Source organism: Arachis hypogaea, chromosome 15, assembly GCF_003086295.3.
Source record: "Arachis hypogaea cultivar Tifrunner chromosome 15, arahy.Tifrunner.gnm2.J5K5, whole genome shotgun sequence".
Classification (NCBI taxonomy): Eukaryota; Viridiplantae; Streptophyta; class Magnoliopsida; order Fabales; family Fabaceae; genus Arachis; species Arachis hypogaea.
In genome coordinates, this window is record NC_092050.1 from 118,242,836 (window position 1) to 118,314,924 (window position 72,089).

General features: G+C 38.2%; 1 protein-coding gene, 1 long non-coding RNA gene and 2 other non-coding genes across 4 annotated transcripts in view; 2 read left to right on the plus strand and 2 right to left on the minus strand.

The window, feature by feature from the left end:
- LOC112750524 (probable folate-biopterin transporter 8, chloroplastic) overlaps positions 1-2,986 on the minus strand; it is a 3,399-nt gene extending 413 nt beyond the window's left edge. Inside the window, exons 1-2 of the mRNA XM_025799285.3 lie at positions 1,948-2,986; positions 1-947 (exon numbers count right to left, since the gene is read on the minus strand). The exon at positions 1-947 is cut by the window's left edge and continues 413 nt beyond it. Of these exons, the coding sequence (XP_025655070.1) occupies positions 1-947; positions 1,948-2,461 (1,461 nt within the window). The 5' untranslated portion in view covers positions 2,462-2,986. The remainder of the gene's footprint in view (positions 948-1,947) is intronic.
- Positions 2,987-23,105: 20,119 nt separating this feature from the next.
- Positions 23,106-23,213, minus strand: LOC112753790 (small nucleolar RNA R71). The gene has a single exon (XR_003178157.1). It is a non-coding gene; the product is annotated as a small nucleolar RNA R71 (small nucleolar RNA).
- Positions 23,214-38,217: 15,004 nt separating this feature from the next.
- LOC112752388 (small nucleolar RNA R71) lies at positions 38,218-38,325 on the plus strand. Its single transcript, XR_003176827.1, has one exon. It is a non-coding gene; the product is annotated as a small nucleolar RNA R71 (small nucleolar RNA).
- A 29,980-nt stretch (positions 38,326-68,305) lies between these two features.
- On the plus strand, positions 68,306-68,881 carry LOC140179527 (uncharacterized). The gene is made up of 2 exons (XR_011873023.1): positions 68,306-68,440; positions 68,535-68,881. It is a non-coding gene; the product is annotated as an uncharacterized lncRNA (long non-coding RNA).
- Positions 68,882-72,089: the final 3,208 nt, after the last annotated feature.

The following is a 72,089-nucleotide window of genomic DNA, read 5'->3' on the forward strand; positions in this document are numbered from 1 at the left end:
CAAGCCTGAGAAATCACCCGACGTAATGCCAAGAAGAGATGCCAACCCAATACCCAAGAACCCACTAACTATTGATGATAGACACAAAGCTGATGCAAGGAAAGAGGTGAGAGATCCTTCACAACCCTTGGGACATAAAGTTGCAAATAACACTGAAAATGGAAGGAGCTTAAACTGTGCCAAAATTTCGGCCAAACCGGAGAAACAAAAAGTGAACGCCTCATTGGAAATTCCCAATTTTACATTTATCTGCTTCACTAAAATGAGATCAAGAAGTAGAGATGAAGCATATAGAATCTGCACCAAGCCTATCAGTTTTCTCATTGCTACTTTCTTCCATTTACGGTTATAGAGCACAGTAGCTGAAAGAAGCATCATCTGGCCAGTCACTCTTGATAGCCCAATTATCATAGGATCAAGTTTTAAACACTGTGTTTGATAGCAAAAGATAGAGCCTGAAAGCATAGGTACCATGGCAATTGATCCAACAATCCATATAAGTGGATGCAAGATGCTTACGTCACTAATAGCCATGATGAGATCATATGCTTGTTTTCTTATATCCTCTGCAATGCACTTCATAGTAAGATTTTGATCTGAAAGTTCTATGCCTAGAGACTCCTCTCTTGTGGATAAAGAAATTGCTAGTTGTAATGACAATAGAGAAGAAAATATGATAAACATAATTCTGGGAGGCATCTTCTGTAAGAAGAAACCACCAATCAAGTTGCCTACAATTCCACCTCCAGCTAAGGCCATGAATGCATATGACTGTAGGCCGCATATTTTTTGCTTCATTCCGTATTCTGCCACAAGTGCATCCTTTGCTACTTCTGTAATGGATGCACCTAAATTACTGAGAAGCGCGCATGCAATCAAGTTTAGAAGCACTTCCCGTGCTGCAGGGCCTGATGCCAGAAGACCCCAAGAGACGACCTGCAAAAGTACTGTGTATTGAACAAAATAAGTATATTCTAACATTTATTTTATGAATAAGAAACTCATTTAGATAGAAGACAGTTATAAATAATTGGCAGAATATCATTTAGATGGAAGACAGTTACAAATAATTGGCAGAATAAGGTATCTTCCTCAGCATAAAAAATGGTAAACATAGACTCAACAAAGAAAAGTGCCTAGTAGGATACCAGATCAGTTGTTTTTGCCGAAGAAATTCAATAAATGTGAACGGCACTTCAACCATGTTAAATCACTTCAATTGTTAAATACAAGGATAACTTTTCTTCTTTTCCTTTTTAGCATTTCTAGTGCTTTTGACATTTATCATAAACATGATATTCTAAAACATGAAACAACCTACTACATATACATAAGTATCTCATTAATCTTGGAGATTGCAGTTGTATTGAGTTAACAAACCAAATCTATGAACAAAAAACTGCTATCGCTATCACAAAATTATAGTTTTAATTAAAACCAAAGGCAAGGTAAACAATTATACCAAACAGAAACACTTACCCTCTGCTTGTTAAATGCAGTGGCCTTATCAGTTTGATGCATGAGAGTTTGAAATTCAGGAAAATTTAGTACTCTCATTCGCAATACACAGCTTGCAACACACAGAGGCTAGCTCTTGTTAGATAAGTCATTTCTTGTTTGCTCAATTATAATGTTCACCAAATTAAATACATCAAAAGGGCAGGCCGGCATATAAACATCGAGCATTACACAAGGTTCAGGAAAAGGCTGCAATCAAGGGTTGTAATGTAGGCCGTCTAATCCGATGCAAATACTGGTGGCTGATTCCATGCCTAGCTCGAATGCTAAATAAGTCATTTCTTGTTGAGTCAATTAAAATGGTGCCCAAACTTAACTAAATACAAAAAGAAGGCAGTCCAATGCACATGCACACAAATACATACAAAACAAAGAGAAAAGGGAAAAAAAGGGCAGAAGACATGAATGACATGGTTCATGGTTGTTTACCTCCAAGAGAAACATAGGGAATCCTGTGAGCGCCACCAATGTAGATAGCATCAGAAATGATTCCATAAAGGGGCTTAGCGAGCATTGGGAGATTAGCAGAATACTGGACAAGTTGCAACGTTGAGGGATTCAAGTTGAGGCTGTTAGCCATGTGGAAATTAAGAGCAAGCCATGGAAAGCACCTGAAACCTTGAACCCAATAACCAACACCACACAATAACAACATTCCTCTCCTTCCAACTTCCGAAGAAGGAGCAGAAGGACCACCATTACCATTACCATTACCATTTTCTTTCTCATTCTCCACTGTCTTCCGCTTCTTCTTCTTCTTCACCAATAACATAGGTTTATCAATTGCATTGGGGTTTTGGTTTTGGTTTTGGTTTTGGCTTTGGAAGCAAACGATTCGTCTTGAGTATGGCGTCCGTAAAGAAGTTTTTCGCTGCAGTTTATTCAACTTTGGCATAAACGCCATAAATGGTGGGCTTAGAGAGGAAATTGCAGAGTAAATCATAATTTAGGGATAGCGAAAGGGGAGAAAATAAATGAGAATTGCAAAGTTTTGAATAACGAACAAAGACAATTACATTTCTATCATATTGGCTTAAGTTTAAGATAGTGAGGAAGAGAAGACAATACTTGCGGTAGCAGTAGCAATAGTCAGAAAGAATATGCACCGGAGAGATAGAGAGGGGGGATCAAGCGAGGGATCTTCTAGAAGAGTGTATCGGAGGCCGTTCTAAAATTAAAGAATAAATAAATAATAAAGATGTGGAGGGTTCCAGGTTCTGGCAGAGGCATTTTTGTCTACCTTCTGGTGGCAACGCGCCAAAACTTAGATGGGATTGGGACGGGTAGACCTTTGTTCTTGTGAGATTTTGATTGATGGATTAATGGTATTGTTTATGCGACATGAAATGTGATTATGACCTCAACGTTTGAAAGCTGTCTCGGAGATCCCTAGGATTTTGATTTTGGACCGTTGAACCATCAACCATGCGTTTCGAGGGGAATGCTCAAGATTTGCGCTGTTTGGTTTACCATTAGAAAGAAGAAAAGTATATTTAAGTGCATTGACCGTTTCTTTTTTATGTTTAGTATGTTAAAAAGCTAAAAATTATAATTTTTACGTTTAAAAAATCATCTTAAAATTGAATTTATTTTTTTCTTATCAATTTTATTCTTTATTTTTTTATTTATAGTCTCTTTAGTATTTAAATATTTTAAATATATAATTAAATTTTTTTATTAAATTTTTATTTTTGATTTTGTATAAAAAAAATTATTTTTTATTTTACTCTATTAAAATTTGTAAGTATAATTTTTGTATATTAATTTATTATTATAATTTTATTATAATATAAATTATTAATCTCATTAAAAAGAATAAAGTAAATAAAAAATTAATTATAACTAAGAATAAAGTCATAAATAATTAAAATTTATAATTTAAAATAATATTAAATAAAAAAATACTAAGAATACTAAAAAATTATAAGTAATATAATATAATAAAGTATATTTTGATATATTATTCATATATTATTTTTGCTTTTGATATAAAAATATATTTTGGCAATTTTTATATATTATTTTTATTTTAGTAAGTAAATATTAATTTTATTATAAAATTAATTAATAATATCTATTTAAATATCTAAATTAAAATGATAAAATAATATAAAAAAATTATTTAAATTGATGTCTATTTTAGTAATTTTTTATCTAAAAGTAATTTTGAGTAATGTAATCTAAACAATATTTACTTTATTATAATCCATTTTGATATAAAGATTACCAAATATAAATACTTTAACACAAACTTACTTTTCTTCAAAATTAAGTTTGTAAAATCAATTTTATGCAAACTTTCGTTTACAAACTGAAATTCAAACACACACTTAGTCCCGGCCTAAAACCAGTTCAAGACATATTTTATTGGATTCGAATTTGTTATTTTAGACGTTATTTTCAGGTCGTATTCAGTTTATGTTTTTGTCACTCGACAGGATCTAAAATTGGTTTTTGTAATAATATATTAGAGTAAAATTATATATACTTTTATATTTGAATTAATATTTTTTATATTATATGATATTATTTTTGTTTTAAAATTATTTATTTTAGTATAAATACAATATATCATTTATTAAATTTAATTTTTAAGTTTTATTATTTTAGATTATAAATTTTATATAAGATCGACCTGTTTTATTCTAATTTAAGTCCTGCTCATGAACATTTTTATTTTACGGTTATTGTAAAACATTTTTATTTGTGCATCAAATCATGTAAATCACCATTATAATTATACTCCTCCTCTTCCTTCTCTCCTTTCTTTTTCATTGTCTTTGTTAGAAACAAAAAACTAAACTAGAGAAAGAATTTGTATATTATTGAGTATGTTGTGAAAAGTATAATGTATAAGGGGTATATAAGTCAAAGTCATAAGAGCATAGAATCCTACAATTAACATACAGATATGCTATATAAGTAACAATGATTCTAATTGATCTAATTTGATTCTAATTATTCTCTTAACAGTCTTCTTCTTCTACTAAAAAAGAATAAAAAAATTTGTAACATTTTATTTTATGTATCACGTTTAAAAAATTCTTATGTCATGATTAAAAACTTTCACTGCTATTTTTTTTATAACTCCTCCTCCTACTTCTTCTTCTTATTTTCATACTTTTTCTTGCTTCACACTTTCATAATTCTTATTTTTACACTCTAAGAAGAATAAAAACAAAAAAAAAGAAATAAAAAAAATTATGCAACCTTTTATTTCATTTTTTATTTATCCTTTTTGAAAATAAACATAAAACTTTTTAAAGAAAAACATGTAACTTTATAAATAAAAATACAGAAGTTCTACATGAATAAAGAAGAAAGAAGAAGAATACGAAGCAAAATAATAAAAAAACTGCAGCATAAAATTCAAAACCTTAAGAAATTTTGGTGTCAAAATTAAGAAATTTCAGTGTCACGGTTAAGAAATTACGGTACTATTTTTCACATGAAATAGATTAAGTATGTGATTTCACGTGCATGTCTGTGAACAATTTTATTGGACTTAGACCAACTTGATTGATAAAAATATAATACTTGCATCTATAACGAGATTCATAATATTATATCCAAAAAAATAACTAATTTAATAAAAAAACAAATTTAATTAAACGTCTGCCTAAAATATTTTACAATATTAGTCATAATTAAATTTTTATTAATAACGTTAAAACAATTTTAGTACTTAAAAAAGAGTAAAATTTGGATACACAATAATGATTCATAAATTTTGATAATTCTTTAAACATTAATTTTAAAAATAATTACTTTTGTTGATATGACAATGTATGATTGATAATTTATGTAAAATTATTTTACATTAACAGTATATGAAAATAAAATTCTTAAAAATATTCTATTCATTTTAAAATTTTAATTTAATTTTGATACATTCACAATGCAGAGTTTTATACCATCATCTAACCTGATTCATGCTTTTTGAGAACTTTTAAGTAGTGAGTTTGTTTCTCGTTGGACATAGACTAATAAGAAAAGAGAAGAGAACAAAGCAAATAAATCAAAAGTTAGGGAGCACAGAGAAGACCCTAAGATAAATCATCTATGAACAATTGAAGCAGTGGAGATGATAGTTGCAGCCATGCTCCTGTGTCATAGTTACCACGCACCTCAAATTTTGCCAATGAGCCTGCCACATTGTTTGCACTTTACTAGACCAACACAAATAGTGCTCCCAATTTCTATGGTTTTTGACCTCAAAAATCTTTTGTAGAACAGCCTTCTCTTCATGCTCGTCAGAGAAGCATCAATGACTAATAAGAAGAAACGCATCCAATGACTTGATATCACAGATAACACAGTTAGCACCAACCTCTGAAGCCATTAACAACCCACACCAAATCTCCTAAATCTCTACACGAAGAACACTGACCCCAAGTAGCTTCCTGGGCATACTTGTGGAGGACATAACCAAATCTCGACAACTCTTCCTCCTTGAATACACTTCCATCGCAGTTCAATTTCAAAAAGATTTAATTACTCTGCAAGTTCCTATAGTTTCATCGAATTTTTAATTAAATCCCTATACCTTTTTCTTTTCAATTGAGTCCTTATACCATATAATTTTTTTTCAATTTAGTCTTTATCGGACAAAAACGAATGAAATAACAAAATATTCTGTTATAAAACAAATATTCTCACTATTAGGGTAGAAAACCTAATTGAGGACACATCCATATTTCAAAAATTCTAAAATAACCTTTTGTCATTTTATCCCACACTCACATAGTCCTAGCCCTAAGTTCTTTGTTAAGCTCCCATGGGATCCACCGTACAGTCCTATCTTGCTATGTCTCCTCTACTCTGCGTACCTCGCGTGCTCATTGTCCTTCCGCTCGTTGCCTCACTATGATTCTTAATGAGTGCTCGCGTCTCGCTATGCCATGCCTCCGAACCTCCCTCGCCTCTCTTCTAGGGTTTTGCTACTAGAACTGCTGCTCATCATCCATGTTCTGCCTCTGCAACAACACATGATAATTTTTTTCAATTTTTTTCGAAGGCTGATTCCTTGATGTTATTGATGTAAATTTTATTGTTGATTGGTTTATGAACTGATTAGAAATAAATATCGAAGTGGTTGAAGTTCAGGTGGGGTTGGAGTTTAAGTCACTCGCTTAGTTTATGGATGCTATAAAAGAGCATGCTTTGTTGAATGGAAAGGATAATAGGTATGTCAAGAGTGATAAGGTGAGATGTAGAGTGGTTGTCTCTACTAATTCTGATTACGACTAACTTTCTGCAGATATGTGTCACCTAAATATGCAAGCACTGGTATGCTTAATGAGTGTAGTGATATGTATAGCTTTGGAGTTCTTCTCATGGAGATAATTACAGGAAGATCCCCCATTGATTATTTTAGTCCTCCTAGAGAGGTGATTATTGGTTTTTAAAATGATTTATATTTGTTCATTTGATGAACACCATAGTTACTTAACTCTACTCTTGTTCTTTATTTTGTTTTAGATGAATTTGGTTGATTGGTTTAAGGGAATGGTAGCAAAACATCGTGGTGAAGAGTTAGTGTAAGTACTGCAATTAATTAACTAGTTAATTAAGTGATTATATTGCTCAAATTAGATTCCGAAAAGTTAGAGCGAGAATTTGAGGATTTAAAGGTGATTTTCAGACTCAGTAGGTCTTTCAGAGTCAGAAAATATATTTTCTGCAAAAAATCGTAAAAAATTGCAAACCGGCAGTTGAACCGGTTGAACCGGTTCAAGTCTGCTTGGTGTCGCACAAGAAAAAGTGAAAATAGTCAAAAACCTTTGAAAAATATTAGAAGTCGAAAATCGGGCGTTAATTTTAAAGGTTTGGCCCGAAGTTGGGCCAAACGGGCTAAAAACGCTAACGGGTTAGACTGGGTCCAAGTTGGGCCCAAGCCCAACATATATAATTAATGAACCCTCACCTTATAAACACACACACACTTCAGATTTGAGAGAGGGAAGGAGAGGAAGAAGAGAACACTATTCACACATCTATTCTCTTCGCGATATCTTGAGCTACGGAGCTCCGATTTGCGTGCCGTCAGCGGCTACACGTTCCTTGTGAAGAGCTCTACAAAACTCATATAAGAAACTGGTAAGAAAAGTTCAAAATATTCTCAGTTCCTCTCCTCTAAATTTCGGGTTTCAAGGGTTTTGGCTTAAGTGAGTTCTTGTGATTTTTGATGTTTAAGTTTGCTCTAATCCTTGCTTAGCATTGATTTGTGCTATCAAATCTATTGGACAAGGTAAGAGACATTAAACCCTTGTGATTTTATGTTTATGATGAATCCTAGGTTGATTTGTGGTGATTTATATGTATATAGCTTGATTATTGTGAGTTTGGGAGCTATTGGAGCTTGTTGGTGCTTGTTGGAGCTATATTGAAAGCTTGGTTTAGGGTTAAGAGCTTGCTTGTGCTCAATTTTGAGTTTTGAACGTATTGGGAATCGGCCAAGGTATGGTTTAGGTTTTCTCTATGTAGTATATAATATTCATGGACACTTAGGCTAGTGACCTATAGGATAGGTATGAATTATAATGGTTGATGAGTTGTGAATATTGATGTATGATGATTTATTATGAATTGGTGATGATATGGTGATGATGATTGATTGTGTGAATTTGAAAAGTGAATTGTGATAATATGTGTGATGTTGGAATTGATGAATTGGTAAAGTGGTTGGAAAATGTGAAAGAAGATTAATTCGAATGTGTTATATGTGATATATTGATGTTGAGAAGGAGGAGGATGAAATGTGAAGGAAAATATGGTAAGATAGGTGTAATGTGGCACAAAGTGTAGATTTTGATGAGAAATGGAGTTTGTCTTATTATAACTTTTGCCTCGGTTTTCAAAATCGGTTGAAATTGGCTTAGAATTAAAGTTTATTGAAAACTCTTCGAAACGATATAAAGTTTGAAAGATTTGAAATTTTGTAGAGGAAGTTATGATCATTCAAAGAAGGTGTTGAAAATATGAAATTTTGCAAAGTTGCAGAATTTTAGGATTTCTGATATGTGTGCACACATAGCCTTGTGTGGATGCACAACCCTGCAAAAATCTTGATCTGTGCAGATGCACCGACCTGCAGGGAAATGCGTTCTGCTGGCAGCATTAGCACAGCTTGTGCGCGCACACATCAATGAAGAATTGCGACCTGTGCGTACGCACAGCCCTGTGCGCACGCACACGTCGGGAAGGGTCGTCTGTTGGGGGCGCTAGCACGCCCTGTGCGAGTGAACAGACTTTGTAAATTTTGATACCTGTGCATACGCACACGTTTTAAAACTCTCCAAAGCGTGCGCGCGCACACCACTGTGCGGCCGCACACGCCCTGTTTCTCAAATTTTTCTGTTTTCAACTATTCTACCTTCCCAACAAGGTTGCAAGTTTCTCTAACACCATTTTAGGACTCTTGGGCCTAGTTTTGAATATTTAAAACATGGGAAAAAATTTAATGGCGTTAAATTATATTATTTGGAATACTTAGAAGATGGAGGCCTAGGTTTCGGGTGTTCGGGGGATGGCTTGATAGTATGTGAAGAATGGTTGATGTATGAGATGAGAATTGAGGAACTATTGAGTTTAAAATAGACATGTGAATTGACAGTGGTTGAGATGAGTCTAGGACTCGAAGGAGTGATGAGGAATCACTGATGTATTGAAAATGTTTTCTGAAAACCACTGTACTACTATTTTTATATTGAGATTATGAAACGCTATGCGCCCGGCAGGGACGTGTGGCAAGAGTATCCCGCTTGCATCTCTTCGGATCAATAGAGCGTGCAGGCGCAAAACCCTGGACAGTGATCCGAGCACTATATCTCGGGGGTTCTCATATGATGATTCCGAAGGGCGACATCTCCATGTAGATCTGTCGGGTTGGCAGTTGAACTGACAATGTGATATCACAGCCAATAATGCAGACATTCATCATCTGCATTTTCTATCTGTTTGTATGCTTTGACTACTTGTAATGGTTTGCCTAATTGTATAACATGCCTAATTGCTATTTAAATTAATTGCCTTACATGCCAATACTTATGTTTACTTGCATTGTATATTATCTGTGCTTTCTACTAGGGTTGAGGAGGTTCAGAAGGTGGTGGCGATGGGATTGCATGGAGGATCGGTGGGTGAAGGCTGTGGGACAGCAGTGTATGATTAGAATAGAAATCTCTTAAGATAGAATACCCTGTTCATTTATGATAAGAGTTATATATATATATATATATATATATATATATGCTTTATGATTTTAGTATGCTTTAAGATTGAATCTTGTGATGGATATGAAGGCTAGGATCGCCTTTGGCATCCCGGGGTCTTATATCCTACATCACTGGGCATGTCACCATACTGAGAACTTCCGGTTCTCATACCATATTTCTGTTGTATTTTTCAGATGTAGGTCACAACCCACCTCGGTGAGTTGTCTGGTTGGTGACAGAAGCGGAGGATCCGGATACTTCCTTTTGAGTCTTTTTGATTTATTTTGTATATGTCTCTCACTTTCGTATCTTGTTTTGCCTAGAGGCTTGTATTTGGGAGAAGAAAACTTGTATAAGATGTTTTTACTGTCTGGTTCTGTATATCTGTATATGGCTAGCCGGCTTAAACTCCACGAGTTGTGGCTAGATTCCTATGATATTCTACTATTATATTTTGATATATATTATCTATATCTTATGCTTTAAGTTAGTAGCTTCATTAGTACGTTTTGTGCTTTTGAAACCCTGTTTTTGAGCTATATATATATATATATATATATATATATATATATATATATATATATATATATATATATATATATATATATGAGCTTAGAACTGTCGTAATCTCTGATTAACCTTTACTTTACAACGCGAGGTAAAGCTGGGGCTAATTAGGGTGTTACATTTAGTGGTATCAGAGCAGTTCGTCCTCGTGAGCCTGAGGGATGGACCGATTATGCTTCATTGCATACTCTGTGTGTCTTTTCTTTGATGCTATTAGGTTATCTGTTTGATATTGCATAGCATGCTTGTTTGTGAGTGGCTGTTTGGGATAATTGAAGCACTAGGCTTTTGATATTAAGACTGATCACCTTGATATCGATTGTTTGGTGCAGACAGGAACCCTACATGGCTACTGACGGATGAGGTCGAACACGTACACGAGAAAGTAGGAATGAGCGACTGGCCGACAACCATGCCGAGTTCATGGCGGCCATGGCAAACCTTGCAAACACAATGGAAGCTAATGCTGCCGCGACTCTAAAAGCTTTGTAGAGGTTAGGCCAACCGGCCGGAAATAGAAACGGCAACGGGAATGGCAAAGGGAATGCTCATGATAATGCTGAGGGAAACGGTGATAGCACGGGAGGTATTCCGATGACCTTGGCGACGTTCCTCAAGGTTCATCCACCAACCTTCCGAGGATTAACTAATCCTATTGAAGCGAACAACTGGTTCCAAGCTATGGAGCGTGCCTTACAGGTGCAACATGTTCCAGATAATCAAAATGTTGAGTTTGCTGCTTATCAGCTTGCGGGAGAGGTCCAGCACTAATGGCAAGCCGAGTGTCGCTTACTACAGCTCCGAAATGCACATGTTCCTTGGGATGTGTTTCAGATGGCCTTCTACAAGAAATACTTTCCTGAGTCTGCAAGAGAAGCAAAGGAGATGGAACTGATGCAGTTGAAACAAGGTTCCCTATCTGTGGCAGACTACACTAGCAAGTTTGAGGAGCTCTGTAGGTTTTCTAGGGTATGTGATGGTGCCCCAGAGACCTACGAGAGCTAAAAATGTATTAAGTACCAGAGGGGGTTGAAGGATAACATTATGACTGCTGTGGCTCCTATGGAGACTCGTACATTCTTGGACTTAGTGAACAAAGCAAAGGTTGTTGAGGAGTATGCCAAGACAGTGGCGGTGTCCAAGGAGACTCATGGAGGAACCTCTAGTAAGGGGCGTGGCAAGTATTTCCATCTTAGAGGTCAAAGCTTCAAGAGAGGAGGATATGCGCCTCAAGGGCAAGGAGGCTTCAGAAAGAACACTCATGACCATTTTTAGCGTGGCAAAGGAAGAAGATATCAGAGTGGTTGCTACAACATGTGGAAAGAACCCAAATGCGGGTCAAGGTCAACACCAGGGGCGAGTCTTTGCTGTGAATACCAAGGATACTTCCAAGGTGGATCCTTTGATGAGAGGTATATGTTTTATTGGTGATAAAATAATAATTGCATTATATGATACTGGGGCTTCGCATTCATTTGTTTCGTTTGCTAAAGTTGAGGAATTAAGCTTGAAAGTGTCAGGGTTACCATTTGATTTGCATGTACATACTCTGCATCAGACGGTTATAACTAGGTCAGGTTGTAGGCAAGTAGAATTTAAGCTTGAAGGTAGAGACTTTGTGCATGATTTGATTTGTTTACCAATGGTTGGGTTGGAGATGATTTTTGGATTTGATTGGTTATCGAAGAACCGGGTTTTGTTGGATTGTTTTGGACGGACAATTCAGTTTATGCCGAAAGGAGAAAATGGAGTAGTGATAGTTGAAGGTTACTACATGAACTCGGTAATGGTGCACTGTAGTAGGGAAGAGTGTCAGGGTTACATCTTGTTAACTACTAATGCTTCGGACGATGTCCAGCACTTAGATCAGATTCCAGTGGTTAGAGAGTTTTCAGAAGTGTTTCCGGAGGATATTCTTGAATTCCCACCTCAAAGGGAGATTGAATTTGCGATTGAATTGGTGCCGGGAGCCGGACCAATGTCAATTTCACCTTATAGGGTGGCTTCGATAGAGCTGGCCAAGTTAAAGACTCAGTTTAAAGAGTTTCTAAACAAGAGGTTCATTCGACTGAGTGTATCACCGTGGGGAGCGCCAGTTTTATTGGTGAAGAAGAAAGATGGAGGAATGCGACTCTGTGTGGACTACCGACAGTTGAACAAAGTGACTGTGAAGAACAAGTATCTATTACCAAGGATAGATGACTTGATGGATCAATTGCAAGGAGCTGGAGTGTTTTCCAAAATTGATTTGAGATTCGGTTACCATCAGATAAGGGTAAATGAGGATGACATCCCTAAGACTGTGACGTGTGGAAAATTTCCGATTAAGAATTTATAATAAGAATACTGTTGCAAGTACAATTCTTAACCGACGAAAATTCTGCTTATCAATTTAGAAAGGGTTGTCACAAATTTTAGAATAAAATACTGGGAGTAGGAATCCCAGGTCATCTCCCAACGAGTTGACAAAAGAGTGCTATCTTATTAATCAGGAATTTTCTGAGAATTTTTAAGAGCTGGAAAACAGAAAACTAAATGATTGTAAATTAAAGCAATAAAAATCAATGCGAGAATTTATATAATTGGTGCACGAAATTGTGATCTCAACTGCGCCAACAACTTGGTACGCACGATCATAATCTCAACTCTTTTTCACAACTCCACACAACTAACCAGCAAGTGCACTGGGTCGTCCAAGTAATAAACCTTACGTGAGTAAGGGTCGATCCCACGGAGATTGTCGGCTTGAAGCAAGATATGGTCATCCTTGTAAATCTCAGTCATACAGATTCAAATGGTTATGATGTTTTGATAATTAAAATATAAATAAAATATAAAATAAGATAGAGATACTTATGTAATTCATTGGTGGGAATTTCAGATAAGCGTCTGGAGATGCTTTGTTACTTCTAAACTTCTACTTTCCTACTGCCTCCTTCCAACCATGTGTTACCCCCTTCCATGGCAAGCTGTATGATCTTCTCGGATGAAAACAAATCCATATGCGCTGTCACCGCACGGCTAATCATCTGTCGGTTCCCGCTAGCGTCGGAATAGAACCATTGTTCTTTTGCACACTGTCACTTGTGCCCCACATTCGCAGATTTGAAGCTCGTCACAGTCATCCCTTCCCAGATCCTACTCGGAATACCACAGACAAGGATTAGACTTTCCGGATCCTGGATCCTACTCAAAATACCACAGACAAGGTTTAGACTTTCCAGATCCCAGGAATGGCTACCAATAATTCTAGCCTATACCACGAAAGTTCTAATCTTAGATTAGAAACCCAAGAGAATATACTCCAGCTGTTGTCCAATGACTACGTTGAACATCATGTAGATCACTTTGTGGTTGTCAGGCACGTGTTCATAAGTGAGAATGATGATGAGTGTCACGGGTCATCACATTCATCAGGTTGAAGTATGAGAGTATATCATAGAGAAGAAGTAGGCGTGAATTGAATAGAAAACAGTAGTAATTGCATTAATTCATGAAGAACAGCAGAGCTCCACACCTTAATCTATGGAGTGTAGAAACTCCACCGTAGAAAATACATAAGTGAAAGGTCTAGGCATGGCCATGAGGCCAGCCTCCATGGTCTAAGGACTAAACGTCCAGAGATGGTCAAAAGAAGATCTCTAAAAGTAGTTTCTATACTAAACTAGTAACTAGGGTTTACAGAAAATGAGTAACTAAGTGCAGATAGTGCAGAAATCTACTTCCGGAGCCCACTTGGTGTGTGCTTGGGCTGAGCATTGAAGCTTTTTCGTGCTTAGGCTGTTCCTGGAGTTAAACGCCAGCTTTGGTGCCAGTTTGGGTGTTTAACTCCAATTATGGTGCCAGTTTGGGCGTTTTACGCCAAGATGTTTTAGGCTGACTTTGAACGCCAATTTCAGCCATCAAATCTCGGGCAAAGTATAAACTATTATATTTCTGGAAAGCCTAGGATGTCTACTTTCCAACACAATTGAGAGCGCGCTAAGGTCAGAATCCAACAGCATCTGCAGTTCTTTTTCAGCCTCTGAATCAGATTTTTTCTCAGGTCCCTCAATTTTAGCCAGAAAATTCCTGAAATCACAAAAAAACACACAAACTCATAGTAAAGTCCAGAAATGTGATTTTTGAATAAAAAATAATAAAAATATAATAAAAAGTAACTAAAACATACTAAAAACTATGTAAAAACAATGCCAAAAAGGGTATAAATTATCCGCTCATCACAACACCAAACTTAAATTGTTGCTTGTTCCCAAGCAACTAAAAACAAAATAGGATAAAAAGAAGAGAATATACAATAAATTTCAAACTTATCAGTGAACTTAGTTCCAATCAGATGAGCGGAACTTGTAGCCTTTTTGCTTCTGAACAGTTTTGGCATCTCACTTTATCCTTTGATGTTCAGAATGATTGGCATCTATAGGAACTCAGAATTCATATAGTATTATTGATTCTCCTAGTTCAGTATGTTGATTCTTGAACACAGCTACTTTATGAGTCTTGGCCGTGACCCTAAGCACTTTGTTTTCCAGTATTACCACCGGATACATAAATGTCACACACATAACTGGGTGAACCTTTTCAGATTGTGACTCAGCTTTGCTAGAGTCCCCATTTAGAGGTGTCCAGAGCTCTTAAGCACACTCTTTTTGCTTTGGACCACGACTTTAATCGCTCAGTCTCAAGCTTTTCACTTGACACCTTCACGCCACAAGCACATGGTTAGGGACAGCTTGGTTTAGCCGCTTAGGCCAGGATTTTATTCCTTTTAGGCCCTCCTATCCATTAGTGCTCAAAGCCTTGGATCCTTTTTACCCTTGCCTTTTGGTTTAAAGGGCTATTGGCTTTTTCTGCTTGCTTTTTCTTTTTCTTTCTCTTTTTTTTCGCAATTTTTCTGCAAGCTTTGTGTTCACTGCTTTTTCTTGCTTCAAGAATCAATTTTATGATTTTTCAGATTATCAAATAACATTTCTCCTTTTTCATCATTCTTTCAAGAGCCAACAATTTTAACATTCATAAACAACAAATTTAAAAATATGTAATGTTCAAGCATTCATTCAGAAAACAAAAGGTATTGCCACCTGGTGCACGAAATCGTGATCGTGATCTTTCATTCCTTGGTAACGGCGCTAAAAACTCAATATGCACGTTCTTAATCTTAGTTCTTTGTCACAACTTCGCACAACTAACCAACAAGTGCACTGGGTTGTCCAAGTAATAAACCTTACGTGAGTAAGGGTCGATCCCATGGAGATTGTCGGCTTGAAGCAAGCTATGGTCACCTTGTAAATCTCAGTCAGGCGGATTCAAATGGTTATAGAGTTTTAATAATTAAAAGATAAATAAAACATAAAATGGGATAGAGATACTTATGTAAGTCATTGGTAAGAATTTCAGATAAGCGTATAGAGATGCTTTCGTTCCTCCTGAACCTCTGCTTTCCTGCTGTCTTCATCCAATCATTCATACTCCTTTCTATGGCAAGCTGTATGTTGGGCATCACCGTTGTGAATGGCTACATCCCGTCCTCTCAGTGAAAATGGTCCAAAATGCGCTGTCACCGCACGGCTAATCATCTGTCGGTTCTCGATCATACTGGAATAGGATTCAGTAATCCTTTTGCGTCTGTCACTATGCCCAGCACTCGCGAGTTTGAAGCTCGTCACAGCCATCCCTTCCCGGATCCTACTCGGAATACCACAGACAAGGTTTAGACTTTCCGGACCTCAAGAATGACCGCCAATAGTTCTAGCCTATACCACGAAGACTCTGATCTCACGATTAGAATGCAAAGAGATACACATTCAAGCTTGTTTGCATGTAGAACGGAAGTGTTTGTCAGGCACGCGTTCATAAGTGAGAATGATGATGAGCGTCACATAATCATCACATTCATCATGTTCTTGAGTGCGAATGAATATCTTAGAGAAGAAATAGGCTTGAATTGAATAGAAAAACAGTAGTACTTTGCATTCATTCATGAGGAACAGCAGAGCTCCACACCTTAATCTATGGTGTGTAGAAACTCTACTGTTGAAAATACATAAGAACAAGGTCTAGGCATGGCCGAATGGCCATCCCCCATAAAGGTCTAAGATAGCATAAAACTAATCAAAGATCTCCTAAGATGATAGTAAAAAGTTCTATTTATACTAAACTAGTTACTAGGGTTATAGAAATGAGTAAATGATGCAGAAATTCACTTCCGGGCCCACTTGGTGTGTGCTTGGGCTGAGCATTGAAGCTTTCACGTGTAGAGGTCTTCCTTGGAGTTAAACGCCAGTTTGTAACCTGTTTCTGGCGTTTAACTCTGCTTTGCAACCTGTTTCTGGTGTTTAACTCTAGAATAGGGGAGAGAGCTAGCGTTGAACGCCAGTTTATGTCATCTAAACTCGGGCAAAGTATGGACTATTATATATTTCTAGAAAGCCCTGGATGTCTACTTTCCAAAGAAATTGAGAGCGCGCCAGTTAAACTCTTGTAGCTCTAGAAAATCCACTTTGAGTGCTGGGAGATCAGAATCCAATAGCATCTGCAGTCCTTCTTCAACCTCTGAATCTGATTTTTGCTCAAGTCCCTCAATTTCAGCCAGAAAATACCTGAAATCATAGAAAAACATACAAACTCATAGTAAAGTCCAAAAATGTGATTTTTATTTAAAAACGAATAAAAATATACTAAAAACTAAGTAAATCATACTAAAAACTATGTAAAAACAATGCCAAAAAGCGTATAAATTATCCGTTCATCACAACACCAAACTTAAATTGTTGCTTGTCCCCAAGCAACTGAAAATCAAATAGGATAAAAAGAAGAGAATATACTATAAATTCCAAGATATCAATGAAACTTAGCTCCAATCAGATGAGCGGGACTAGTAGCTTTTTGCCTCTTGAATAGTTTTGGCATCTCACTTTATCCCTTGAAGTTCAGAATGATTGGCATCTATAGGAACTTAGAATTCAGATAGTGTTATTAATTCTCCTAGTTCAGTATGTTGATTCTTGAACACAGCTACTTTATGAGTCTTGGCCGTGGCCGTAAGCACTCTATTTTCCAGTATTACCACCGGATACATAAATGCCACAGACACATAACTGAGTGAACCTTTTCAGATTGTGACTCAGCTTTGCTAAAGTTCCCAATTAGAGGTATCCAGGGTTCTTAAGCACACTCTTTTTTTGCTTTGGACCTTGAATTTAACCGCTCAGTCTCAAGTTTTCACTTGACACCTTCACGCCACAAGCACATGGTTAGGGACAGCTTGGTTTAGCCGCTTAGGCCAGGATTTTATTCCTTTAGGCCCTCCTATCCACTGATGCTCAAAGCCTTGGATCCTTTTTATTACCCTTGCCTTTTGGTTTTAAGGGCTATTGGCTTTTTGCTCTTGCCTTTTGGTTTAAAGAGCTTTTGGCTTTTTCTACTTGCTTTTTATTTTTCTTTTTCTTTTTGCCATTTTTTAATTTTTTTTCGCAAGCTTTTGTATTCACCGCTTTTTCTTTCTTCAAGAATCATTTTTATGATTTTTCAGATTATCAAATAACATGTCTCCTTTTTCATCATTCTTTTAAGAGCCAACATATTTAACATTCATAAACAACAATTTCAAAAGACATATGCACTGTTCAAGCATTCATTAAGAAAACAAAAAGTATTGTCACCACATCAAAATAATTAAGCTAGTTTCAAGGATGAATTCGAAATCATGTACTTCTTGTTCTTTTGTAATTAAAACATTTTTCATTTAAGAGAGGTGATGGATTCATAGGACATTCATAACTTTAAGGCATAGACACTTAAATACTAATGATAATGTAATAAGACACAAACATAAACATAAAGTATAGTAAACGAAAAATAGGAAAATAAGAACAAGGAGATTAAGGAATGGGTTCACCTTAGTGAGGGTGACGTCTTCCTCATCTTGAAGAACCAATGGTGCTCTTGAGCTCCTCTATGTCTCTTCCTTGTCTTTGTTGCTCCTCCCTCATAGCTCTGTGATCTTCTCTAATCTCATGGAGGATGATAGAGTGCTCTTGGTGCTCCATCCTTAGTTGTCCCATGTTGGAGCTTAATTCTCCTAGGGAAGTGTTGATTTGCTCCTAATAGTTTTGTGGAGGGAAGTTCATCCCTTGAGGTATCTCAGGGATTTCATGGTGAGGAATTTCCTCATACTCTTGTTAAGGTCCATGATCTCTTATTTTGCAGTCAAATGCTCTACTACTGAGCTGTGGACCCTTGAGATGAATCTCTCCATCTCCCATGACTTGGTAGTGGAAGCTTTTGTCTTCCCTTTCCTCTTTCTAGAGGTTTCTCCGGCCTTAGGTGCCATAAATGGTTATGGAAAAACAAAAAGCAATGCTTTTACCACACCAAACTTAAAAGGTTTGCTCGTTCTCGAGCAAAAGAAGGAAGAAGGTAGTAGAAGAAGAAGAAAATGGAGGAGATGGAGGGAGGTGAGTGGTTCAGCTATGTGTGGGTGGGGTTGGGAGGGGAGAGTGGTGAAGAGGTGATGGGGAAGAGAGAATGAGGTAATTGGTGAAGGGTATTTATGGAAGAGTGTTATGGAAAGGTGTGAAGAGGAGAAAAGAAGAGGTGGGGATCCTGTGGCTCCACAGATCCTGTGGGGTCAAGGACTTAACATCCCTGCTCCAATTAGGCATGTAAAATGCCCTTAGCATGCATGTCTGGCGCTAAACGCCAGCTTGCTGCTTGTTTTTGGCATTAAACGCCCAAATGTTGCCTGTTTCTGGTGTTTAACGCCACTTCCATGCTCTGTTCTGGCGTTAAACGCCAGTGTGGTGCTTGTTTCTGGTGTTTAACGCCAGCTTGATGCTTCTTTCTGGCGTTAAACGCCAGTTTGATGCTTCTTACTGGCGTTTAAATGCCAGTAAGTTCTTCCTCCAGGGTGATCTATTTTTAAAGCTGTTTTTCATTCTGTTTTTGATTTTTCAGTAGTTTTTGTGACTCCACATGATCATCAACCTAAAAAAAACATAAAATAACAATAAAAATAGATATAATTAAATAACATTGGGTTGCCTCCCAACAAGCACTTCTTTAATATCAATAGCTTGACAGTGAGCTCTCATGGAGCCTCACAGATGTTTAGAGCATTGTTGAGACCTCCCAACACCAAACTTAGAGTTTGAATGTGGGGGTTCAATGATGAGCGGATAATTTATACGCTTTTTGGCATTGTTTTTAGTATGTTTTTAGTATATTTTAATTAGTTTTTATTATATTTTTATTAGTTTTTAAATAAAAATCACTTTTCTGGACTTTACTATATGTTTGTGTGTTTTTCTGTGATTTCAGATATTTTCTGGCTGGAATTGAGGGACCTGAGCAAAAATTTGATTCAGAGGCTGAAAAAGGACTGCAGATGCTGTTGGATTCTGACCTCCCTGCACTCAAAGTGGATTTTCTGGAGCTACAGAAGCCCAATTGGCGCGCTCTTAATTGCGTTGGAAAGTAGACATCCTGGGCTTTCCAGAAATATATAATAGTCTATACTTTTCCCAAGATTTGATGGCCCAAATAGGCGTTCCAAGTCAGCTCAAGAATTCTGGCGTTTAACTCCAAAACTGGCACAAAAGCTGGCGTTTAACTCCAAGAAAAGTCTCTACATGAAAATACTTCAATGCTCAGCCCAAGCACACACCAAGTGGGCCCAGAAGAAGATTTCTGCATTAATTACTTATTTTTGTAAACCCTAGGCTACTAGTTCTCTATAAATAGGACCTTTCACAATTGTATTTTCATCTTGGTTCTTCAGGTTCCCTCTCTGGGGCCGAAGCCAATGACCACCATTATCACTTTTGTATTTTCAACGGTGGAGTTTCTACATACCATAGATTAAGGTGTGGAGCTCTACTGTTCTTCATGAATTAATACAAAGTACTATTGTTTTTCTATTCAACTCAAGTCTATTTCTTCTCCAAGATATTCATTCGTTCTTCAACTTGATGAATGTGATGATCCGTGACACTCATCATCATTCTCACCTATGAAAATGTGCCTGACAACCACCTCTGTTCTACTAGCAATGGCTTGAATGCGTATCTCTTGGGTTTCTAATCTAAGATTGGAACCTTCGTGGTATAGGCTAGAATTATTGGCGGCCATTCCTGAGATCCGGAAAGTCTAAACCTTGTCTGTGGTATTCCGAGTAGGATCTGGGAAGGGATGACTGTGACGAGCTTCAAACTCGCGATTGTGGGGCGTGTGACAGACGCAAAAGGATCAATGGATCCTATTCCGACATGATCGAGAACCGACAGCTGATTAGCCGATGTTGTGACAGAGCATCAGGACCATTTTCACTGAGAGGACGGGATGTAGCCATTGACAATGGTGATGCCCAACATAAAGCTTTCGATGGAAATGAGTATGAATGATTGGAAGGAGGCAATAGGAAAGCAGAGGTTCAAGGGGAACAAAGCATCTTCATACGCTTATCTGAAATCCACCAATGAATTACATAAGTATCTCTAACTTTATTTTATGTTTTATTCATCTTTTAATTATCAATCCTCCATAACCATTTGAATCCGCCTGACTGAGATTTACAAGATGACCATAGCTTGCTTCAAGCTGACAGTCTCCGTGGGATTGACCCTTACTCACGTAAGGTTTATTACTTGGACGACCCAGTGCACTTGCTGGTTAGTTGTGCGGAATTGTGACAAAGTGTGATTCACGTTTGAGAGCTCCAAGTCCCTTGGCGCCATTGTTGATGATCACAATTTCTTCACACCAAGTTTTTGGCGCCGTTGCCGGGGATTGTTCGAGTTTGGACAACTGACGGTTCATCTTGTTGCTTAGATTAGGTATCTTTTTTCAAAATTTTTAAGAATGAATTCTAGAGTTTCAAGGTGATGTTCCCACCATCACAAAAGCTGATTGACTCTCATCAATTTAGCTATTGAATGTAATGTCCTACTGAAGCTTGGCCAAACATGTCTAATCTTTTTAGACTGAAGCTTTAGACTAACATTGCATGATTCTTGGAATTCTTATTAAAAGTTTTGATTCTCTTTATTTTCTTTTTCATATAAGTTTCGAAAATCACAAAAATTTTTTTTAAAACCATGAAAATAAAAAATATTTTATGTTTCTTGTTTGAGTCTATTGTCTAATTTCAAGTTTGGTGTCAATCGCATACCAAGTTTTTTGGCATGCAATTGTCTTCATTAATCTTCAAGTTGTTCTTGATGATTTCAGTGCTCTGATCTTTAAATTCTCTTGTTTTGTGTGTTTTGTTGTTTCTCATATGCATTCTCAATTTATTAGTGTCTGCTATATGAAAATTTTTAAGTTTGGTGTCCTGCATGCATTGTTTATTTGATCTTAGTTGCATTTTTATTGTTTCTCATCATTAAAAATCCAAAAATATTTTCAAAATTGTGTCTTTTCAAGTCAATAATACAGAGAATTAAAGATTCAGAACATTCAGTAGAGTAATCAAACAGAAAAAGCTGGGCGTTCAAAACGCCCAGTGAAGAAGGAAAATTGGCGTTTAAACGCCAGCCAGGGTACCTGGCTGGGCGTTTAACGCCCAAAAAGGTAGAGATTTGGGCGTTAAACGCCAGGATGACACTAGAGGGAAGATTTTGTTTTTAATTCACATTTTTTTCAAGTTTTCATAATTTTTCAAAATCAAATCTTTTTCAAATCATATCTTTTCAATAATATCTCTTTCAAAATCAATTTCTTTCCATTTTATATTTATTTTTACTATTTTCAAAAATCCTTGCTTCAATTCAAGATTTACTTCAAAATTTTCAAGTTGTTACTTGCCTATTAAGAAAGGATCAAACTTTAAATTTTAGAATCATATCTTTTAATTTCTTGTTAGTCAAGTAATCAACTTTAATTTTAAAAACTTTCTTTTTCTAAATTGATTTTCAATCATATCTTTTCAATAATATCTTTTCAATCACATCTTTTTAAATTCTGATTTCAAAATCTTTTTCAAAAATCACTTGATTTCTTTCTCAATCTTAGTTTTCGAAAACCAATTACCAAATTTTTAAAATCTCTTACTTTAATTTCAAAAATTTCTTCCCCTCTTCTCACATCCTTCTATTTAAGGGACTAAGACTCCTCATCAAGGTGCAATTCGAACTCTGTCCCTCTTGATAAGTTCGAATTCCCTCTTCTCCACCTCCTCCTTCTATTCTTCTTTTCCTCTGCCACCTCAAGGAATCTCTATACTGTGACATAGAGGATTCCCTACTTTCTTGTTCTCTTCTCTTTCATATGAGTAGGAACAAAGATAAAGGCATACTTGTTCAAGCTGATCCTGAACCTGAAAGGACCTTGAAGAGAAAGCTAAGAGAAGCTAAAGAATAATTCTTTTTAGAGGGCCTAACAGAGCTTTTCAAGGAAGAAGAAACCATGGCAGCCGAAAACAACAATGCCAACAATGCAAGGAAGGTGCTTGGTGACTTTACTGCACCTACTCCTGATTTTTATGGAAGAAGCATCTCTATCCCTGCCATTGGAGAAAACAACTTTGAGCTTAAGCCTCAATTAGTTTCTCTAATGCAACAGAATTGCAAGTTTCATGGACTTCCATTGGAAGATCCTCATCAGTTCTTAGCTGAGTTCTTGTAAATCTGTGACACTGTCAAGACCAACGGGGTTGACCCTGAAGTCTACAGACTTATGCTCTTTCCTTTTGCTGTAAGAGACAGAGCTAGAACATGGTTGGATTCACAACCTAAAGAAAGCCTGAACTCTTGGAAAAAGCTAGTCAATGCCTTCTTGGCAAAGTTCTTTCCACCTCAAAAATTGAGTAAGCTTAGAGTGGAAGTCCAAACCTTTAGACAGAAGGATGGTGAGTCCCTCTATGAAGCTTGGGAGAGATACAAGCAATTGATCAGAAGGTGCCCTTCTGACATGCTTTCAGAATGGAGCATCATAGGAATTTTCTATGATGGTCTGTCTAAACTATCCAAGATGTCATTGGATAGCTCTGCTAGAGGATCTCTTCATCTAAAGAAGACGCCTGTAGAAGCTCAGAAACTCATTGAAATGGTTGCAAATAACTAATTCATGTACACTTCTGAAAGGAATCCTGTGAATAATGGGATAGCTCAAAAGAAAGAAGTTCTTGAGATTGATACTCTGAATGCCATATTGGCTCAGAATAAAATATTGACCCAATAAGTCAATATGATTTTTCAGAGTCTGTCTGAAATGCAAGCAGCAACAGACAGTACTAAGGAAGCTTCCTCTGAAAAAGAAGCTTATGATCCTGAGAACCCAGCAATGGAAGAGGTGAATTATATGGGAGAACCCTATGGAAACACCTATAATCCTTCATGGAGAAATCATCCAAATCTCTCATGGAAGGATCAACAGAGACCTCAACAAGGTTTCAACAACAATAATGATAGAAGAAACAGGTTTAGCAATAGCAAACCTTTTCCATCATCTTCTCAGCAACAGACAGAGAACTCTAAGCAAAGCCACTCTGACTTAGCAAGTATTGTCTCTGATCTAATTAAAACCACTCAAAGTTTCATGACTGAAACAAGGTCCTCCTTTAGAAATTTGGAGGCACAAGTGGGTCAGCTGAGTAAGAAAATTACTGAACTCCCTCCTAGTACTCTCCCAAGCAATACAGAAGAGAATCCAAAGAGAGAGTGCAAGGCCATAAACATGTCTCACATGGCCGAACCTGGAGAGGAGGAAGAGGCAGTGATCTCCACTAAGGAAGACCTCAATGGACGTCTACTGACCTCCATGGAGTTCCTTGATGAGGAACCATGGGAATCTGAGGCTCACACTGAGACCATAGAGATTCCATTGAATTTACTTTTGCCATTCATGAGCTCTGATGAGTATTCTTCCTCTGAAGAGGATGAAGATGTCACTAAAGAGCAAGTTGCTAAGTACCTTGGAGCAATCATGAAGCTAAATGCCAAGTTATTTGGTAATGATACTTGGGAGAATAAACCTCCATTACTCATCAAAGAATTGGATGACTTGACTAGGCAGAGATTACCTCAAAAGAGACAAGACCCTGGAAAGTTCTCAATCCCTTGTATCATAGGCACCATGACCTTTGAGAAGGCTCTGTGTGACCTAAGGTCAAGCATAAACCTTATGCTTCTCTCTGTAATGGAGAAGCTAGGGATCATTGAGGTACAAGCTGCAAGAATCTCACTAGAGATGGCAGACAATTCAAAGAAACAGGCTTATGGACTTGTAGAGGATGTCTTGGTAAAGGTTGAAGACCATTACATCCCTGCTGATTTCATAATCCTAGAAACTGGGAAGTGTATGGATGAATCCATCATCCTTGGCAGACCCTTCCTAGCCATAGCAAAGGCTGTGATTAATGTTGACAGAGGAGAATTGATCATTCAAGTGAATGAAGACTCCCTTGTGTTTAAAGCTCAAGGATATCCCTCTGTAACCATGGAGAGGAAGTATGAAGAGCGTCTCTCAATACAGAGTCAAACAGAGCCCCCACAGTCAAACTCTAAGTTTGGTGTTGGGAGGTTCCAACATTGCTCTGAACATCTGTGAGGCTCCATAAGAGCCACTGTCAAGCTATTGACATTAAAGAAGCGCTTGTTGGGAGGCAACCCAATTTTTACTTATCTATGTTAAATTTCTATTTTCTATTGTTATTTTATGTTTTCTGTAGGTTGATGATCATGTGAAGTCACAAAAACAATTGTAAAAGCAAAAACAAAGTGAAAAACAGAATGAAAAATAGAACACCCTGGAGGAGACAGTTACTGGCGTTTAAACGCCAGTAAAGGTAGCAGAATGGGCGTTAAACGCCCAGTCTGGTACCATTCTGGGCGTTTAACGCCAGGAATGGGCACCAGACTGGCGTTTAACGCCAGGAATGGGCAAGAAGCTGGCGTTAAATGCCAGAAATGGGCAGCAGCCTGGCGTTTAACGCCAGGATTGGCAGAAAGGGGGCATTTTGCATGCCACTTGGTGCAGGGATGAGATATCCTTGACATCTCAGGATCTGTGGACCCCACAGGATCCCCACCTATCCCACCACTCTCTCTCTTCTTCACCCATTCACCAATCACCTTAATACCTCTTCCCCCAAAACCCCTCACCTATCAAATCCTACCATTCTCTTCACCACTCACATCCATCCTTCTTAAAACCCTACCTACCTCACCATCCAAATTCAAACCACTTTCCCTCCTAAACCCACCCATAATGGCCAAACCATACACACCCCTCTCACTCCTATATAAACCCATCTTCACTCCTTCATTTTCACATAACCTAAACACCACTTCTCCCCCTTGGTCGAAACACAAAGCCCACTCCATCTCCTCTATTTCTTCTTTTTCTACTCTCTTCTTTCTTCTTTTGCTCGAGGACGAGCAACCTTCTAAGTTTGGTGTGGTAAAAGCTAAAGCTTTTTGTTTTTCCATAACCATTAATGGCACCAAAGGCCGGAGAAACCTCTAGAAAGAGGAAAGGGAAGGCAAAAGCTTCCACCTCTGAGTCATGGGAGATGGAGAGATTCCTCTCAAGGGTGCATCAAGACCACTTCTATGAAGTTGTGGCCAAGAAGAAGGTGATCCCCGAGGTCCCTTTTAAGCTCAAAAAGGGCGAATATCCGAAGATTCGACATGAGATCCAAAGAAGAGGTTGGGAAGTTCTCACCAACCCCATTCAACAAGTCAGAATCTTAATGGTTCAAGAGTTCTATGCCAATGCATGGATCACCAAGAACCATGATCAAAGTGTGAACCCAGACCCTAAGAATTGGCTTACAATGGTCCGAGGGAAATACTTGGATTTTTGTCCGAAAAATGTAAGGTTGGCATTCAACTTGCCCATGATGCAAGGAGATGCACACCCCTATACTAGAAGGGTCAACTTTGATCAAAGGTTGGACCAGGTCCTCATGGACATATGTGAAGAGGGCGCTCAATGGAAGAGAGATTCAAGAGGAAAGCTGGTTCAACTAAGAAGGCATGACCTCAAGCCCGTGGCTAGGGGATGGTTGGAGTTCATCCAACGCTCAATCATTCCCACTAGCAACCGGTCCGAAGCTACTATAGACCGGGCTATCATGATTCATAGCATCATGATTAGAGAGGAAGTAGAAGTTCATGATGTTATATCCCAAGAACTCTACAAGGTGGCAGACAAGTCCTCTACTATGGCAAGGTTAGCCTTCCCTCATCTCATTTGTCACCTCTGCAATTCAGCTGGAATTGACATAGAGAAAGACATCCTCATTGATGAGGACAAGCCCATCACTAAGAAAAGGATGGAGCAAACAAGAGATTCCACTCATGAACAAGAGCATGAGGAAATTTCTCATCATAAAATCCCTGAGATGCCTCAAAGGATGCATTTTCTCCACAAAACTATTGGGAGCAAAATCAATACCTCCCTAGGAGAATTAAGTTCCAACATGGGACAACTAAGGGTGGAGCACCAAGAGCATTCCATCCTCCTCCATGAAATTAGAGAAGACAAAAGAACCATGAGAGAGGAGCAATAAAGGCAAGGAAGAGACATTGAGGAGCTCAAGCACTCCATAAGATCTTCAAGAGGAAGAACAAGCCGCCATCACTAAGGTGGACCCGTTCTTTAATTTCCTTGTTCTTTATTTTCCTGTTTTTCGAATTTTTATGCTTATGTTATTTATGTTTATGTCTTTATTACATGATCATTAGGGTCTAAGTGTCTATGCCTTAAAGCTATGAAAATGAATCTATCACCTTTCTTAAATGAAAAATGTTTTTAAATTGAAAAAGAAAAAGAAGTGCATGAATTTCAAATTTTAAAACAGTTTAATTATTTTGATGTGGTGGCAATACTATTGTTCTTCTGAATGAATGCTTGAACAGTGCATATTTTTGAATTTTATTGTTTATGAATGTTAAAATTGTTGGCTCTTGAAAGAATGAATGGAAAAGGAGAAATGTTATCTAATGATCTGAAAAATCATAAAATTAATTCTTGAAGCAAGAAAAAGCAGTGAAAAGCTTGCAAAAAAAAAAAGAGAAGCAAGTAGAAAAAGCCAATACCCCTTTAAACCAAAAGGCAAGGGTGATAAAAAGGATCTAAGGCTTTGAGCATCAGTGGATAGGAGGGCCCACAGGAATAAAATCCTGGCCTAAGCGGCTAAACCAAGCTGTCCCTAACCATGTGCTTGTGGCGTGAAGGTGTCAAGTGAAAACTTGAGACTGAGCGGTTAAAGTCGAAGTCCAAAGCAAAAAGAAGAGTGTGCTTAAGAACCCTGGACACCTCTAATTGGGGACTCTAGCAAAGCTGATTCACAATCTGAAAAGGTTCACCCAGTTATGTGTCTGTGGCATTTATGAAACTTAGAGTGGCCTTAGATAGATCAGAGACTATATTTGCTAAGCTAGATGGATTCTGCTCAGAATTCTCTGTCTGTTGCTGAGTGGATGATGAAAAAGGTTTGCTATTGCTGAACCTGTTTCTTCCACCATTATTAAAGCCTTGTTGAGGATTTTGTTGATCCTTCCATGAGAAATTTGGATGTTTTCTCCATGAGAGATTATAGGTGTTTCCATAGGTTTCCCCCATGTAATTCATCTCTGCTATTGCAGGGTTCTCAGGATCATAAGCTTCTTCTTCAGAAGATGCCTCTTTAGTACTGTTGGATGCAACTTGTAATCCATTCAGACTCTGAGAAATTATATTGACTTGCTGAGTCAATATTTTGTTCTGAGCCAATATGGCATTCAGAGCATCAATTTCAAGAACTCCCTTCCTCTGAGGCGTCCCTGACGAGAGGCTTTTTACCAGTAAAGAGATTCATAGAAACAGTTGCGTTGTAGATATAGTCTCTAAACCGACAAGAATCCCTTCGTACAAACGTTTTGGGTGTTACAAGTAACAAACCCCTTTAGAAATTGTTAACCGAGTATTCAAACCTCGGGTCGTCTTCTCAAGGAACTGCGAGGAAGTATGTTCTTATTATTGGCTATAGAGGTTGTAATCGGGGTTTAGAAGATGAGAAGCAAGTAATTTGAATGACAGGTAAAGTAAATGGCAATTAAAAATAAATAAATACTGTAAAGCAAACTTTTGGCAAGGTAAGAGAAGTTGGAGGTCCAACGTAGTTATCTCTCTCAACTATAATGAAAGTTGAATCTAAACTCCACTTGATCAACCTGTACCAGGGAAAGGAAAGTCAAGGGACTAATTAAATTGACCTTTGAATCCTATTTATTTCCTAAGAAAAGGTTGGGATTACTTAAGTTCAGCTCAATTAGCAAGATAACGATTATCAATTATGTTGAGTTTAATAACTGTTGAGTTACTAAATTCTTAACCAGAATCAAAAGGGGAAAAAGTAAAATTGCTGGAATAATAAAAATGTCCTTAGATGGGAAGCAATGGTAACTTAAATCAAAAAGAACAATCATAAACTAAAAATACCTCAATTATCATTAATTCAAATAATAGTCTGTAACATGGAAGAATTCTTAGATCAAATTATAATAATCAATTCAAATGTTGGAATAAATAAATAGAAGTAAAACTAAAATAAAAGAACATTAAACTTGGGATCCAGAGTTACTCTTAAAACAAGAAGAAATCCTAAATCCTAAAAGAGAGAGAGAAGATCTCCCTCTCAACTAAATCTAAATCATTGAAAGGTAAAATATGCGAGCTCTCCTTGAATGGGTGCATTCCCACACTTTATAACCTCTGGTCTATGCTGTCTGTACTTGGATCTGGGCTAAAAAGGGCTTCAGAATTCGCTGGGGGCGTATTCTATAAATTCTGATGCGTGGCCTCTGTCACGCGTCCGCGTGGGTCACGCGGTCGCGTCATTTGGAGCTTTTCCTTGCCACGCGGTCGCGTCAGTCATGCAACCGCGTCATATGCGTTCTGCTTAAGGCGCGCGGTCGCGTCAGTCATGCGGCCACGTCGCTGCTGATTCGTGCTTGGCACGCGATCGCGTCATCCATACGATCGCGTGGATACCAGTTTCCTTAAAGCTCCGTTTTGCTTTCTCCTTCCATTTTAGTATGTTTCCTTTTCCATCCTTTAAGTCTTTCTTCCTTAGAAAATCTGAAACTACTCAACACACTGATCACGGCATCGAATGGAAATAAAGGTAATTAAAATAATTAATTTTTAAAGCTTAGGAAACATGTTTTTCACAATATGACATAATAAGGAAGGGAGAGTAAAACCATGCAATTAATGTGAATAAGCAGGTGAATGATTGTATAAATCACTCAAATTAAGCACAAAAAAACTCATGAAATATATGTTTATCAACCTCCCCACACTTAAACACTAGCATGTCCTCATGCTAAATCCAAGGTAAATAATTAAGGTTAAAGTGATGGAATGTCATGCAATGCAACCTAATTTAAATGCAACTACCTAAATGAATGATGCATCATGCAACTCTAATTTATTCACTCATATATAAAGCTTACATGTAGCCAAGTTAATTCACATTCTCAAGGAGTCATGTATATATATAGCCAAATCTTAAATAATAAAGCATTTTAGCAAATGAGATGGGAAAGAAAAATTTGTACAAACTTACAAAACAATTAGTAAATTTAAGCACAGATATATGTTGATGAGTTATTGAACCCTCACTGGATTTTGTGTTTACTCTCTAGTCACTCAGTGTTTCTTGGGTTTATTCACTCTATTTTTCTTTTTATTCTTAATTTCTATAGCTTTGTTTTTCATCTAACTAATCATCAATTATAGAATATAGTCATACCAAAAAGTCATGAGATGGTAAGGATAAGGATTTTATGTATAGGGTCAAGTGAGCTAATAAGTGAATCCTTAATTAGACTAAGATCTCACCTAATATACATATTTAGTAAAACAAAATCTCTTTACCTATTTTCCCATATTATCCCACTTATTGTTACATCCTCATGTTTCACTTTTTGCTTTTTCTATTCCATGTGCATTGCTTTTATTTTGCATTAGGGAATTTCTTTTGTATCCCCTTTTTAATAAATGCTGAAAAATAACTCTTTTTTTTAAGGCACATGGCAATTAAAGCACTTTGATTTTCTCATGAACATGCTTCCCAAATTTATTTTATTTCTTTTAACTTCTCTACCTTTTTGTTTCTATCATCCATGTTCCCAAAAGGTTTCCCACATTTAACTCTATTCATGATTTTCTATCTTAAGCTAACCAATGATTCACTTGGGATTTTCTTTTGTTTTTCTACTTAAGGCTAGTAATTTGGCTAAATAGAATAAAGGGGTTTTAAAAGGCTCAAGGGGGCTAACAAGGGTGATGTAAAAGGTAGGCTAATTTGGGGTGAGTGAGCTAAAATCAAATGATGGCCTCAATCATTCTCTTGGTATGTATCTATTCTATATTCTATAATTGGACATATAGATTAAAGCAAAGGAAAGAACATCAAAATAAAAAGAAATGTAACACACAGAAATGAAATTATGGTTTGAATACAACCATACAATTTAAGCTCAAGACTCACAGGCTGTGTGTTCTCTAACTCAAGCATCATATATCATTTATATATTGTATGCAGGTTTAGTTAAAAATTCCCATTATTCTCATAAAAAAATTATTTAGGGTGGCTTTTAAAGTTTTAATGTTCCTCCTTGATGAAATGTTGTCAGCTTAACTACATCATGTAATGCTATATACAAGTTTTGTGGATTTAAATCTGATATGTTCAATTTCCTAGCTTACTTCCTTTTTATATTTTTCAATTTAAACTATACTATCTTATGCTAAAAAGGGTAAACTATACTAATTAATCCACTAATAAATCAGAATTGCAAACTAAACTAAATAACTAAAATAAACTAAATGGCTAAAATATGAACTAAAGATGCAAAATGCAGAAAATAAAGTAAAAATACATAAAAGCAATGTATAAGTACTCAGAAAATAACAGTAAAAGGAAAAATACAAAAAAATATCCGAAATAAAAGAAAAAGTATGTAGTGGTTCACCAAAATAAACGCCAGAGATGGCGACCTCCCCACACTTAAAAGGAAGCATCGTCCTCGATGCTCAATCAAGCCGGGTGTGAAGGAGTGTCATCACTGGGAGGGATGGTAGCTGGAGTCTCAGTGGTGGTGGTGGCTGAGGGTCTGGCTGCTGTGGCAGAGGTGTGGACTGGATCGGGATCTCAAGATTCGCAGCCTCAATCTGATGTGGGACCGCTGCCTGTGGTGCGGCAGGTGCTGCCTCCTAAGGATGGGTCTCTGCCTCGGGCGCATCCGCCTCCTCCTCAGATGCCTCGGATGGTGTGTCGAGCTCGGAGGAAATGTCGCCAGATCGTATCATCAGCTTTAGGTGCTCATAGCGCCGCTTGTTGCGATGCTCCATCTGGTCAAGTCGTCGGAACAAGCGGTGCACCAGATGATAGACGGGCTCTGTGGCAGGTGGAGGTGCAATGGTGGTAGCAGGGGTAGGTGGTGCAGCAGTGGAGGAAGAGGGTCCAGTAGACAGTGGGGCTGACTTATCAGTAGCAGTGAATGGTGGTGGTCTGTGGCCCAAGGCTAAGAAGTTCTGGCTGTGCGGAATGATCTTCCTGCAATCTGCCGCTGGTGGTCTCTCATCGGCATCCTCCCATGGCACGTCAGCTCGACGGCCAAGCTGTGTAACTAGATATGGAAAGGGGAGGGTGCCTCGGACGTGGACCCTGGCCATATAATGCCGAATGAAACGTGGCAGATAAAGGTCCTTACCCTCCAGCACACACCAAAGGAGGGTGATCATAGCAGCCGGGATCTCCGTCTCGTGAGTACTCGGCATCACATAATTACTCAAGATCTGATGCCATAACCGAGCCTCATCGTTTAAGTATGCTCTCTTGATCCCTCTAGGCATGGTAGTGTCCTGACCCATCTCCCAAGGGACTGTCGGGTCGAGAGCTATCCGTGCCTTTACAGCATCCCAATCAAACTGCATCTGACGCATGTCCTCCTCAGCCTTTGAATAACCATCAGGCTGATCGGACTTGGCTGGGAGCCGGAGAATGTCCTCTAAGGCCTCCTCAGTGACCAGAATTTGTTTTCCTCTCAGGTTCACTGCATCTAGGGTGGTGAGGTAGTAGTTGCAGTAGAATTCCCGGACCCAAGATGCGTTGACCTCTGTCAGTATTCTCTCCAGAAAGAACCAGCCCCTTTGCTTAATTTGCTCAGTGGTGTACTGCTGGAGGGCTTCTGGAATCTTCAGAATTCGCTCCAGGTATAGATTTCTGGAGTTTGCAAAAGCCGGGTACTTCAGCTCACAGTACCGGTTTGCAAATTTTATAGGATCAGTCGCAGGGAGCAGCTGGTCAGCTTTTTCCTGCTGTGTGAAGTTCTTCTCCCGCCATGAAGAATCGTGCATTAAAGCAATGATGGACTGGGAGGAATCTCCTCTCTTGCGCTTGCCAGTAGCCTTGCCTTTTCCTTTCCTCTATGAGGCAAACATCCTGAAAAACAGAAAATCAGGATATGGATAAAAATAGGAAAGCAATTAGGCAATTAAATAAAGGAAACTCAAAGCAGCAAGGGAGAAATAGAATAAGGAAAATGAGTAAATGAAATGTGATTGAATTTATGTTAAATGGAAAAATAATCAATATGCCATGTTTAGAAAGTTAGAGGAAAGTGAAAATAATCAGAAAAGAGATTAAAAGTGTTAGTATGGTTAGAATTTGAAAAAGAAATTAGTAAATAAAATTAGGGAGTTAGTAAAGTGCGGGTTAAAGTAAGTGGCATAGAAAAATTCCATATAACAAGGATTCACAGGTAAGAATAGAAGTACTTATAATCGAACAAGGAAAACAAGGTGATGCTGATTCGAATAGAAATAAAGAAAGCAAAAATTGGAATCAGTGAATCACAAATGCAGTTTATGAACCAGGAAATCAAAGAGGAGAAGAATGTCTGCCATAGCATTCATGAAATGGTTTGGGTAAAGCAGAGTAAAACAGAGTTCAGAAATGCCAAACCAAAACATGAATGAAAAATTTTTTTTTTTAAAATTTGGGCAGCATTCCGGCTAAAATTGGATTATCCCGGAAAATAAACAGCAATCATAGCAGTTTATATGAATTTAAAAACTAGCTGCAGTTACCAGCAATGAATAGAAACAGGAAAATTAAGAGTAAAAAGCAGCAATTGCAAGAAATCACAACATATGAACGAGGTCACAGGAACAGCAAAATTGCAGTTATGATAAAACATAAACAGGAACAGTGCAAGTAAACAGACCTAGATCCAATAACCAGAGCCTAAGCTACCTAACAACCTAAAAATCCACTACAGCATGTATATCTATCTATCCTAATGATGAACAGAAACGGAAAAAAGTACAGAAAAAATGACGAACGGATAAAAGGGGGTCGCGTTTTGCGGAACCTGGTAGGCGGGAGGGGTGGAACGGGGAAGAAGGTGGTTGCGGCGGCGTCCGGCGCGGTGTTGCGGTGGCGGCTGAGGTGGTTTGTGGCGGAGGGAGGGTTTAGGGTTAGTGATAGAAGAAGGGGGGGTTCGCGGGTGGGTGGCGGAGGATGGGGGGAGAAAGCGCAGCTGGGTGGCCGGCGGTGGGGGGGGGCGGTGGTCGCGGAGGCAGTGGTGGAGAGGGGAGGAGAGAGGAAGAAGGGAGAAGAAGGGAGGGGAGGGGTTGCGGCGGCGACGTCCGGGGTGGCGGCGGCGTCTGGGTGGCCAGCGGTGGCGGCTGGGTGGTGCTGGGTGGTGGTTGGAGGGAGAGGGAGCGGAGAGGGAGAAGAGGGTTGGGGGTGAGGGGGGCTCGCGACTGATAGGGTTCGCGGGCTGGGGGGGTTATATTTTCGAATCCACGCGGCCGCGTGGGGCACGCGGTCGCGTGGTTGGGGTGAGAATGGGAGTGACGCGATCGCGTGGGGCGCGCGATCGCATGAGAGGGGGGAAGGAAGGGTGACGCGATCGCGTGGGTCGCGCGATCGCGTCGCTGGAATTCGTGCTAAACGCACGGCTCCAGCGCCGTTTTAGCGCAACTCTCTGTCTCCTTTTGGGGTGATGTGCAATCCATGCGACGCGATCGCGTCGCTCACGCGGTCGCGTGGGATTGGTATTGTGCAAGTGACGCGGTCGCATGGGGCATGCGATCGCGTGGGCCAATTTGTGCGAAACGCACAAGGGCCGCACGATTCCAGCCTAACTTTCTGTTTGTTGGATTCTTACGCCGATATATATATCACGCGGCCGCGTGGGTCACGCGATCGCGCGGGTGGTGTTTTTCGCGATATGACGCGATCGCATGGGGCATGCAGTCGCGTCGTGCATCCCCTTTATATATATATATATATATATATATATATATATATATATATATATATATATATATATATATATATATATATATGCATGAGAAATGCAGAATGCAATGATTAACATGAATGCTATGCATGATTCCAGGTTTAATAAACTAATTTGAAAAAAAAATGAAAGCAATTAACAAGAAATAAATTGAAAAAGAAGCGACCATACCATGGTGGGTTGTCTCCATCCTAGCACTTTTAGTTAAAGTCCTTAAGTTGGACATTGGAGGGGTATCCTGTTATGGTGGCTTATATTTAAATTCGTCCAAAAATCTCCACCAGTGCTTGGAATGCCAATAGCCTCCGGGGTCCCAAACTAAGCACGCAAAGCTTTCGAACAGCTTTAAATATATTGTTAGGCTCCCGGGATGACAAATGTCAGAATAAACTCCAGGATTCCATGCCTTGCTTTTAAATCCGCCTCCGTCTTAATCTACATGTCTCCATTCGGGCGGGTTAAAAAGTAGAATCTCACCTTGGTGACCAAAAATTTTCCGTGATCTATGTGATTGAGCATGATACCAATCCGTGTACTTCGAAGTGAAGCGTGGAACCTTATTGAACCTTGTGCACCAGCTCTAAGTACGAGCCATTTCCCTCTTACTCTTAAAGCCGCAGAGAGCTCTAAGCTGGCCATCTGTTTCAAGCAAACCATATTCAAGTGAACAAGTAAAGTTATATGTTAAGGATTGTACCCACTTGAAACTTGTATTAGGTGGTAATGGCCTTGGGATAGGTGTTTTTGGTGGTTCTGCAAGTTCCGTTTCCTTGTGCTCTTCTGTGAATTCCTCCACTTCTTTGCAAAGATCTTCAATTGTATCTGTGTCCTGGTCAAAGTCTTCTGTGTCTTCCTCATCACTTGAGTCATAGATTGGAGGTTGAGAGAAATCTACCTCTGCATCATCTTCATATTCACTTGGGGAAGATTCTTCGATCTCAGAGAATTCACTTGCAGATGCAAGTTCATCACTAAGAGAGCTAGACTTGTGACTATCATCATCAAGGGAATTTGTTTCTTGGATTATTCCGTCTAATTCTTCATAAATGATTTGGCTTGGAGAAATATCCTCCTTAGCATCAACTGTAGCATCCTGGACGGAGTTTTCCTCAATTCTGGATTCCCATGGAGGTTCAGCATCTCCTAGATCTTCAACCAACTCTTCTTCTTGAACAAAGACAGCTTCTTCTAATTGTTCCAGTACAAATTCATGCTCTGTCTTGTCCACTGGAGTTTCTGGCACTTCCTTCATGCTATGCTCTTCATTGGGCTGTCCACATGGAGCTGTGGTTGATCCTTGTATATTTGAGCGCCTAGAAGCCCATTGAATCATCGCTTGCTCCAGTTGTTTAATGGTTGTTTGAAATTTAATTACTGTTTCTCTTAGGCGATCCTCTGCTTCTTGGGTTGCTGGACTTGGACATGCTACAAAGGAAAGTGGTGGTGATTGGGAGCGAATGGATTGGTATTGGGCTAAGGATGGATCATATGGTGGTGAATGGTGAAGAGAAGCTTGTGAGTGTGGTGGTTCAAGGTTATGTTGAAAGGGTGGTTTATATGTACGGGGTGGGGCTTGTTGGTAGTTACAAGGTTGTCCACCATGTCTTTCAGCTGGGTATGCATTGTGGAATGGTCTTTGTCCAGGATATCTCGGAGGGTGTTGCTGCCAAAAGGGTTGATTAGATCCTCTTGGTTCTATCCATCCTTGATTGGTCTGACCTTGATGCACATTCCTGCTGTAACTTCTATTTCCCTTAACAACATTAGAACCAAACTCAAAGCGAGAGGGATGAGAGTTCATAGCAGCAAATAAAGATAAAAAGGAAAAACAAAAATAAATAAACAAGCAAAAGAAAAATATTTACAATAACCAATAATAAGGCACACGTTAGCAGTTCCCCGGCAACGGCGCCATTTTGACGAGAGGCTTTTTACCAGTAAAGAGATTCATAGAAACAGTTGCGTTGTAGATATAGTCTCTAAACCGACAAGAATCCCTTCGTACAAACGTTTTGGGTGTCACAAGTAACAAACCCCTTTAGAAATTGTTAACCGAGTATTCAAACCTCGGGTCGTCTTCTCAAGGAACTGTGAGGAAGTATGTTCTTATTATTGGCTATAGAGGTTGTAATCGGGGTTTAGAAGATGAGAAGCAAGTAATTTGAATGACAGGTAAAGTAAATGGCAATTAAAAATAAATAAATACTGTAAAGCAAACTTTTGGCAAGGTAAGAGAAGTTGGAGGTCCAACATAGTTATCTCTCTCAACTATAATGAAATTTGAATCTAAACTCCACTTGATCAACCTGTACCAGGGCAAGGAAAGTCAAGGGACTAATTAAATTGACCTTTGAATCCTATTTATTTCCTAAGAAAAAGTTGGGATTACTTAAGTTCAGCTCAATTAGCAAGATAACGATTATCAATTATGTTGAGTTTAATAACTGTTGAGTTACTAAATTCTTAACCAGAACCAAAAGGGGAAAAAGTAAAATTGCTAGAATAATAAAAATGTCCTTAGATGGGAAGCAATGGTAACTTAAATCAAAGAGAACAATCATAAACTGAAAATACCTCAATTATCATTAATTCAAATAATAGTCTGTAACATGGAAGAATTCTTAGATCAAATTATAATAATCAATTCAAATGTTGGAATAAATAAATAGAAGTAAAACTAAAATAAAAGAACATTAAACCTGGGATCCAGAGTTACTCTTAAAACAAGAAGAAATCGTAAATCCTAAAAGAGAGAGAGAAGATCTCCCTCTCAACTAAATCTAAATTATTGAAAGGTAAAATATGCAAGCTCTCCTTGAATGGGTGCATTCCCACACTTTATAACCTCTGGTCTATGCTGTCTGTACTTGGATCTGGGCCAAAAAGGGCTTCAGAATTCGCTGGGGGCGTATTTTGTAAATTCTGATGCGTGGCCTCTGTCACGCGTCCGCGTGGGTCACGCGGTGGCGTCATTTGGATCTTTTCCTTGCCACGCGGTCACGTCAGTCATGTGACCGCGTCATATGCGTTCTGCTTAAGGTGCGCGGTCGCGTCAGTCATGCGGCCGCGTCGCTGCTGATTCGTGCTTGGCACGCGATCGCGTCATCCATGCGATCGCGTGGATACCAGTTTCCTTAAAGCTCCATTTTGCTTTCTCCTTCCATTTTAGTATGTTTCCTTTTCCATCCTTTAAGTCATTCTGCCTTAGAAAATCTGAAACTACTCAACACACTGATCACGGCATCGAATGGAAATAAAGGTAATTAAAATAATTAATTTTTAAAGCTTAGGAAACATGTTTTTTCACAATATGACATAATAAGGAAGGGAGAGTAAAACCATGCAATTAATGTGAATAAGCAGGTGAAGGATTGTATAAATCACTCAAATTAAGCACAAAAGAACTCATGAAATATGGGTTTATCAGTCCCATTACTCACAGGATTCCTTTCAGAAGTGTACATGAACTAGTTATTTACAACCATGTCAATGAGTTCTTGAGCTTCTGCAGGCATTTTCTTTAGGTGAATAGATCCACCTGCAGAATGGTCCAATGACATCTTTGATAATTCAGACAGACCATCATAGAATATATCCAGGATGGTCCATTCTGAAAGCATGTCAGAAGGACACTTTTTTGTCAGTTGCTTATATCTCTCCCAAGCTTCATAGAGGGATTCACCTTCTTTCTGTTTGAAGGTTTGAACATCTACTCTAAGCTTGCTAAGCTTTTGAGGAGGAAAGAACTTGGCTAAGAAAGCCGTGACTAGCTTATCCCAAGAGTTCAGGCTATCTTTAGGTTAAGAGTCCAACCATATTCTAGCTCTGTCTCTTACAGCAAACGAGAAAAGCATAAGACTGTAGACTTCGGAGTCAACCCCATTGGTCTTAACAGTATCACAGATTTGCAAGAATTTAGTTAAGAACTGAAAAGGATCTTCTGATGGAAGTCTATGAAACTTGCAATTCTGTTGCATCAGAGAAACTAATTGAGGCTTTAGCTCAAATTTGCTTGCTCCAATGGCAGGGATTGAGATGCTTCTTCCATGTAAGTTGGAATTTGGTGCAGTAAAGTCACCAAGCATCTTCCTTGCACCTCCACCATTGTTATTGGTTTTGGCCATCTCAACTTCTTTTTCGAAAATTTCAGTAAAGTCCTCTTCAGAGTGTTGTATTTTAGCTTCTCTTAGCTTCCTCTTCAGAGTCTTTTCAGGTTCAGGATCAGCTTCAACAAGAATGTTCTTATCCTTGTTCCTGCTCATATGAAAAATAAGAGAACAGAAAAGAAGAGGAATCCTCTATGTCATAGTATAGAGGTTCCTTTATGTAAGTAGAAGAGGAGAAGAATAGGAGAGTAGAATGGAGAAGAGAGAAGATGAAGAATTCGAATTTCAAATTAAAATAAAAGGAAAATATTTTTGTTTTTATTATATTAATTAATTAGAATTCGAAAATATAAAAAGAAATAAAATAAAATTGAAATTTAAAATAATTAGTTAATTAAAAAGAATTTTGAAAAAAAAGTTAGTGATTTTCGAAAATTGGAGAGAGAAAAGTAGTTAGGAGTTTTGAAAAAGATATGATTGAAATAGAAAACTTTTAAAATCAAACAAAAAGTCAAGTAGTTAATTGAAAAAGATTTGAAAATTAATTTTTGAAAAGATAATAAGTTAGAAAGAATTTTGAAATTTGATTTTTGAAAAAGATATGATTGAAATGATTGAAATTATTTTGAAAAAGATTTGATTGAGAAGATATGATTGCAATTTATTAAAAAAAGATATGATTGAAGAAGAAATTAAAAAGATTTGATTTTGAAAAAGATTTTGAAATTAGCAATCAAAAAGATATGATTGAAAATTAAAAAGATATGATTTTGAAAATTAAAGTTGATTACTTGACTAACAAGAAACAAAAAGATATAATTTTAAAATTTAAAGATTGAACCTTTCTTAATAGGCAAGTAACAACTTGAAAATTTTGAATCTAAAAATTAAATGTTAGTGAGATTTTCGAAAATATGAAGTAAGAATAGGAAAAAGATTTTGAAAATCAATTTTTTTAAAAAAATTTCGAAAATATATAAAAATAAATGAAAAAGATTTGATTTTTGAAAAAGATTTGAAAAGATAGAATTTTGAAATTGAAATTTATGAGTAAAACAAGGAAAGATATATTTTTGATTTTTGAATTTTTAATGATGAGAGAGAAAAACACAAAATTGACACAAAACATAGAAATTATGAATCAAAACATACAATGCATGCAAGAATACTTTGAATGTCAAGATGAACACCAAGAACACTTTAAAGATCAAGATGAACATCAAGACTTATTTTTGAAAATTTTTAAGAAAAGAAAAACATGCAAGACACCAAACTTAGAAATTTTCAAACTTTAGACACTAACAAATTGAAAATGCATATGAAAAACAAGAAAAGACAGAAAACAAAAAAAATTAAAGATCAAACATAGAAAATCATCAAGAACAACTTGAAGATCATGAAGAACACATGCATGAATTTTTTGAAAATTTTAAGAAAAATTAAAAAAATGCAATTGAAACCAAACTTACAAATTAACACTAGACTCAAACAAGAAACATAAAATTTTTTGATTTTTATGATTTTATAAGAATTTTTTTTTGGTTTTTTCAAAAATTATTTTGGGAAAAATGAAAAAGAAGAATTTTTTTTTTGTATTATTTTCGAAAATAAGAGATAACAAAGCTTAAAAATAAAATAAAATTACCTAATCTGAGCAACAAGATGAACCGTCAGTTGTCCAAACTCGAACAATCCCCGGCAACGGCGCCAAAAACTTGATGCACGAAATCGTGATCGTTCATTCCTTGGTAACGGCACTAAAAACTCAATAGGCACGTTCTTAATCTTAGTTCTTTGTCACAACTTCGCACAACTACCAGCAAGTGCACTGGGTCGTCCAAGTAATAAATCTTACATGAGTAAGGGTCGATCCCACGGAGATTGTCGGCTTGAAGCAAGCTATGGTCACCTTGTAAATCCCAGTCAGGCGGATTCAAATGGTTATAGAGTTTTAATAATTAAAAGATATATAAAACGTAAAATGGGATAGAGATACTTATGTAAGTCATTGGTGAGAATTTCAGATAAGCGTATAGAGATGCTTTCGTTCCTCCTGAACCTCTGCTTTCCTGCTGTCTTCATCCAATCATTCATACTCCTTTCTATGGCAAGCTGTATGTTGGGCATCACCGTTGTGAATGGCTACATCCTGTCCTCTCAGTGAAAATGGTCCAAAATGTGCTGTCACCGCACGGCTAATCATCTGTCGATTCTCGATCATACTGGAATAGGATTTAGTAATCCTTTTGCGTCTGTCACTACGCCCAGCACTTGCGAGTTTGAAGCTCGTCACAGCCATCCCTTCCCGGATCCTACTCAGAATACCACAGACAAGGTTTAGACTTTTCGGACCTCAAGAATGACCACCAATAGTTCTAGCCTATACCACGAAGACTCTGATCTCTCGATCAGAATACAAAGAGATACACATTCAAGCTTGTTTGCATGTAGAACGGAAGTGTTTGTTAGGCACGCGTTCATAAGTGAGAATGATGATGAGCGTCACATAATCATCACATTCATCATGTTCTTGAGTGCGAATGAATATCTTAGAGAAGAAATAGGCTTGAATTGAATAGAAAAACAGTAGTACTTTGCATTAATTCATGAAGAACAGCAGAGCTCCACACCTTAATCTATGGTGTGTAGAAACTCTACTGTTGAAAATACATAAGAACAAGGTCCAAGCATGGCCGAATGGCCAGCCCCCATAAAGGTCTAAGATAGCATAAAACTAATCAAAGATCTCCTAAGATGATAGTAAAAAGTTCTATTTATACTAAACTAGTTACTAGGGTTATAGAAATGAGTAAATGATGTAGAAATTCACTTCCGGGCCCACTTGGTGTGTGCTTGGGCTGAGCATTGAAACTTTCACGTGTAGAGGTCTTCCTTGGAGTTAAACGCCAGTTTGTAACCTATTTCTGGCGTTTAACTCTGCTTTGCAACCTGTTTCTGGCGTTTAACTCTAGAATAGGGCAGAGAGCTGGCATTGAACACCAGTTTGCGTCATCTAAACTCGGGCAAAGTATGGACTATTATATATTGCTGAAAAGCCCTAGATGTCTACTTTCCAACGAAATTAAGAGCACAGCATTTGGACTCCTGTAGCTCCAGAAAATCCACTTTGAGTGCAGGGAGATCAGAATCCAACAGCATCTGCAGTCCTTCTTCAACCTCTGAATCTGATTTTTGCTCAAGTCCCTCAATTTCAGCCAGAAAATACCTGAAATCACAGAAAAACACACAAACTCATTGTCAAGTCCAAAAATGTGATTTTTATTTAATAACGAAGAAAAATATACTAAAAATTAACTAAATCATACTAAAAGCTATGTAAAAACAATGCCAAAAAGCGTATAAATTATCCGCTCATCACCACCACATCAAAATAATTAAACTAATTTCAAGATATTATTCAAAACCATGTACTTCTTATTCTTTTGTAATTAAAAACATTTTTCATTTAAGAAAGGTGAAGGATTCATAGGACATTCATAGCTTTAAGACATAGACATTAGACACTAATGATCATGTACTAAAGACACAAACATGAATAAACATAGAGCATAGTAAATGAAAAGCAGAAAAATAAGAACAAAGAAATTAAAGAATGGGTCCACCTTAGTGATGTCGGCTAGTTCTTCCTCTTGAAGATCTTATGGAGTGCTTGAGCTCCTCTATGTCTCTTCCTTGCCTTTGTTGCTCCTCCCTCATGGCTCTTTGATCTTCTCTAATTTTATGGAGGAGGATGGAATGCTCTTGGTGCTCAATCCTTAGCTGTCCCATGTTGGAACTTAATTCTCCTAAGGAGGTGTTGATTTGCTCCCAATAGTTTTTTGGAGGAAAGTGCATCCCTTGAGGCATCTCAGGAATTTCATGATGAGGACTTTCCTCATGCTCTTGTTGAGGTCCATGAGTGGGCTCTCTTGTTTGCTCCAGCCTTCTCTTAGTGATGGACTTGTCCTCTTCAATGAGGATGTCTTCCTCTATGACAATTTTAGCTGAATTGCATAGGTGACAAATGAGATGAGGGAAGGCTAATCTTGCCAAAGTAGAGGGCTTGTCCGCCACCTTGTAGAGTTCTAAGGATATGATCTCATGAACTTCTACTTCCTCTCTAATCATGATGCTACGGATCATGATAGCCCGGTCTATTGTAACTTCAGACCGGTTGCTAGTAGGAATTATAGAGCGTTGGATGAACTCCAACCATCCCCTAGCCATGGGTTTGAGGCCAAGCCTTCTTAGTTGAACCGGCTTACCTCTTGAATCTCTCTTCCATTGAGCACCTTCCACACAAATGTCCCTAAGGACTTGGTTCAACCTTTGATCAAAGTTGACCCTTCTAGTGAAAGGGTAAGGATCTCCTTGCATCATAGGCAAGTTGAATGCTAACCTCGCATTTTTCGGACTAAAATTCAAGTATTTCCCCCGAACCATTGTGAGCCAATTCTTTGGGTTCGGGTTCACACTTTGGTCATGGTTCTTAATGATCCATGCATTAGCATAGAACTCTTGAACCATTAAGATTCCGACTTGTTAAATGGGGTTGGTGAGAATTTTTCAACCTCTTCTTCGAATCTCATGTCGGATCTCCAGATATTCACTCTTTTTGAGCTTGAAGGAGACCTCGGGGATCACCTTTTTCTTGGCCGCAACTTCATAGAAGTAGTCTTGATGAACTTTTGAGATGAATCTCTCCATCTCCCATGACTCGGAGGTGGAAGCAATTGCCTTCCCTTTCCTCTTTCTAGAGGTTTCTCCGGCCTTCGGTGCCATTAATGGTTATGGAAAAACAAAAAGCTTAAGCTTTTCCCACACTAAACTTAGAAGATTTGCTCGTCCTCGAGCAAAAGAAGAAAGAAAGGAGTAGAAGAAGAAGAAATGGAGGAGATGGAGGGGGAGTGTAGGTTCGGCCAAGGTGTGTGGAGTGTGTATGATATGTGGAAATGAAGGTGGTAAGGAGGGGTATTTATAGGGTAAGGGAGATAGGGTATTCAGCAATGTGTGAGTGGGTTTGGGAGGGAAATGGTTTGAATTTGAATGGTGAGGTAGGTGGGGTTTAATGATGGATGGATGTGAGTGGTGAAAAGGTTGTGGGGAAGAGGGTAGGATTTGATAGGTGAAGGGTATTTGGGAAAGAGGTATTGAGGTGATTGGTCAATGGTGTTTAGGAAAGAGTGTTATGGAAAAGTGTGAAGAGGAGAGAAGAACAGGTGGGATAGGTGGGGATCCTGTGGGGTCCACAGATCCTGTGGTGTCAAGGAATTTGAGTCCCTTCACCATTATGGCATTCAAACGCCCATTCTGTGCCAAATCTGGCGTTTAACACCAGCTCTGCTACCTTTCCTGGCGTTAAATGCCAGTCCTAATACCTTTCCTGGCGTTAAACGCCACTCTGCTGCCCATTTCTGGCGTTAAACGCCAGCCAGATGCCCATTTCTGGCATTTAACGCCAGCCTGTGCCAGACAGCCCTTTCTGGTATTAAACGCCCAGAGTGCTGCCTATTCTGGCGTTTAACGCCCAGAATGCTGCCAGGATGGGCGTTAAACGCCCATTCTGCTATCCTTACTGGCGTTTAAATGCCAGTAAGCCTGTCCTCCAGGGTGTGCTATTTTTAATGCTGTTTTTCATTTTGTTTTTGATTTTTCAGTTGTTTTTGTGACTTCACATGATCATCAAGCTAAGGAAAACATAAAATAATAATGGAAAATAAATAAATATAATTAAATAACATTGGGTTGCCTCCCAACAAGCGCTTCTTTAATGTCAATAGCTTGACAGTGAAGCTCTTAGAGAGCTTCACAGAGACTCAGAGCTTGATGTTGGCCTCCCAACACCAAACTTAGAAGTTGAGTATGGGGGCTTTGTTTGACTCTGCATTGAGAGAAGCTTTTCATGCTTCCTATCCATGGTTACAGAAGAAGATCCTTGAGCTTTAAACACAAGGTAGTCCTCATTTAGTTGAAGGACTAGCTCTCCTCTCTCCACATCAATCACAGCTCTTGCTGTGGCTAGGAAGGGTCTTCCAAGGATGATGGATTCATCTTCATCCTTCCCAGTGTTTAGGATTATGAAATCAGCAGGGATGTACAGGCCTTCAACCTTTACCAAGACATCCTCTACAGGTCCATAAGTCTGTTTCCTTGAATTGTCTGCCATCTCTTGTGAGATTCTTGCAGCTTCCACCTCAAAGATTCCTAGTTTCTCCATTACAGAGAGTGGCATGAGGTTTATACTTGAACCAAGGTCACACAGAGCCTTCTCAAAGGTTATGGTGCCTATGGTACAAGGTATTAAGAACTTTCCAGGATCCTCTTTCTTTTGAGGTAATTTCAGTTGAACCAGATCATTCAGTTCATTGATGAGCAATGGAGGTTCATCCTCCCAAGTCTCATTACCAAATAACTTGGCATTCAGCTTCATGATTACTTTTAGATACTGAGCAACTTGCTCTTTAATAATATCTTCATTTTCTTCAGAGGAAGAATACTCATCAGAGCTCATGAATGGCAACAGTAAGTTCAGTGGAATCTCTATGGTCTCTATATGAGCCTCAGATTCCTTTGGTTCCTCATTAGGGAATTCCTTGAAGGCCAGTGGACGTCCATTGAGGTCTTCCTCACTAGAAATCACTACCTTTCCCTCCTCTCCAAGTTCGGCCGTGTGGGATATATTGATGGCCTTGCACTCTATTTTTGGATTCTCTTCTGTATTGCTTGGGAGAGTACTGGGAGGGAGTTCAGTAACTCTTTTACTCAGCTGACCCACTTGTGCCTCCAAATTTCTAATGGAGGACCTTGCTTCATTCATGAAATTGGGAGTGGTATTAGATATATCAGAGACTACAGTTGCTAAGTCAGAGTGGCTCTGCTTAAAATTCTCTGTCTGTTGCTGAGAAGATGATGGAAAAGGTTTGCTATTGCCAAACCTGTTTCTTCCACCATTATTATTATTGAAGCCTTGATTAGGCTTCTGTTGATCCTTCCATGAGAAATTAGGATGATTCCTCCATGAAGGATTATAGGTGTTTCCATAGGATTCTCCTATGTAATTCACCTCTTCCATTCCAGGATTCTCAGGATCATAAGCTTCTCCTTCAGGGGAGGCTTCTTTAGTACTGCCTGATGCAGCTTGCATTTCATTCAGACTCTGAGAAATCATATTGACTTGCTGAGTCAATATTTTGTTCTGAGCCAGTATGGCATTCAGAGTATCAATCTCAAGAACTCCTTTCTTCTGAGTTGTCCCATTACTCACAGGATTCCTTTCAGAAGTGTATATGAACTGATTATTTGTAACCATTTCAATGACTTCCTGGGCTTCTGCAGGCATCTTCTTTAAATGAAGAGATCCTCCAGCAGAGTGATCCAATGACATCTTGGACAATTCAGACAGACCATCATAGAATATACATATGATGCTCCATTCTGAAAACATGTCAGAAGGACACCTTCTGATCAATTGCTTGTATCTTTTCCAAGCTTCATAGAGGGATTCTTCTTCCTTCTGTCTGAAGGTTTGGACTTTCACTCTAAGCTTGCTCAACTTTTGAGGTGGAAAGAACTTGGCCAAGAAAGCATTGACCAGTTTTTCCCAAGAGTTCAGGCTTTCTTTTGGTTTTGAGTCCAACCATGTCCTAGCTCTGTCTCTTACTGCAAAAGGGAAAAGCATAAGTCTGTAGACCTCGGGATTAACCCCATTGGTCTTAACAGTGTCACAGATTTGCAAGAATTTAGCTAAGAACTGATGAGGATCTTCTAATGGAAGTCCATGAAACTTGCAATTCTGCTGCATTAGAGAAACTAATTGAGGCTTAAGCTCAAAGTTGTTTGCTCCAATTGCAGGAATTGAGATGCTTCTTCCATAGAAGTCAGAAGATGGTGCAGTAAAGTCACCAAGCATCTTCCTTGCATCTCCACCATTGTTATTGGGTTTGGCTATGTCTTCTTCTTTTTCGAAAATTTCTGTAAAGTCCTCTCCAGAGTGTAGTACTTTAGCTTCTCTTAGCTTCCTCTTCAAAGTCCTTTCAGGTTTAGGATCAGCTTCAACAAGGATGTCTTTATCCCTGTTCTTGCTCATATAAAAAAGAAGAGAACAGAAAAGAAGAGGAATCCTGTATGTCACAGTATAGAGATTCCTTTATGTGAGTAGAAGAATAGAAGAATAGAAGAATGAGGTAGAGAGAGAATAAGAAGAATTCGAACACAGAGAGAGGGAGAGGGTTCGAATTATGAGTAGAAGAGAAGTGTTTGTAAATAAATAAATAAATAGAAAGAGATGAGAGAGGGAGTATTCTAATATTAATTTAAAAGAAAAGAAAAATATTTTTGTTTTTATTTTAATTATTGGTTAGTATTCGAATTTATTAAAAGAAATAGAAGAAAATTAAAATTTAAAATAATTGGTTAATTAAAAAGATTTTTAAAAAAGTTGTTAGTTGTTTTCGAAAATTAGAGAGAGAAAAGTAGTTAGGTATTTTTGAAAAAGATAAGAAATAGTAAATTTTTAAAATTAAAACAAACAAGTCAAGTAGTTAATTGAAAAAGATTTGAAAATAAACTTTGAAAAGATAAGAAGTTAGAAAAAGATTTTGAAATTAAAATTTTAAAAAGATATGATTGAAATTTATTTTGAAAAAGATTTAAAAATAAATTTTGAAAAGATAAGAAGTGAGAAAAAGATTTTAAAATTAAGTTTTGAAAAAGATATGATTGAAATTTATTTTGAAAAAGATTTGAAAAGAAAAATAAAAAGATTTGATTTTTAAAATTAAAGTTGATAACTTGACTAACAAGATACTAAAAGATATGATTCTAGAATTTAAAGATTGAACCTTTCTAAACATGAAAGTCACAAACTTGAAAATTTTGAATCAAAACATTAAATATTAGCAATAATTTCGAAAATATGAAATAAAATTATGAAAAAGATTTTGAAAAATTATTTTGAAGAATTTTCGAAAAAGCATGAAAGAAAAATGAAAAAGATTTGATTTTTGAAAAAGATTTGGAAAGATAAAATTTTTAAATTGAAATTTTGACTTGACTAATAAGAAACAACTAAATTTTAAAAATTATTTGACCAAGTCAATCTAAGATTTCGAAATTTATGAGTAAAATAAAGAAAAGATATTATTTTTTATTTTTTGAATTAATGAAGAAAGAGAAAAACAACAAAAAGACACAAGACAAAAAAATTTAAGATAAAAACAAATAATGCATGCAAGAACACTTTGAATGTCAAGATGAACACCAAGAACACTTTGAAGATCATGATGAACATCAAGAACATATTTTTGAAAATTTTTAAGAAAAGAAACACATGCAAGACACCAAACTTATAAATTTTTAATGTTTAGACACTATGAATTCGAAAATGCACATGAAAAACAACAAAAAGCACAAAACAAGAAAATCACAAGATTAAACAAAGAAAGTTATCAAGAACAACTTGAAGATCAATGAAGAACACAATGCATATATTTTTGAAAATTAAAGAAAAATTAAAAAGGTGCAGTTGACACCAAACTTAAAATTTGACACTAGACTCAAACAAGAAACACAAAATTTTTTTGGTTTTTATGATTTTATTAAATTTTTTGTATATTTTTCAAAAAATTTTTGGAAAAACAAAAAAGAAGAAAAAAAATTTTGAAAGATTTTTGAAAACTTTTTGAAAATAAAATAAAGGTTGAAACAAGAAGAAAATTACCTAATCTAAGCAACAAGATGAACCGTCAGTTGTCCAAACTCGAACAATCCCCGGCAACGGCGCCAAAAACTTGGTGCACGAAATTGTGATATCAACTGTGCCAACAACTTGGTACGCACGATCGTAATCTCAACTCTTTTTCACAACTCCGCACAACTAACCAGCAAGTGCACTGAGTCTTCCAAGTAATAAACCTTACGTGAGTAAGGGTCGATCCCATGGAGATTGTCGGCTTGAAGCAAGCTATGGTCATCCTTGTAAATCTCAGTCAGGCAGATTCAAATGGTTATGATGTTTTGATAATTAAAATATAAATAAAATATAAAATAAGATAGAGATACTTATGTAATTCATTGGTGGGAATTTCAGATAAGTGTCTGGAGATGCTTTGTTACTTCTGAACTTCTGCTTTCTTACTGCCTCCTTCCAACCATGCGTTACCTCTTTCCATGGCAAGCTGTATGATCCTCTCGGATGAAAACAAATCCATATGCGCTGTCAAATGGTTATGATGTTTTGATAATTAAAATATAAAATAAGATAGAGATACTTATGTAATTCATTGGTGGGAATTTCAGATAAGTGTCTGGAGATGCTTTGTTACTTCTGAACTTCTGCTTTCCTACTGCCTCCTTCCAACCATGCGTTACCTCTTTCCATGGCAAGCTGTATGATCCTCTCGGATGAAAACAAATCCATATGCGCTGTCACCGCACGGCTAATCATCTGTCGGTTCCCGCTAGCGTCGGAATAGAACCATTATTCTTTTGCACACTGTCACTTGTGCCCCAAATTCGCAGGTTTGAAGCTCGTCACAGTCATCCCTTCCCAGATCCTACTCGGAATACCACAGACAAGGTTTGGACTTTTCAAATCCTGGATCCTACTCGTAATACCACAGACAAGGTTTAGACTTTCCAGATCCCAGGAATGGCTGCCAATAATTCTAGCCTATACCACGAAGGTTCTAATCTTAGATTAGAAACCCAAGAGAATATACTCCAGCTGTCGTCCAATGACTACGTTTAACATCATGTAGATTGCTTTGTGGTTATCAGGCACGCATTCATAAGTGAGAATGATGATGAGTGTCACGGGTCATTACATTCATCATGTTGAAGTACGAGAGTATATCTTAGAGAAGAAGTAGGCGTGAATTGAATAGAAAATAGTAGTAATTGCATTAATTCATGAAGAACAGCAGAGCTCCACACCTTAATCTATGGAGTGTAGAAACTCCACCATAGAAAATACATAAGTGAAAGGTCTAGGCATGGCCGTGAGGCCAGCCTCCATGGTCTAAGGACTAAACGTCCAGAGATGGTCAAAAGAAGATCTCTAAAAGTAGTTTTTATACTAAACTAGTAACTAGGGTTTACAGAAAATGAGTAACTAAGTGCAGATAGTGCAGAAATCCACTTCCGGGGTCCACTTGGTGTGTGCTAGGGCTGAGCATTGAAGCTTTTTCATGCTTAGGCTGTTCCTGGAGTTAAACGCCAGCTTTGGTGCCAGTTTGGGCGTTTTATGCCAAGATGTTTTAGGCTGACTTTGAACGCCAGTTTCGGCTATCAAATCTTGGGCAAAGTATAAACTATTATATATTGCTGGAAAGCCCAGGATGTCTACTTTCCAACACAATTAAGAGCGTGGCAATTGGGTTTTTGTAGCTCCAGAAAATCCACTTCGAGTGCAGAGAGGTCAGAATCCAACAGCATCTGCAGTCCTTTTTCAGCCTCTGAATCAGATTTTGCTCAGGTCTCTCAATTTCAGCCAGAAAATACCTGAAATCACAGAAAAACACACAAACTCATAGTAAAGTCCAGAAATGTGATTTTTGAATAAAAACTAATAAAAATATAATAAAAAGTAACTAAAACATACTAAAAACTATGTAAAAATAATTGCAAAAAGGGTATAAATTATCCGCTCATCAATAATCAAGATAAAAGCCTTGACCAGGAGAAGATTAATTGGAAGTTCTATCCTTGTTGGATTTTCTCAAGTGTAATAGTAAGAGGTTGTTATTTTTACTTAGTTAACCCTTACCGAATAAAGGAAAGTCAAGTAATTGAGCTAACTCTAATTCACAAGTCGTAACCCTTTCCTGTGGAAGGATTAGCGTTAGCGAATAGAGAGCTAGCCAATAACTTCCAATTAAAATTGACACTTGAGTATTCCAACTCAATGGTCTCCTTTTAATCAACTCCCAAGTCAAGTTAGGAGTCTACTCCATTGACATGAATGCCATTTTCATAAACCATAAAAGGGAATAAAAAGAAGACATGGTAATTTAAATAAAATAACAACAGAAAATTAATTAAAGGTAAAAATAACTCTTTGCATTAATAAATTCCAAAGTCAAACATATCTATCTGAACAGGGTTAATGGAAGATAAAAGTAAGGGAATAAGGAAACAAACTAGAATAATAGAAACTTCAACGGAGGTAGTAACTCTTCTCAATATCCAAATCAAAAGCATAAAACTCTAAAACTATAAATATGAAGAACCCTAGAGGAAGTAGTAGAATTCTCTCTAAGATTCCAAAACTAAACTAAAACTATGCGTAATGTGAATGTGTGTTGAGTCTCTGCTGTCCCCTGGCTCTAGTATGTGTTTCTGGGCCAAAAACAGGGTCCAAACTCAGCCCAAAATTGCCCCCAGCATTTTCTGCACGTGGCACATGTCACGCGTACGCATCAGGTACGCGCACACGTCGCTGTGCAAATCTCCAAATCACGCGCACGCGTCAGGTATGCGCACACGTTGCTCCTCGCTGGTGATCTCCTTTAATTCTTGTGCTCCTTCCATTTATGCAAGCTTCCTTTCCATCCTCTAAGCCATTCCTGCTCTATAAAGCTTGAAAACACTTAACACACATATCACGACATCGAATGGTATAAAAGGGAATTAAAATACACAATTTAAAGCCTTAGGAAGCAAGTTTTCAATCATATAGCAAAATTGGGAAGGAATTATAAAACCATGCAAATTATATGAATAAGTGTGCAAACACTTGATAAAAACCACTCAATTAAGCATAAGATAAACCATAAAATAGTGGTTTATCAATCTCCCCACACTTAAACATTAGCATGTTCTCATGCTAAGCTCAAGGAGATAGAAAGAATGAATGGGAAAAAGTAAGACTCATGCAATGCAACCTATGTATATGAATGCAACTATATGCTAAGATGTTTCTATCTACTTGGTTAAAAGTAAACAAGTTCTCCAAGACAAACATAAATAAGATTGCACCAATTCAAATCATACAATAAAAGACAAGTAAACTTGTAAGAAAATAGCTCATGAAAGCAGGGAACACAGAATCAAGCATTGAACCCTCACTGGTAGTGTATATGCACTCTAATCGCTCAAGTGTCTAGGGTTAATCCACTCTACTCATCTCTAGTCATGCTTTCTAAAACTTTATTCTTCATCTAACTAATCAACAAATATTTAATGTACAAATGCAAACATCATGAGGTCTTTTCAAGGTTGTAATGGGGCTAAGGTAAGGGTGAAGATATATATATGGCCAAGTGAGCTATAATATGAATCTTTGACTAACCTAAGTTTTCACCTAACATACATACACTCTATATAACTCTAAAATCATGCCTAGCTACCCATAATCCCACTTTTGTATATTTCACATGCTTATGTATCAAATTTTCTTTAATTTCACCACATATGCATTGATCTTTTATTAGACTTAGCATTGGGGTAATTTTATCCCCTATTTATTTATTTATATTGTAATAATATTTTTGGTTTTTTTATTTTTTATTTTTAATTTTTTTAAAGATAAAAATAAAAGCAAACATAACATATCAATGCATATGATTTTTCTGGTTTCACATAAGTATGCACCCAAAATTCTAATATCTTGTCAATAAAACTCAACACTTTCTCATCAACCCAAGTTCCCACAATTCCGCATACTTAGTTGACACACAATCTCTATCTTCAGCTAACCAAAGATTCAATTAGGGTAATTAATTGTTTTTCTGCTTCAAGCTAGTGATGTGGTAAAATATAGAACAAATGGGGATTAAAAGGCTCAAAGTGGCAAACAAGGGTAATTGAAGTGGTAGGCTATTTGGGATAAGTGAGTTAATAACAAATGATGGCCTTAATCATATGCATACATGCAAATACACTAAACAATGGACATATAGAATGGAACAAAGTAAAAATTGCAATCATAGAGAAGCAAACACATAAGAATAAAAATTATGGTTAAATAGTGTAACCATATATAATTAAGCTCAAAATATCATAGGTTGTGTGTTCTTAGCTATAAGCCATGTTCCAAATACAATCTTTAAACAAGTTTAACACAAATTTCAATTTAAATTAGTGAAATACTATAAAATAGGGTCTTGAAAGGAAACTCATTACTTTAACCAAGCAAAGTATACATGCAAGCAATTATTATCATGCAATCTATCCTATCTAACAAAAGAAAAACTGAAATATTGGTGTTACGAGAGAGAAATTACCTCCGAAAGTCAAGGACTGACCTCTCCACACTTAAGGCTTGGCACGGTCTTCCGTGCCATCAATAAGGAGCAAGGTAGGGCTGGAAGCATTGCCTCAGCCGTCTGGTTCTCCATGGCTCCCTGTGCTACTGGATGAAGGGGAATCCAGGGTATCCTTCTCTTCTAGAGGTGGGTGAGCACTAGCAATGAGCTCCTTCAGATAGATGTATCGGTGCTTGTTGCGGCGCTCCATTCGCTCCATCTGCCGGTCTTACCGGTCCAACCTCTGAATGATCTGAAGGAACATCTGAGTAGTGGATAGTGTAGGAGGTGTGGGTGATGGTGGGGCAGATGTGGAAGGAGTATCTGAAGATGGGCCAGGATGTCGGCTAGCAGAGGGTACTGGGGGTCTGATGTACTTCCCGTTCGGAACATACTGATCAGCTCTTGGGATCATTTCCTTGGTATCCCCAGCCCTATAAGAGACTCCTGCTGCAGAGACAAGATCCAAAACTAAGTCAGGGAAGGGTAGGTTACCCGCAATCTGTACGTGTCCCATGGCCGGCCAGATGTGTCTGGGTAAGTTGAGTGGTTGCTCGGTAAGGATGCACCAGATAAGGACGGCCATGTCTGCAGTGAAGGTGGACTCGTAGGTGCTCGGAAAGACATAGTGGGACATTATCTGGGCCCACACGCGAGCCTCCAAAGTGAGTGCAGGAGTTGCGATGCTCTTAGGCCGAGTCTGATGCTATCCGTAGATCCACTTGCTGCTAGGTTGTGCTATGACACCAAGGACGCTATTCCAGTCGAACTGGTATGTCTGGCGCTTGAAAGAGGCCTCTTGATAGGCGTCCCATCCCTCTGGGCTAGGTGGAAGATCCAACTTTGATTATCCGTTTCATCTGCTTCGTGGGTGGCTCAACTCTTGTAGTGGATTGTGCCTTAGCCACGGTTCTTTTAGTGCCTTTCCTTGCCGGTGTCTTGTCAATAGCCTTCTCTTTTCCTTTCTTGGTACCCATCCTAAGGAAGAAAGAAAAAGGAAGAATGTTAAATATATAAAACTAACGACCGGAAGGAAGAAATTCCAGGTGATAATGAATGCCAAAGAAAAGAAAATAGCATAAATACATGGTAGCTACAACATATAGATAAGACAACAATTAGGATAAAAAAGGCGATTCATAACAATCAGATGCAAGAGGGTTTATGGCATGCAAGTAAGAAGCATGAGAAGCATAGCTCACGCATCAATTGAACAATAAGTGTCACATGGAAGAAAAGAGTGAGCATTTGTATGATGACAATTGTGAATGATAATCCAAATACATGTGGAAAGCAAGTGGTGTGAAAAAAGAGGCATTAAAGTAGTGAGAATAGAGTAGAAAAGAATTCGAAAATGCCATGTTGGCTTTTTCACAAACACTTGGTGTTCAAGTTAAAATAGGAATTAAATAAGTAATCCAAGTGTATAGGGAACCCATAATAAAATATCAATTGTCAAATAACTCCTCATAATATCCACAAGTTCAAATATAATAAAAATACCAAAATAAAGCTCCAACATCAACATAAAAATGCATGAAAAAGGAATGAAAAAGAAACGAAAAATAAGTAAGTTAAGATGAATATGAGAAGAAATAATTAAATGCAATAAATAAATGAAGAATGAAAGAATAAAGGAGAGAAAAGAAAAGAAACCTGATGAGGAAGATGAAAAGAGGAAGAAGGAAGTAGGAAGGAAGAAAGAGTAAGGAAGAAAGAAGGAAGAAGAGGAAAGAAGAAGAGAGGAGAAAGAAGAAAGGATGAAAGATAATTAGAATTGGGGGGGGAGGGAAGAAAAAATTAAAACTGGGCGGCGTATTGGTGTAGTTGTGCGGCGCATGCGACGTGTACGCGTACAGTATGCGTACGCGTAGGTCGCGCAGTATTGATAGTGACGCGTAAGCATCGGGCACGCGTACACGTGCCCTTGGTTGTGCGAATCGCGCGAAGGCAGTCACGTATACGCACAACTCTCTGTTCAATCTGTATTGGGGCCATAATAGCATATGATGCGTGCGCGTCATGCACGCGCACGCGTGGGTGGTCATGAGTGGAAGATAACGCGCACGCGTCAGGGTTGCGTACATGTGATGAATTTTGTGCTACTAGCACTATTCCAGCCCCGCACCATTACAACTCTCTGTTCAGAACGCTATTTACGCCAATTTCTTGGGTCACGTGTACGCGTCAGTGACGCTTACGCATGGGTTGCTGAAAGCGCAAGCGACGCGTACGCGTGAGATACGCGTACGCGTGGGCTTGTTTATGCGCATGGCAAGGTTCCAACGCCACTCCTGCCCAACTCTCTGTTCAATTCCTTGGTGGTGCGAATTCACGCATAACGCGTACGCGTCAACGACGCTTGCGCGTCAAATACCCTTTTTTTTATTTTGTAGAATACAGATGAATATACAGAAATTATGAATGAACACTAGGAAAAACAATAAAATAAAACTAGGAATGAAGAGGAACAATCATACCATGGTGGGTTGTCTCCCACCTAGCACTTTGCTTTTACGTCCTTAAGTTGGACGGTCCACAAGCTCAGTCTGTTTCAGATGGTGGATCCTCCAAGAGGAAGACCTCTAGCTCTTTATTATCCTTCATTTTCTCACCATGATACAGCTTCAAGCGATGTCCATTGACCTTGATAAATTTGGAGCTTGAAGGATGACTTAGGTGGAAGACTCCGTATGGCTCTGCCTTTTCTACTCTATAGGGACCTTCCCATCTTGATCTCAGCTTGTCTGGCATGAGCCTCAGTCTGGAGTTGTAAAGGAGAACTAACTCGCCAGGTCTGAACTCTCTTCTCTTGATATGCTTGTCATGCACAACCCTCACCTTCTCTTTGTATAGCCTGGAGTTGTCATAAGCTTCGAGTCGAAGGTTCTCCAGCTCTGCTAGTTGCAGCTTCCTTTCAGCACCAGCCTTCTCAAATCCCATGTTGCGTTCCCTCACTGCCCAGAAAGCCTTGTGTTCCACCTCCACTGGGAGATGACAAGCCTTTCCGTATACGAGGCGGAAGGGACTCATTCCTATGGGTGTCTTGTATGCTATCCGATAAGCCCAAAGCACATCAACAAGTCTGGTGCTCCAGTCCTTCCTATGAGGCTTGACTATCTTCTCCAATATGTGCTTTATCTCTCTGTTAGACACCTCTGCTTGCCCATTTGTCTGAGGATGGTAAGTTGTTGCTACCTTGTGCACAATACCATGTTTCTTCAGTAGACCTGTCAATCTCCTGTTACAAAAATGAGTGCCTTGATCACTCACGATTGCTCGTGGTGATCCAAAGTGACAGATAATATGATTTCTAACAAAAGAGACAATAGTGTTAGCATCATCAGTACCGGTAGGAATTGCTTCCACCCATTTGGAAACATAATCTACAACTAACAATATGTATAAGAAACCATTAGAGTTTGGAAATGGACCCATGAAGTCAATGCCCCAAACATAAAAAATTTCACAGAACAGCATAAGCTGTTGGGGCATCTCATCCCTCTTGGATATATTCCCAAACCTTTGGCATGGGAGCAAGATTTACAGAAGGCCGCAGCATCCTTAAAAAGAGTGGGCCACCAGAATCCACAGTCTAAAATTTTTCTAGCTGTTCTTTGAGGGCCAAAATGTCCACCACTCTCAGAGGAGTGGCATGCCTCTAAAATTGACTGAAATTCTGATTGAGGCACACACCTTCTAATTATCTGGTCAGCACCATACCTCCATAAATATGGGTCATCCCATATGTAATATTTGGACTCGCTTTTCAGCTTGTTCCTTTGATGCTTAGTAAAATTAGGAGGGAAGGTATGACTAACTAGATAATTAGCTATAGGTGCATACCAAGGAACTACCTCAGATATTGCGTGCAAGCTATCAAATTGAAAAGCATCATTGATAGGAGTGGAGTCATTCTTGATGTGTTCAAGGAGACTCAAGTGGTCCGCCACTAAATTCTGGGAACCACTCCTATCCTTAATTTCTAAATCAAATTCTTGTACCAATAATATCCAACGTATTAACCTCGGTTTGTACTCTTTTTTAGGTAATAAATATTTTAGAGCTATATGGTCTGAGTACACTACCACCTTAGTACCAAGTAAGTAGGTTCGGAATTTATCCAGAGCAAAAAAATAGCCAGAAGCTCTTTTTCAGTGGTAGTGTAATTAGACTGAGTAGCGTCTAATGTCTTAGAAGCATAAGCAATTACCAAAGAATAATCTCAAATGGCTGGCTCTAGTCTGGTCCTCTCACAATTGGGGCTTGAGTCAAGGCGATCTTCAGCTTATCAAACACTTCCATACAGTCCTCACTCAGCTCGAACTCAACATCCTTTTGCAGCAGTCGGGATAAAGGCAATGCTACCTTACTGAAGTCCTTGATAAATCTCCGGTAGAAACCTACATGGCCAAGGAATGAACGGACTTCCCTCACGGAGGAGGGGTAAAGTAAACTAGAAATGACATTTACCTTTGCTGGATATACTGAAATACCAGTATTAGAAACAACATGTCCTAGAAAAATACCTTGTTTTACCATAAAATGACATTTTTCAAAATTTAATATAAGGTTTGAACTAACACACCTGTTTAATACTCTAACTAAACTATCTAAGCAAAGGTTGAAAGAATCACCATACACACTAAAATCATCCATGAAAACTTTCATACAGTTCTCAAGAAAATCTGAGAAAATACTCATCATGCATCTTTGGAATGTAGTTGGTGCATTATATAAGCCAAAAGGCATCCTCTGGTATGCATACGTTCCAAAGGGACATGTAAAAGTAGTTTTCTCCTGATCTTCAGGAGCTATATGAATTTGAAAATATCCAGTGTAACCATCTAAAAAGTAGTAGTGTGATTTACCTGACAGGCGATCAAGCATCTGATCGATGAAAGGCAATGGGTAGTGATCCTTGCGAGTAGCCTGGTTGAGGCGCCTGTAATCAATGCACACCCTCCAGGAATTCTGCACTCTAGTTGCTATGAGTTCTCCATGTTCATTCTGTACTGTTGTGACTCCAGACTTCTTGGGCACCACTTGTACTGGGCTAACCATTTGCTATCTGAGATTGGGTAGATGATGTCAGCTTCTAGCAGTCTGGTCACTTCCTTCTTGACAACTTCCAAGATGGTGGGGTTCAGCCGCCTTTGAGGTTGATGGACAGGCCTTGCTCCCTCTTCTAAAAATATCCCGTGCTCACAGATTTGAGGGCTGATGCCTACTATATCCGCCAAGCTCCACCCAATTGCTTTCTTGTGTCTTCTTAGTACACTAAACAACTGCTCCTCCTGTTGGAATGTGAGTTCCCTTGGAATGATAATTGGGAGCTTCTGATTATCCTCAAGGTAAGCATACTTGAGGTGGGGTGGAAGGGGCTTTAACTCCAAATTCTGCTCATGGCTAGACACTTGATATTCTGGAGCCATTGGTGGGGACAAGTGATCTTCAGTAGGCTCAGAGGATTTCCCCACACTTGCACCTTGCTCCATGTGCATCTCTTGTACTTTTTCCTGGTGGATTTCAGCCACGGTCTCATCAATGATGTCGCACTGGAAGATGGAATGGTCTTCCGGAGGGTGCTTCATAGCTTCATCCAAATTGAAGCTCACTGCTCGGCCGTCTATCTCAAAAGAATAAGTTCCTGAGAAGGCATCCAGCTTGAACTTTGAAGTTTTCAGGAATGGCCTTCCAAGCAGGATCGATGACGGTTTTCCTGAGTCATTAGGGGGCATCTCCAAGATATAGAAGTCAATGGAAAATGTGAGCCTGTTAATGCTCACCAGCACATCCTCAGCAATTCCAACCACTATGATTATGCTTTTGTCTGCTAAAACAAAACGAGTTGCCGACCTTTTTAAGGGAGGGAGCCTCAAAGCATCATATACAGACAATGGCATAATACTCACGCATGCTCCTAAATCACACATGCAGTTAGAAAATATTACACCTCCAATGGTACAGGAAACCCTGCATGGACCCGGATCACTACATTTTTCCGGTATATCACCCATTAAAGCAGATATAGAACTATCTAAAGGAATAATTTCTAATTCATTAATTTTATCCTTATGCATGCATAAATATTTTAGAAACTTCGCATATTTAGGTACTTGCTGAATAGCATCAAAAAGGGAAATAGTTACCTCAACCTTTTCGAAGATTTCTACCATTTTGGGATCGAGCTCCATCTGCTTTCTGGGCTTCCTTACAAGGTGTGGAAATGGGTTAGGAATGACGTCTCTTGTAGCTTCAGCTTTCTTTGGTTCTCCATTCCTTGGTTGAGCTTCTTCTGCTTCAACCATGTCTTGTACTTCATCTTCCTCTTCTGCATCCTCCACTTTAACCATGTCCTTAACTGGGGCGTTTTCAGGTGGGCTTGGCTCCTCGTGACTCCTCTCTTGTAGTGTGGTTCCGGACCTCAAAGTGATGGCGTTGATTCCACCTTTGGGGTTGGGTAAAGGTTGAGAAGGAATTCCACTGGAGCTTGAAGGTTGATTATTGGGGGTAGCTAATGAATCTATCCGGGAGACGAGAGCTTGTAAAGTGGCATTCAGACCGTTTATGGTAGAGTTAAATGTAGTCTGCATGTCTTGTTGTCCTTGTGCAAGAGAGCGAAGTATCTCGTCATTAGAAGAGGAAGGGGGATAAGTGATCTGAGGGGCCTGCTGTTGGTTGTTCTGAGGCAATTGGGACTGCCTTAAGTGAGGTGCTCTGTAAGGCTGGTTTTGGTTCTGCTGTTGATAGGGAGGATTCTGCTGATACCAATTTTACTGATTATTATTGTTATTCCACCTTTGATTTCTCTAGTTGTCTCTGCCTCCTTTGTTATAGTTGTCCCTCCATCCTTGGTTGGAGTTATCCCTCCACCCCTGGTTGGAGTTGTCTTGTCAACCTTGGTTAAAGTTCCCACCTTGGTTATAATTGCCACCTTATTGATAGTATTCTTGATTCGGGCGGTCATAGAAATTGTAAGTAGCTGCCAAGATGTTGTCTTCCTGTTGGAACTGCGGACACTCATCAGTGTAATGAGTATAACAGGCACATATTCCGCACACTCTCTGAGGAACCAACTGTTGATTCTGTTGTTATGGGGGAGGCTGAGGTTGCTGTTGATTTAGCTGTAGCTATTTTAGTATGTTGGTCATCTCTCCCAGAGTCTGTGTGAGAGCAGCGGTCTCACTACTAGAGGACACCTCTGCAATAGCTTTGGAATGGTTGGTCCTGTGCCTGGCATTCCGGGTAGATTCAGCTAGATCGGCGATCAGCTGCCACTCTTCTGTCGCCGTCTTGTACTTTTTCAGAGAGCCATTACTTGTAGCATTTAATGTAGTCTTATCCTGAGGCTTCATGCCTTGTGTGAAGTAACTGATCAACACCATCTGGTCAATCTTATGGTGGGGACACGAGTCTAGGAGATTCTTGAAGCGTTCCTAATATTCATAAAGAGTCTCTGACTCGCCTTAGATTATGCAGGAAATTTCTTTCCTCAGTCTATCTGTAACATCAGCTGGAAAGTATTTGTCCAGGAACTCCCTTTTGAGCAGATCCCAATTAGTAACCACTTCTTCAGGTTGAGTGTAGAACCACTTCCTTGCCTTTTCCTGAAGAGAAAATGGGAAGGCAGATAGCAAAATAGTAGTTTCATCTGCACCATGACGCCTAATAGTTGAGCAGGCTGTCTGAAAATCCCTAAGGTGCTTGATAGGCTCTTGAGCGGGTAAGCTATGAAACTTAGGTATTAGATTGATTAGCGAAGTCTTTAGTTTAAATTCTACAGCCAGATTTGGATGATGCGCTAGATACGGTTGTAGTGTAAAGTCTGGAGCTCCTGCTTCATGGAGAGTAATCCTCCTGGGCTCTGCCATATTTTCTGCACGTAAATTAACCGAATTAGTAGAAGAAGAACTGGTTTCTTCCTCAAATGGCGCTTCAGAAATTCCGATTAAGAATTTATAATAAGAATAACATTGCAAGTACAGTTCTTAACTGACGAAAATTCCTCTTATCAATTTAGAAAGGGTTGTCACCAATTTTAGAATAAAATACTGGGAGTAGGAATCCCAGGTCTCTCCCAACAAGTTGACAAAAGAGTGCTATCTTATTAGTCAGGAATTTTCTGAGAATTTTTAAGAGTTGGAGAACAGAAAACTAAATGATTGTAAATTAAAGCAATAAAAATCAACGTGAGAATTTATATAATCAAGATAAAAGCCTTGATCGGGGAAGATTAATTGGAAGTTCTATCCTTATTGGATTTTCTCAAGTGTAATAGTAAGAGGTTGTTGTTTTTACTTAGTTAACCCTTACCGAATAAAGGAAAGTCAAGTAATTGAGCTAACTCTAATTCACAAGTCATAACCCTCTCCTGTGGAAGGATTAGCATTAGCGAATAGAGAGCTAGCCAACAACTTCCAATTAAAATTGACACTTGAGTATTCTAACTCAAGGGTCTTCTTTTAATCAACTCCCAAGTCAAGTTAGGAGTCTACTCCATTGACATGAATGCCATTTTCATAAACCATAAAAGGGAATAAAAAGAAGACATGGTAATTTAAATAAAATAACAACAGAAAATTAATTAAAGGTAAAAATAACTCTTTGCATTAATAAATTCCAAAATCAAACATATCTATCTGAACAGGGTTAATGGAAGATAAAAGTAAGGGAATAAGGAAACAAACTAGAATAATGGAAACTTCAACGGAGGTAGTAACTCTTCTCAATATCCAAATCAAAAGCATAAAACTCTAAAACTATGAATGTGAAGAACCCTGGAGGAAGTAGTAGAATTCTCTCTAAGATTCCAAAACTAAACTAAAACTATGCGTAATGTGAATGTGTGTTGAGTCTCTACTGTCCCCTGGCTCTAGTCTGTGTTTCTGGGCCGAAAATTGGGTTCAAAATCAACCCAAAATCACCCCAACATTTTCTGTGTTTTCTGCACGTAGCGCATGTCACGCGTACGCGTCAGGTACGCACACGCGTCGCTCCTCGCTGGTGATCTCCCTTAATTATTGTGCTCCTTCCATTTATGCAAGCTTCCTTTCCATCCTCTAAGCCATTCCTGCCCTATAAAGCGTGAAAACACTTAACACACAAATCACGTCATCGAATGGTATAAAAGGGAATTAAAATAGACAATTTAAAGGCTTAGGAAGCAAGTTTTCAATCATATAGCAAAATTGGGAAGGAATTATAAAACCATGCAAATTATATGAATAAGTGTGCAAAGACTTGATAAAAACCACTCAATTAAGCATAAGATAAACCATAAAATAGTGGTTTATCAGACTGCGTTTAGTACGCGCTATGGACATTACGAGTTTGCGGTGATGTCCTTTGGGTTAACGAATGCACCTACTGTTTTTCATGGACTACATGAACAGAGTGTTTCGTCTCTTTCTGGATAAATTCGTGGTGGTTTTTATAGATGACATCTTGGTCTACTCTAAGACGGCAAAGGAGCATGAGGAACACTTGAGGATTGTGCTACAAATCCTGAAGGAGCGAAAGTTGTACGCTAAGTTGTCGAAATGTGAATCCTGGAAGGAGGAAGTGAAGTTCTTAGGCCATGTGGTGAGCAAAGGAGGGATAGCTATGGATCCTTCTAAGGTAGAAGCGGTGATGGAATCGGAAAGACCGACAATGGTGACGGAAGTCAGAAGCTTCTTGGGCTTAGCCAGATATTACCAGAGATTTATCGAAGGATTTTCCCGGATTGCATTACTAATGACCAAGTTGACAAGGAAAGAAGCGCCTTTTGTTTGGACATCAGAGTGTGAAGAGAGTTTTCAGACTTTGAAGCAGAAGTTAACTTCAGCACCTGTTTTGATCTTGCCAGAATCGCATGAACCGTTTAAAGTGTACTGTGACGCTTCCTTGAAGGGTTTGGGTTGCGTTTTGATACAACACCAGAATGTGATGGCTTATGCATCGCGTCAGCTGAGACCGCATGAGGTGAATTACCCCACTCATGATTTGGAATTGGCGGTGATTGTGTTTGCCTTAAAGATATGGAGACACCACTTGTACGGAGTAAGGTTTAGCGTCTTTTCTGATCATAAGAGTCTTAAATACATATTTGATTAGAAAGAGCTTAATATGCGTCAGAGGAGGTGGATGGAGTTGTTAAAAGATTACGATTTTAAACTGAGTTATCATCCTGGAAAGGCGAATGTGGTAGTAGATGCATTGAGTCAGAAGTCCTTGACAATTGCTTGGATGAAAATCAAGGAGGAGGAGTTAGTGAGTAAGTTTATGGATCTTAAGTTGGATATTGGTGAAGTTGCCGGAAGAGCTTGCTTGAATCAGTTACAGATCTTAAGTGACTTTAAATCCGAATTCCTAAAGGCTCATCAAAACGATGACGTGTTACCTAAGGTGTTGCCAGCTATCGATCAAGGGAAGCAGTGGAGAGTGTCATGGGATCAAGATGGATTGTGGAGATTCAAGGGTAGAATCATTGTGCCGGATGTTAGGACTTTGCGGCAAGATATATTGAGAGAAGCGCACAACAGTAGATTTTTTATTCACCCTGGGAGTTCTAAGATGTACCACGATCTGAAGACTATGTTCTAGTGGCCTGGTATGAAGAAGGATGTGGCGGAATATGTCTCAAAATGCCTGATGTGTGAGAAGGTGAAGATAGAACATCAAAAGCCGTCAGGAATGCTACAGCCACTCAAAATTCCTCAGTGGAAGTGGGAAGGAATCACGATGGATTTTGTGACCGGTTTACCGAGGACAAGGTCGGGATTTGATGCGATTTGGGTGATCATGGATCACTTAACCTAATCCGCTCATTTTCGTCCTATTCAAGTGAACTGTTCTATGGAAGAGTTAGCAAGGTTGTATAGAAAGGAGATAGTAAGGTTGCATGGTGTGCCGTCGAGCATAGTATCGGACCGTGATCCCTGATTCACTTAAAGGTTTTGGAGAGTTTTCCAAAGAGCTTTTGGTACGAAGCTATGTCTCAGTACCGCATATCGTCTGCAAACTGACGGACAATCGGAAAGGACTATTCAAACATTGGAGGATATGCTGAGAGCGTGTGTTTTGGATCAACCCGGAAGTTTGGATCGATACATGCCATTGGTGGAGTTTGCGTACAACAACAGCTTTCATGCGAGCATAGGGATGGCTCAGTATGTGGCTTTGTATGGACGGGAGTGCCAGTCTCTACTTTGTTGGTATGAATCTGGTGAAGCCAAGACTACCGAGAGCATTAAGAAGATTCGTGCAAGGATTCTAACTGCTCAGAGTTGACAAAAGAGTTATGCAGGCCAGAGGTGGAAACCGGTAGAATTTGTAGTGGGAGAACATGTATTCCTAAGGGTTACACCGACTACTAGGATTCGAAGAGCAATTAAGACCAAGAAATTGAATCCGAGGTATATAGAACCGTTTGAGATTCTAAGGCGATTCGGCCCAGTGGCGTATCAAGTTGCTTTGCCACCTCATCTGTCTAACCTGCATGACGTATTCCACGTGTCACAACTTCGAAAGTATATGTCGGATGCGGCTCATGTGTTGGAGCCTGGATCGGTCGAGTTGAGAGAGAATTTGACATTTCAAGTGACACCAGTGAGGATCGATGACACTAGTGTGAAGAAGCTACGAGGAAAGAAAGTTTCATTGGTTAAGGTCGCTTGGAAGAGAGAAGGAGTTGAGGAGCATACGTGGGAATTGGAGTCTGAGATGTGAAAGAATTATCCTGAGCTATTCTCAAGTAATTCAAATTTTGAGGGCAAAATTTCTTATTTGGTGAGGAGAATGTAAGAACTACAATTAATCAACCGGTTAATTAAGTGATTATATTGCCCAAATTAGATTCTGAAAAGTTGGAGCGAGAATTTGAGGATTTAAAGGTGATTTTTGGACTCAGTAGGTCTTTCGGAGTCAGAAAATGTATTTTCTGCAAAAAACTGTGAAAAATTGTGAACCGGTAGTTGAACCGGTTGAACCGGTACAAGTCTGCCTGGTGTCGCACGAGAAAAAGTGAAAACAGTAAGAAATCTTAGAAAAATATCAGAAGTAAAAAATTGGGCATTAATTTTAAAGATTTGGCCTGAAGTTGGGCCAAACGGGCTTAAAACGCTAACGGATTGAACCGGACCCAAGTTGGGCCCAAGCCCAACATATATAAGGGTTCATTAATAAACCCTAACCTCATAAACACACACACACTTCAAGTTTGAGAGAGGGAATGAGAGGAAGAAGAGAATACTATTCACACCTCTCTTCTCTTGATGATATCTTGAGCTACGGAGCTTCGATTTGCGTGCCGTCAGCGGCTACACGTTCCTTGTGAAGAGCTCTACAAAACCTATGTAAGAAACTGGTAAGAAAAGTTCGAAATCTTCTCAGTTCTTCTCCTCTAAATTTCGGGTTTCTAGGGTTTTGGATTAAGTGAGTTTTTGTGATTTTGGATGTTTAGGTTTGCTCTAATCCTTGCTTAGCATTGGATTTGTGCTATCAAATCTGTTGGACAAGGTAAGGGATATTAAACCCTTGTGATTTTATGTTTATGATGAACCCTAGGTTGATTTGTGGTGATTTATATGTATATAGCTTGATTATTGTGAGTTTGGGAGCTATTAGAGCTTGTTGGTGCTTGTTGGAGCTATATTGAAAGCTTGGTTTAGGGTTGAGAGCTTGCTTGTGCTCAATTTTGGGTTTTGGATGTATTGGGAATCGGCCAAGGTATGGTTTCAGTTTTCTCTATGTAGTATATAATATTCATGGATACTTAGGCTAGTAACCTATAGGATGGGTATGAATTATAATGGTTGATGAGTTGTGAATATTGATGTATGATGATTTATTATGAATTGGTGATGATATGGTGATGATGATTGATTATGTGAATTTGAAAAGTGAATTGTGATAATATGTGTGATGTTGGAATTGATGAATTGGTAAAGTGGTTGGAAAAATGTGAAAGAAGATTGATTCGAATGTGTTATATATGATATATTGATGTTGAGAAGGAGGAGGATGAAATGTGAAGGAAAATGTGGGAAGATAGGTGTAATGTGGCACAAAGTGTAGATTTTGATGAGAAATGGAGTTTGGAATGGTTTAGTATGGTTTTGGGTCGTGTTTTACAAGCATTCATGGAAATTGTGAAGTTTGGTAAAATTGGGTTTTGGTGAACTTTGTCTGATCATAACTTTTTCGATTTTCAAAATTGATTGAAATTGGCTTAGAATTAAAGTTTATTGAAAACTCTTCGAAACGATATAAAGTTTGAAAGATTTGGAATTTTGTTGAGGAAGTTATGATCATTCAAAGATGGTGTTGAAAATCTGAAATTTTGTAAAGTTGTAGAATTTCAGGATTTCTGATATGTGCGCACGCACAGCCCTGTGCGGATGCACAACCCTGCGAAAATATCGATTTGTGCGGACGCACCAACCTGTGCGCATGCACAGGCAGGAAAATGCGTTCTGCTGGCAGCGTTAGCACAGCTTGTGCGCGTACACATCAATGAAGAATTGCGACCTGTGCGTACGCACAGCCCTGTGCGCACGCACACGTCGGGGAGGGTCGTCTGTTGGGGGCGCTAGCACACCATGTGTGAGTGAACAGACTTTGTAAATTTTGACACCTGTGCATACGCACACGTTTTAAAACTTTCCAGAGCGTGCGCGCGCATACCATTTTGCGGCCGCACACGCCCTGTTTCTCAAATTTTTCTTTGTTTTCAACTATTCTACCTTTCCAACAAGGTTGCAAGCTTCTCTAACACCATTTTAGGAATCTTGGGCATAGTTTTGAATATTTAAAATATGGGAAAGAATTTAATGGCTTTAAATTATATTATTTGAAAAACTTAGAAGATGGAGGCCTAGGTTTCAGGTGTTCGGGGGATGGCTTGATGGTATGTGAAGAATGGTTGATGTATGAGATGAGAATTGAGGAACTGTTGAGTTCAAAATGGACATGTGAATTGACAATGGTTGAGATGAGTCGAGGACTCGAAGGAGTGATGAGGAATAACTGATGTATTGAAAATGTTTTCTAAAAACCACTGTACTACTATTTTTATATTGAGATTATGAGACGCTATACGTCCGGCAGGGACATGTGGTTGGATCCCTCCTGTCGAGGTAGCGGCGGCGGCGTAAAGGCGATGGTTCATCCCGCTTGCGCTTAGATGCAAGATCGGTGGCAAGATTATCCCGCTCGCATCCCTTCGGATCAATAGAGCGTGCAGGCGCAAAACCCTAGACAGTGATCCGAGCACTATATCTTGAGGGAGTTCCATATGATGATTCCGAAGGGCGACATCTCCATGGAGATGTGTCGAGTTGGCAGTTGAACCGACAATGTGATATCATAGCCAATAGGGCAGGCATTCATCATGTGCATTTTCTATCTGTTTGTATACCTTAACTACTTGTAATGGTTTGCCTAATTGCTATTTGAATTAATTGCCTTATATGCCAATACTTGTGTTTTACTTGCATTGTATATTATCTGTGTTTTCTACTGGGATTGAGGAGGTTCGGAAGGCGGTGGCGATGGGATTGCATGGAGGATCGGTGGGTGAAGGCTGTGGGACAGCGGTGTATGATTAGAATAGAAATCCCTTAAGATAGAATACCCTGTTCATTTATGATAAGAGTTATATATATATGCTTTATGATTTTAGTATGCTTTAAGATTGAATCTTGTGATGGATATGAAGGCTAGGATTGCCTTTGGCATCCCGGGATCTTATATCCTACATCACTGGGCACTGTCACCATACTGAGAACCTTCAGTTTTCATACCATATTTCTGTTGTGTTTTTCAGATGCAAGTCGCAACCCACCTCGGTGAGTTGTCTAGTTGGTGACAGAAGCGGAGGATCCAGATACTTCTTTTTGAGTCTTTTTTATTTATTTTGTATATGTCTCTCACTTTCGTATCTTGTTTTGCCTAGAGGCTTGTATTTGAGAGAACAAAACTTGTATAAGATGTTTTTACTGTCTGGTTTTGTATATCTGTATATTGCTAGCTGGCTTAAACTCTGCGAGCCGTGGCTAGATTCCTATGATATTCTACTATTATATTTTGATATATCTTATCTATATCTTATGCTTTAAGTTAGTAGCTTCGTTAGTACGTTTTGCGCTTTTGAAACCCTGTTTTTGAGCAATATCCTTCATCGGGCTTTTACATTATACTATTTTCTCTCTCTCTCTCTCTCTCTCTCTCTCTCTATATATATATATATATATATATATATATATATATATATGAGCTTAGAACTGTCGTAATCTCTGATTAACCTTTGCTTTACGACGTGAGGTAAAGCTGGGGCTAATTAGGGTGTTACAGTTAGTCCTTTAATCGAGCTTCATCCCTCTCAAAGATCCCTGAAGCGAATGTTACTCATTTGTCTTTGCTGTATTAGTTTGGATGTCGTTAAGCGACTAAAGATGGGTCAAATTATTCATATGCTTGAGGTAGATGATGTTGCATTTCGTTATGTCCTTTATAGGCTTTTCAGAAAAATAATAACAAGATCTATATGCCAATTCAATTTGCCTTAAATAGCTAACTCTTGTTTTGTTTATTAATTAGGAAATTCTTACACTTAAAGAGAAAGACAATGTGTCTTCTTCTGCAGATGTTTTGAGCAAAAGAGTGCCATATGAATCAAAATATCCAAAGTCCATAAGAAAATCAATATGAAAATAATTGCTTGTATTTTACTTTTGGACATGCAAACTAAGGAGATCAAATTGTTTGTTCTTACGATTTTTTGTATGTCATGAATGAATTAAATTAGTCAATCATTGTGCATATATGCAATACATTGTAGTCACTTGTTCAGGTCATGCACCTTTTTTGATGTATTTGTTTATCTTGGGAACATGGAAGAGATGAGCCTTATAAATGTATCTCAAGATATATCAATTTTCTGTCTGTATGTCGATGTATTTTTGCAATATTACTAATGTGTCATAAAATGACATGAAGAAACTTGTAAGGAATGATACTTTTGGAGATAAATGTGTATGTCCAACAAAATATTATTATGAATTATTGTTATTATTTTTTTTATAAGAATAAACTTTTATAATTCATGATAGTGTCGTTAATTAAAATTAGAAACAAACAATTACGATAGGAATCGTAATAATGAGACATACATTAATATATATAATAATAATTTTCATTGGATGAAAATTAATAGATCTCATTTATTATATTATATATATAATAGTCTATATAGAGATATGACCTTTGAACTGACTCACTTTGAGAATTCTTAATGGTTAAAGTTACCATATATTTGTCAATAGGATATTTTTACGATGAACATAATATTAAAATTTTCCTTTGACCCGCGACTATCATAGTAATTGACAATGTATTTATTATACTTTGATTCTGGACACCTAATACCCTATGGTGCTAGTTAAATGGATATTGGGTATAATTTAAATACTTGTAGAATTAATGATTAGTTAATATGGAATCCATCAACTATGGTAATGAGTTTGAGCTCAATGAAACAAACAATGCCTTGGTCAAGGGGTTTGAATGAATTAAGAAATGAGTTTTTTAGGTCATTTATAATTCATTATAATAATTGTAACAAGTTAGAGTTTGACAATCAAACCGTACTCTAAAAGTTAGTCAAGAGCTAAAAAGATGGAAGGAGTTATATTTTTTGTTCTTCTTGGGTTCTTAGTAAAAATATTATTACTTCATACTATCGGGTCCTCAAGGAGTGTTGCTAGACGCCAACCTTGATTAGTAAATTTAGTATGACTAATCTACTACCCCCTTAGTATTGAACCTATGGGGTCATACACTAATGAGTGTTCTAATCCTTGGTAAATAATTATTTAATTATTATTTTGATTTGATCAAATATGATAATTATATTAATTCAACTAGAATGTTATTATATTCTTTGCTAGCACCATTAATATAACAATATAAATAATTAAATAATCAAATTGAACCTATGGGGTCATACACTAATGAGTTTTTGTAACACCCTAACTACCAAAGCTCACACTTCCGGCTGCGCGACTCTGATAGTTCGGACATTACAACGACTTTTATATTATTTAATACTAAAATATGAGCCTGTTTAAAACTTTAAATCGCAATACCGCTCCCAAAATACTTTCGTTCGACAACATACATCCATAGATACCATACAACTTTCAGAAACTCATAAAGAGTACATCCATATATATACATACATATATATAAACATTATTACAAGCATTAACCAATACAATTCCTATCCCTCTTACATATTATATCAAGATAACGGCGAGGGTACAAAGAATAATAATCTAAAGCAATACAGAGAGCATTTCAACAACTAAATAAACTCTTCGTGACTTCTGCGCCATATCCTGAAAGGGGAAAAATGTAGGGGGGTGTGATGAGTATTTTGGTGAAACATAAATTTCTCCCAAAACACAATTCTAATCGGTAAGTGCACCGGGTCGCATCAAGTAATAAAAACTCACGGGAGTGAGGTCGATCCCACAGGGATTGAAGGATTGAGCAATTTTAGCTTAGTGGTTAATTTAGTCAAGCGAATCAAGATTTGGTTGAGTGTTTTGTGATGTGCAGAAATTAAATTGCATGAAAGTAAAGAGAACAGGGAATTAAAGTGCTGAATCTTAAAGAACAAGAAATTAAATAGCAGAAACTTAGAATGCAAGAAATGTAAATAGCAGAATCTTAAAGTGCAAGAAATGTAAACGGCTGGAATTGTAAAGGGAATTGGGGAATGGATTTGCAGAATTTAAACAAGGAAAAGCTGAATTGCATTAAACAGAAGATAAAAAGGGAATTGGGATTGAAACGGATCTTGAAGCAGTAAAGTAAATGAACATTAAAAACAGTAAACAAAGAATGTAAAATTGAGATCTCAGGACCCAGAGACTAGAAAATCAAGTCTAGATCTCAATGCCTTCCTAGATCCAACAAGAACAATTGCAAGGAAATTGTAAATCGCAAGGAAATTAGATGAGAAGCAAGTAACAGAAACGGAAATTCAATTAAGCAGTAAATAAACAGAGAGATCCAAGGATGAGATTGAAACAGAATTTCTTCAAATCTCCAACCCAAGATCCAAGACAAGTGTAATTGAAATTGAAAACAATAAAACTAAGAGGAAGAGAAGTGAATTCTCCTTCCCCAAGACAAAGAAATTAAAGTTCACTCAATATCAAAAGCTCTCCGAAAACTATTATGAAAATTCCAAAAAGAAAGCTCCCCGAAGAACTTGAATTCTATCCTATTTATACACTTTCTTCAAATGATCTTCAAGCCTTGAGTTGGGCCTTTGCTCTTGGTGGAATTGGGTTGAAAGAGGCCTTGGTTGATTGCTCTTGAAGTTTGAAGAAGAACCAAAGTGAACCAATTGAACCGGGTTTGAGTTTTGCAAAAGTTGGACCAAAAGTTTGAGCCAAAGTTAGGGGGCTAACGTTGGCGCAAACGTTTGGTGCCCAGGGGAGAAATTCATGTGCCAACGTTAGCCTCAAAGTTAGGGGGCTAACGTTGGCGCAAACTTTTGGAGCCCAGGGGAGAATTTTCAAGTTCCAACGTTAGCCTCCAAGTTAGGGGGCTAACGTTGGGGCTAACTTTTCAACCAAAAGTTTGTGCAAAAGTTTGATGCTAACTTTAGGTCCAGCTTTTTGCTTCCTGGTTCAATTTCACTTATTCCATTGTCCTCTCTTCACTCCTAGCCATTCCTTCTTGCTTCAACCTTTCTCCAAGCTTTCTTCACCTATCATTAATCAACCAAACACATCAAAGCTATGCTCAAAATCATGAGATATTCATTCTTTCATAATATGCAACAAATATAGCATAAAACCTCATGAAATGGCATGAATTCATACATGGTTGATTCAATCAAGGGAAACATGAAAATCTACTCAATTAGCTTACTTGTAGCTCAAGAAAGTGCATAATTCTAATGAAAACAAAAGAAAAAGACTAGTGAAACTTTGTCAGTTGCACTTTGTCACCTTTGGAAAGCCCCTCTCTTGGAATCTTTCTGTTCTTCCAACCCCTTTTTGCTTTGTTTCTGCGTTTCATCTTTCCTTTTGTTGTTCTCTCTTTTCTGGCCGTAGGTTTTCCTTGGGGACCTCTCTT